We start from the raw sequence: 72,089 nt of genomic DNA on the forward strand, positions 1-72,089 counted from the left end.
CCAAAAAGATTGAAACATATTTAAATTGTAAAAGATCCACTGTAGAGTTACATTCTTTAGTTTTTGTCTGTGATTAAAAAAAAAAAAAAAATTGAGACTAGAACACATTCATTAGTAGCATGGAAGTAACCATCAAATTTTCAAGTTTATATACATTTTCATGAAATCATATTCTTACCTCTTATGCATTATTTTGCAAGTAGTTAAAAAATTAACTCCAAGAGATGGACAATAACACACTCAATCTACTGAGAGTTAAAATCTTGTTTAAAATATGACATGAAATACATATTAAAATAGCTGTGGTTAATTTTTCTATATTGTGAAAAAATAATAAACCACTAAATATTTTGATTACTCTGGAAGTTTGCTTTTTTTTTTTTTTCTGTGAGGCAGTTCTTGTTTTCATTTCTTTCTCTCTGTTTTCTCTCATGGAACATTATTTGATAATAAGAAATTAAAGAAAATGTATATATCTTTATCATCAAATCTAATTTCTGTGCAATTATAGAGTTCTTCTAAAACCACCTCATCTCGAGGCAAGTTACCATGTGAAATCTGACAAAAGCACTGCCAGAAGCGCTCTGGTTGCAACTATAAAAATGTTACTGAAGATAACTCACAATTTTGTGCAAGGAAAGTATTAATCAGTAAATCCTGGCAGTCATTTTCCCTGAAATGCCATGGTAATTCTATGTTAATACTTCCTGTCTGCAGCAATCAAAGAATGAACAACAGGTAATCCCAATGTCTAAATCTGAACAAAATGATTTTTCTTCTTCCAATAATCCACCATCTGATATGTAACTTCTTTCTTTTTCTGGCTGTTTTGTGGGTAGATCTGCTGCAAGAAGGAAATTTCATTCACCCAGGTCAATACCATTGATTTCAAGCTTGCTTTGGAGGCATATTGTCAGTTACTGTGAATTGGTTTATGCACTCGTTACACCTCTGTTTTCTCTTAAGAATTGTTCTTATGGCAGACATTATTTAAAGTTGTGGAGCTGCATAAAATTAAAAGTATTCACTGTCATCATTTTCACTTGTTATGAAACTGTCAACAATGTTAGCATTGGTAATTTCAGGATGCTAAAGCTTAATGACGGTTCTTACCTCTGTGACCAACATATATTTTTAATCCAAAAAGATATCATATTTGTTAAAGAAAAATATTTTGAAATTAGCACTGCAAACTGGTAAATGGAAAATTAAACTTAACTGTATGGTTAAATAAGGTATTCTAATTATTGCTGTTTTCTATGAGGACTGCTCCAAAAGTAATACCTCCTATTTTATTATGTTGATCCACGGCATTAGAGGCCAGTTTTGGTGGTACAGCAGTAGAGTTTAAACCTTTCCACCAGTATTCCATTACATTTTGCTGCCACATCACAGATGGTAGCAGAGGGACACTGAGAAAATGGCATCTGACATGGAAGTGCATTTATAAAGCAAAGCTGTGTAATTAAATTCATCCCTTAGGAAAAAATTGCATCCACTGACATTAATCCACTCTTGATGAATGTTTATGGAGACCAAACAGTAGATGTTGACACAGTGGGGTAGTGAGTGGTACATTTCAGCAGCGGCAACAGCAAAGTGAAAGACAAGCCACGTTCTGGACAGCCATGCAGATTTTTATGAGCACAGCATGCAGGCTCTTGTTCATCTCTGGCAAAATGCATAACTAATGATGGTGATTATGTTGAAAAACAGTATTTTGTAGTGAATAATTTGTTCTATCAAATAGTTAGTGTGCTCTTTGTATCTGTTGTAGTTTCTGTGGAAATAAGTAGGAGGAATTACTTTTGGAGAAACCTACATAGAATCTATGACTTGGCTCTGAAGCTAAGAAATGAACTCGCTTACTTTAAAACTTCCTACATCTTCAAATCTCCTAAAATGTACATAGGTCCAACAAAGAACCACAATATCAATGAACAAGTCTTGCTTGTTGCTTTTCTATTTGTTTTGTTTCTCCATTGTCATCTTCTTAATTTTCTTTCTAATTCAAGTTTAATAACCCTCCAGCTTAGCTAACAAGACAATATTCTGTAATACACTGCTGAGAACTGTTGAGGAATGAAGCAGATAAAAACAATGTTTTACACAGCTTGATGCTTCTACAAATTCTTTGTCTTTGCTCGGTTGATGAGAGTGTGTGTGTACTTCTCTAACAACAAATTTGTAGGTTAAATATCATCACTAGGAAGAAGAACTACAACCTTTCTGCTCCCGTTTCCTTTTTATCTTCTTTTTCTTCAGGAAAACTGGACTGCAGTTAGTAATATCAGCAGTGGCTCCAGGCTATCTTATCTTCCTTTTCTTTAAAAAATATACTAAAATGCAAAAAAAAAAATCATATTTAAAATAGTATACAAAAATGTATATTATTACAAAAATAAGCAATTGAAGGAAAAAAGGTATACAGTTCATAGTATCATAGAATATACTGAATTGGAAAGAACACACGAGGATCTTTTAGTCCAAATCCTGGCTCCACACAGCACGATCCAAAATTCAAACCCTATGTCTGAGAGCGTTGTCCAAATGTTTCTTAAACCCTGACTTCATTACTGCTGGCCTAAACTATCAATAAAGGATAACAATCAAAAGGGTGGATCAGACCAGGAAGTTTCCTAGAAATATCCCTGACCCATGTCCTAGGGAGGCAGCACAGTTCCCTATGGGTAGGGTCAGGCCAACATATACGGCCCTGGTCACCTACTGGCTGCCTCCCGGACAACATATCTCGCCATGGTCTCCACTCGGCAGAAAGGTCTGGTGAGAAAGATGGTGGAGACTCAGACAGAGTCTCTGCCTAAGGGTGTGGCAGTTCAAGTCTCTGGCTGCAGCTAGTGCCTGAGTCTGTTGCTGCTGGAGAAGGAAGGCAGGGATTCCACCTGTGTGAGGTGTGGGCAGGTGGATGAGCTGCTCAGTATGGTGGCAGAGCTCAAGGAGGAGGCTGACAAGTTAAGGAGTATCAGAGAATGTGAGTGGGAGATTGACTGGTGGTGTAACTCTCTGTGAGAAAGACACTGGGCTGATACTCACCACACAGTGGTGGACCCCCTGCCCTGCCATTGCTGAGTAGAGCGAGGCAACCTGAGAGAAGAGGAGGAGTTGAAATGGGTCCCAGCTTGGCGATGTGGGCAACTCTCATCCTGTCCAACCTTGGTTCCCCAGGTGCCTCTGTGAAATAGGTTTGAGGCCCTGAAACTCAAGGGAGAGGTGAGTGAGGGTGTAGTGGGAGGTCCCCCCGTGAGGTTGTCTCAGGTGAAGCAGCCTCAAGACTGCCTCCACCCGGAAGGACAGAAGGGTGGTTGTCATAGGTGACTCCCTTTTGAGAGGAACAGAGTGCCCTTAGTACTGAAGATGTGTGAAGGATTACTGTACTTTCATTTTCATTATCTGTTTAAAAAGCCTGATCCTAGTCAGTTTTTCTGATAATACCATTATAGCAATGGTCTACCACAATCAGGTTGATTCACAACCTCGATCAAATAGATTCTCATGGTTTTATATTTTAAATTTCCACTAGCTTTGCTTTTTAAAAATTTTTCCTTTTTATGTTTAGATTTGAATGGGGAAGTACTGCTCTCAGAATTATGGTTACACATGAACAAATTCTCCACAGTCTAGCTCGAGATAGTAATGCTCTGTGAGAGGTCATGATTCATAACTTGCCTTTCATGCTGATCTCACAGCTCAATGGGAGCCCAAAACATTTGCCATTCAGTGGAAGATCTTCCTTGTGCAAATGATGGTGCTTTAAATTCCCCATTCCTACTGAACTCAACACTCAGTATGAGCTTCTGCCACACAGAGACTCTTACATGTAAGAAAAGCTGCCATAAATCCTTTCTCTTTACTGCTTCTCATACTTGTCTCACATAAAGCAGATTATTGTCTGCATGAAAGCAGCTGTTCCTAGCTACCAGATCACTCTGTAGAGAGACACTCTCTGAGCTCTGTAGTAGCTGAACTCCTGTTGAGTTTAGATCTGGATTCTTTCTACAGAATGAGGATGCAAAGATACATAGTGCTTGTTTAGTTTACACTACAGATAATCATGTCGGGGAGGAATATGAAGCAATATCTTTTCTGGAAATAAATACCATACAAGAACATGTTTCTTATTTTGAGTTAACTTTTTCTCCCACCTCAATTATTTCAAATTCTTACAGGTGTTAGAAATAGCCAAATAATTTATCAGGATGGTATCTCTGATAAAAGCAGATTTTATTCACAGTTGCAATGGCGGGCATCCTGCAAACAGGAGCGTGCCTGCAGACAGTGTTACACCTTTTATGCCCTATTACCCAACACTTATCTTTTCCTCCCCTGATTCCTCATTGGCTGAGTACTTCAGGTTCACAAATCTTCCCAATGCTCAACTAAGCATACAGATACTGGCTAAACATAATTTGTTGCTAGCTAAGCATGTATATTACTAATTATTTAACTTTTAACATTTAATCACTCAACTCAACACCTGGCCATTATTTCTCCATCCTTGGATAGAGATAAGTTTGGAAGGAGGACAGATGCTTGCCTGTTGCATCCCAACCTACCCACAGAGTGAGACAATCTGACCTTATGTGGAGGCCCTGGCTTCTTTGATGTTTGAAAAGTCTGTTTTTTCTTTTGCTGAGGGTCTCTTATCCAAACAAAATAGCCTTACAATATGCTTTCTAGTCCGTAACACTATACCGATACTATTCACAACTATTACAGTTTTACAAGTGAGAATTAATCACATAATTCAACAACTATATTTCTAAAATATGTTACTGAAATATATGGTATTTCTACTTTTTCAAGCTAGCTATTTCTAAGGGCAAGTTACAAAATACATTGTGCTCTACTTCTTTAGATCAATTCTCGCGTTTTGGTATCTAATGCAGAAACAACATTCCATTCCTACACAGGATAATACCAAGCAAGAGAATAAAAGTATCAGGGTATTCCATTGCATAAGAATATTACAAATGTTAACCATCATAATCAATCTGCAGCTTAATTCAGTCATTTCTTTCTGGAGAGTCAAATAGAAAAGTCTCGGGGAAATCTTATAAGATTTGGTATTTTCTCATGAAGTGGAACTTTCAGAGATTACCCATTAGAAAATGCAGTATTTCCTTCTGAAAGACATGAGGCTTCACTAATTGGTGGGTAGAAATAGGAGGAGATAAAGACGCTGTTTTTAAAAGTTTTCTTAAGTTTGTTTGTCTGTGATTTCCCCTGCTCTATTAGAGGGCATCTAAAGGAGAGCAAGGGGTTTGAGGAGTGGCTGAGGTCCCTTGGTTTGCTCAGCGAAGAGGAGCTGAGGGGAAGCCTCATGGTGGCTGCAGCTCCTCATGGGGAGTGGAGGGGCAGCGCTGAGCTCTGCTCTCTGATGACAGCGACAGGGCCCGAGGGTACGGCATGGAGCTGTGTCACAGGGAGGGGCGGGTGGGGGTTAGGGAAAGGTTCTGCACCAGAGGGTGGTTGGGCATGGAACAGGCTGTCCAGAGCAGTGGTCATGGCACCAACCCAGCCAAGTTCAAGAAATGTTTTGAACAGTGCTCTTAGAAATACAGTTTGAATTTTAGATGGTCCTGCATGGAACCTGGAGTTGGATTCAGTGAGCCCTGTGGGTCTCTTCCAATCATATTCAGAGAGTCTATGATTTTTCTGTTTTATTACTAGTAAACAATGATTATTTTGGACCAAGTTCCATAATGGTCTGTTAAATTAATCTGTTTTTACTTTACTTTCATTTTAGGTGTCTTTAGCTGTATTTTTGTTCTATGGTAGTACAGTTTGTATTTATTATACTAGACTAGTATTTGCCCAGGTATAGGGAATGTCATCCCTTCAGATTCCTATTGTAGACAACTATGGTGCACTCTGCCTGATGAATGGATACTTCACTTTATCAATCAGTCTTTGCAGATCAATTTGCTTAAGTCTGCAGTGAGCTGCATTTACAAGGGAGAGTGTCAATCTTTAATAGGATTATGTGTCAGAATAAGATAAAGTACAGTAACAAACAGCTTTGTAGGAACAGCTCAGGATAAGAAGTAGCTGAACTGCCTATTGTGTCATAATTTTTTGTGTACCTGTCTCTTTCTGTAAGTGTGTTCTACTTAATATTTTAATGAAATTAATTATGGTTGTCTACACTTTGTATTACAATATATGAAGTTGTTAGCTGAACAAATTTTTTGCACAGCATGAGAGTTCACTGATTCTAAGGACTTTATACTTAGAATTATTTTGTGAATTTTTCAAATACATTAAATAATTAAACTAAGGCAATGAGATCATACAACAGTGAATGATTAGAAATGCCTATTAAAACAAAGTGTAGTTATTATATTTATGACAGAGCAACAAATTATTTCTACTTATCAAATCTATTCTCATTTCTGTTTTGCACTGTGGGTGAACTTTGCTACCACATCATCTGTGGAGAGGATATTTTATTTTCAAAAACATAAAAGTCTGCCTGTGGAAAAATCATTACACAATCATCAATGTATTTAGTACATTCAACCTTTTATTTTTATCTTAGTTAACTATAAAATAATTTTGGAGGAAAGCACTTTATTCTCTTCCTGTTTAGCTATTCTACTGCTAGACATTGCTGGATCTAGTGATTAATGTGTCTTTTTGTGAATATTTATCTAAATTTCTGGATTGCTAGTGTCACATATTTTGTCAATGCTTCTGAAAAGCCTCATATATCTTTTTTATTAGAATCTGTATCCGCCTGTACTTGATGTTACACTTCCCAGTTGTTCATTTGTGAAGTTTAAGAAGATACGTTTTAAGAAAAAACGGAAGAAAGCAATACAAATAAATAAGTAAATGAAAGTTGTTTTTTAAATTCTTGCTAGATTTAAAGGTAAAATTCTGCTGATGAAAGGTAAAGTTCTGCAACTAAGCTATTAAAAGGATTCCTCATATAGCCGGTGAATGAAATAAGGATCTCTGTAACAGTTTCTCTTATTATGAAGTAAAATCTATTAAATTTCAGATAAATTTTAAACAAGTGCTTACTTCAGTTCACTGTGTGAGAATCGAATGTTGTTTCTGCATTAGAACAAGATAAGAATTTTCTTAAATTTCATGGCCTCTGCTGCCATTTGGGTCCTTTATTAGAACTAATAGTTCTTTTCAGGGGTCTTTCTACTTTATTGGGGTTCTCTGGTAGTTTTCATTACTTATTCTCTAGATAAACCTTCCCCAGCAACGCATACTCAGTATAAGTAAAGTAATATATACATATATCCTGTATGGATATATATATCCATAGAGATTAGGTAGATGGAGTAAGCATTACATAGATGGAGTAAGCACAAAAACTGCAGCTCCTGTCTGTCCAGCCATCTGAAAAACTTATAGGCCTTCAGTTAAAGGCAAGCTTAATGTAATAAATACCTTTACTAATCAGAAACCCCTTGATGTTGGAAAACTACTAATTTTTGGTGCTGGATAGACTGGACCTGAGTAATAGAGAATTAAAGGAGGAGAAGTTAAATAATTAACAACATTCACGTATAAACTAGCAACAACTTAAGTATAGCCAGCATGAAAATATATGTTATACTTTGTCACACACATTGCAAGAATATCCTGAACAAATTAAAAGGACAAGTCATGACACGCCTTAGGGAGGGCCTGAAGAAGCTATTGAGGAAGGCCTGGCACCTTCCCTCCCCCCTGGTACTCTTCGTTTAACAAAGACTTTGAAGAAAATCACCATATCAATGCGACAAGAAGAGTACTGAGACGTCTTGGAAACAACAGGATGGCTCCTGACTGACACCAGATAACAAGTAATTAACAAACGTAAACTTTCGATAAGATTGTGAACCTGGAGTACCCAGCCAATGGAGAAACAGGGGAGGAGGGTAGGCAGGGGGGAAACCAGGTACAAAAGCTGTCATACTGTGTCCATAGGTCCGCTCCTGCTTGCAGGACGCCCTCCATTGCAATTGCGAATAAAATCTGCTTTTATCAGAGATACCGTCCTGATAAATTATTTGGATATTTCCAACAACTGTGTATACAACCTAATAACTAGCTCACATATAAACATTTGCATTATCAACACCTAAAATCAAAATTAAACAGCACATAATTTTCAATTTATTATATAAAATAAAGTGACCAAAACAATAAGCAGTCTACTCATGAATGCAAAGGGCTTCTATTTTTCACTTTTCTTTGTTTTGACACAGTGTTTCTTATGTTAAGGTCTTAGACCTCTGACTTCCTTTCTTACTAATCCCGCAGCCTAATTTTGCTCTACACATTTCTGCCCTCTAGGATGCATTTCTTTGATCTGACAGTTCCAAAGACAGTACCAGAAGGCAATACCTTTTTTTTCTTTTTTTTTTTTTTTTTTGTAGTGGTGATTTCACACCAGTAGGTAGCTCAGCATCCCCACACTGCATTCTCATTTCCCCTTCTCAACATATCAGGGAGAGAAAACATGATTTAAAAAAAAAAAAAAAATAAAAAAAAAAAAAAAAAAGGTTGTAGACTGAGATAAGGGCAAGGAGGTCACTGGACAGTTACAGTCACAGGCACATCAGTCTATGCATGAGGGAGATTAAAGAAATTTACTGCCAACTAATATCAGACTATAGCAGCAAGAACTAAAAGCAAACTAAAAACATTCCCCCCCCTGCCCCGCACTCCTCTACCTCCTCACCCTCAAGCGGTTCAGGAGAATAAGGAATAGGAGGAGCTGCAGTCGGTATGCAACAGAGGTGGGGTCGAGATCTCAAGACGACTGAAGACGTCTCTCCAAACACAGTTCACCCAAATGTTCCTTTGATGTACCCGTTAGGTGGAAATACCTCCCGTGTATCCAGAGCTGTAATAAAAGGTAATGTCCGCTTCTTAATACTGCACTGGTGTTAAAGAGTTTTATTTGGGCTCGGGTTTGTCCGGAAACATTATTATGGGGCAGCTCCTGGCTCTTCTTGCAAAGGCCACTCCTGTAGTGCTGCTACAACAAAAACCTTGCTACATAAACTCAATACACTTGTGCAGCTAGTCTGGTTCCCTGACAAACTGACAAGTTGAAAGAAACCAGAAGATGATGAGACCTTCCTCTACGATTATGTTTGCTACGCTGTCCCCTTGTCAACCTTTGTCATAGGATTATCAGTTAAGTTACAAGAAGCAAACTCTAATTATTTGGAGATTGAGAGCAATCAGTTCTTTCTTTTTTTCACCCTTTCTCACAGCAAGCTTTTGCATAGTATCTTTCTCTGAAGACGAATTTAGAAATAAGACACAAAACTCAAGATTTGTTTCTAGTTAAGAATATCACAATTGAAAGTCAGTTTGTGTATCAGTGACATATTTTGTAATATACATAATTAACACACCAGCTCGGCAGAAAATAACCCTCTAGTGGGATCATCATAGTGGTATCCCATTCCAGAGATAAATCTGCAGCTGGACTTCCAAAAGTAAGGATCGAATTCACATGCATTAAGCAAAAATATTAGCCTTGAGATAAAGGAGAAATGTATCAACTCTGAGATAGTAGTATATTATAATATCAATGGAACTTGCAATTTCAGGAACACATCATCTCTATCTATAAATAATTACAGCCTACCTAGCTCTATAAGGACACTTGATATGGCCATCAGGGATTAGCAGAAGTTTGCATTGCATCTCAGTGATTTTTGCAAGGCAGCATGAAGATAAAGATAATTACATTATTTCTCAGAATGAACCTGGAATATTCGTGACTAAATTAAGTGTCAAGTGCATAGTGGATGCTTTTTTTTTTTTTTTTGGTCAAGAAATTATGTCACAGTAGAGTTTTACTTTAGCTGTTTTAGCTAGTGAACTGATTAGTGGGTAATTTCAAAGGAACTAAGTTCAGGATGACTTTCTCTGCTTTGAAAGTAAAATAAACTACTTCAATCTTAGTGAACTCTTAAGTGTGCGTGCTTAGGAAGTGAGTCTAGAAAAAATAGCAGCATACTAGCATCCTGGCTTATTAATCCTTTTTCATTTATCCATGAATGATTAAGATTCAATGAATTAAGTCAGCTGGATGAATCGTCAGTTTCTTTATTAAATTTTGATGAAGATCATGATGAGTGTACTGAACCATTTCTCTTTGGTTTCTCTGGAAACACAAGCCATAAAAATTACTTCTTTAAGTTGTGAGGTATTTGGCTGTGCTGCTGTTAAGTCAGTCACAACTATCAAGGCGTTTTCCATTAATGCAAAGGAGTGAAAATTCATCAATCAAATATACAACTGAGCTAATTACCCTGTGCAGCCTTAATAGTTAACAGAGAGTGTATATTTCCAGAACATAATTAATCTTGCTTTAATGTAGACATCTGAGATAGCTCAGATAATTTTTGCCTTAAGTGTGTAAATTTTTCCTTTTTTAATCTGAAACAAATTGGAAGACTGACTTGTCTACAACTTAGGTGTCTAAGGATAAGTATGTGATTTCCAATGTTACTATTAATCTTACAGTTTTGAATTGTTTTCTTTCTGTCCCTCCAGAGGAATGAAATAAAAATGTGTTTTTTTTTTTAAATACTTCAGTTTTTATGAAGATGTCTCAATAAAATAGCAAAAAAAAACAAACAAACAAACAAACAAATGAAAAAAAACCAACAACCAACCAACCAAACAACAACAACAACAAAAAATAGATTTTTCCACTTTGGAATATATTATGAAATTATGATCTATAGAATAAAATACAATTTCACTTTTTATTATTATTTCATTTCTGTTGTTAGAGCTTTTAAAATATAGCAAAGATCTTCCTTATAGTTATACTTCAGCTGATGGTCAGTTTAAATAAAATAAAATAGAATAAAATCAATAAGCAACAGAAACAATTGTCTCTAAAAAATGTGTGGTTTTCCAGTAACAACTTTCAAATTTACAATTAACATAAGAAGAAGAAACTTTCTTTCTTTCCAATTTGGCTTTCAGTAATAGGTCATATTAGTTTACAATACATTTTTATCAATAATGTTAACATCAAAGCATATACCAAAACTGAAAGCTTAAAACTCCTCTTGAGCAAATAGTTTTATAACAATTCTGCAAGTACAACACAGATGCTGACCACACTTTACAATCAAGGAACATTTACATGATGTCAAATATATGTATTTATTTTTACCAAGCTAGCAAGAAGTGGAATAACATAACTCTAATTTTCACTTGCGACAAATGTTTCTTTCTTCTGTATTTCATTATGGAAATCTTCCTTTCAATTACAGCAGTCCTGTTTGTATTCTTCTATTATTATTATTATTTTTAATAATACACATGCAATCAGTTTAACAACTTTTACACTTGAACATATATTATTAAGCAAGAATAATTCCTATATCTCTTAATATGAACAGGAAAAACCAGGTATCACAGTAGCTTTACACACTATATATTTCTAAAAATATGTTGGGTAACAGTATAAATAAAGATATCCTTGTTTTTAGACCCAGCTTTTGAATGAAACTCTATATGAAATTATGTGAAACAGATAATATTGTATTGTGATTATAGTGGTGAATGTACCTTCAGAACGTGATTTCCTCCTGAATTCAGCATTAAGGCTAGATTTTGTGGCTCTCAAGTAAAGTCTCCAGTAACTGGAAAAAGGGAAGCATCACTCTCATTTACAAGAAAGGGAGGAAGGAGGATCAGGAAACTATGGGCCAGTGACCCTTACCTCTGTGCCTGGGAAGACCATGGAACAGATCCTCCTGGAACATATGTTAAGGTACATGAGGGACGAGCAGGTGGTCTGAGACAGCCAGCATGGCTTCACCAAGGGAAGGTCGTGCCTGAACAATCTGGTGACCTTCTATAGTGGAGTGATGGCATCACTGGACAAAGGGAAGGCAAGTGATGTCATCTACCTGGACTTGTGCAAGGCCATTGATAAGGTCTCCCACAGCCATGGTGTCTGTAAACTGGACAGAGATGGATTTGAAGGGTGGACTATTTGGTGGATGAGGAATTGTTTGGAAGGTCACAGTCAGAGGGTTGTGGTCAATGGCTCTATGTCCATGTGGAGGCAGGTGACAAGCAGTGTCCCCCGGGGGTCCATCTGAGTTTGCTAATCTTTAACATCTTTATCAGTAACACAGATGATGGGGTTGAGTACACACTCAGAAAGTTTGCTGATGACATCAAACTGAGAAGTGCAGTTGAGACAGCAGGACAGAATGCCATCCAGAGGGACCTTGATAAACTTGAAAGGTGGGCCCTTGTGAACGTAATGAGGTTCAACAAAGCAAAGTGCCAAGGTCTGCATTTGGCTGAAGTAATCCCAGATATGTATATGAACTGGGAGAAGAACTCCTTGAGAGTAGCCCTGCTGAGAGGGACTTAGGGTTGATCAAAACCTAACATGAGCCAACAGTGTGTGCTTGCAACCCAGAAGGCCAATCCTGGGTTCCATCAGAAGAGAGGTGGCCAGAAGGGAGAAGAAGGTGATTGCCTCCCTCTAGTCTGCCCCCATGAGGCCCTATCTGCAATACTGATTAATCACATTAATGAATTAAAAACAAATTGAAAACTAGCATTCCTACTGCACATTTATGGAATATCTAAGTATTTTACTGCATTTAAATCTATTTTTTCTGTTCACTACCTCAGAAAAATATTTTTTACTAAAGAAATATTCTTATAAATTAATACCTGATTTTATAAGTCTTAAGTCTATTTACTGCATGAGTGAAAGTAACATAGTAAAGTTACATTCCTGTTAACTGGACTGAAGGTATATGAATTTCCATTTTCAGTTAGAGACGAAATCGAAATGTCTGCCTACAAGAATTCCCACATTTAACTTCAGTAAAACACATTTTAAAAGTTTTCACGGACTCACAGAATGTCAGGGATATGAAGGGACCTGGAAGGATCATCTAGTCTAATCCCCTTGCCAGAGCAGGAACACCTATATTAGGTCACACAGGAACACGTCCAGGTGGGTTTTGAATGTCTCCAGAGAAAGAGACCCCACAACCTCTCTGGGCAGCCTGTTCCAGTGTTCTGTTACCCTTACTGTGAAGAAGTTTTTTTCTCATATTTATGTGGAACCTCCTCTGTTCCAGCTTGCACCCATTTCCCCTCATTCTATCATTGGATGTCACTGAGAAGAGCCTGGCTCCATCCTCCTGACACTCACCCTTTACATTTTTATAAACATTACTGAGGTCACCCCTCAGTCTCCTCTTCTCCGAGCTAAAGAGGCCCAGCTCCCTCAGCCTTTCCTCGTAAGGGAGATGCTCCACTCCCTTAATCATCTTTGTGGCTCTACGCTGGACTCTCTCAAGCAGGTCCCTGTCCTTCTTGAACTGAGGGGCCCAGAACTGGACACAATATTCCAGATGTGGTCTCACCAGGGCAGAGTAGAGCAGGAGGAGAACTTCTCTCGATGTACTAACCATAGCCCTTCTAATACATCCCAGGATGCCACTGGCCTTCTTGGCCACAAGGGCACAGTGCTGGCTCGTGGTCATCCTGCTGTCCACCTGGACCCCCAGGTCCCTTTCTCCTATGCTGCTCTCCAACAGGTCAGTCCCCAGCCTATACTGGTACCTGGATTTGATCTTGCCCAGATGCTAGGCTCTACACTTTCCCTTGTTACATTTTATTAAATTTCTCCCCGCCCAATTCTCCAGCCTGTTTAGGTCTCCTGGATGGCAACACAGCCTTCTGGAGTGTCAGCCTCTCCTCCCAGTTTTGTGCCATCAGCAAACTTGCGGACAGTGCACTCTATTCCCTCATCCAAGTCGTTGATATTGAATAGTACTGATCCCAGTACCAACCCTTGAGGGACTCCACTAGATACAGGCCTCCAACTAGATTCTATCCCTTTGACTACAACTCTCTGGCTTCTTCAGCCAGTTCACAGTCCACCTCACTACCTGGTCGTCCAGACCACATGTCCTCAGTTTAGCTGCAAGGATGTTGTGGGAGACAGTGTCAAATGCTTTACTAAAATCAAGATAGACCACAGCCACTGCTTTACCATCATCTATCCACCTGGATATGTCATCATAAAAGGCTATCAGGTTGGTCAAGCATGAATTTCCCTTGGTGAAGCCATGTTGACTGCCCCTAATGACCCTCTTATCCTTGATAAGCCTGGAGACAGCACCAAGAATAAGTTGTTCCATCACCTTTCCAGGGATGGAGGTGAGGCTGACTGGTCTGTAGGTACCTGGGTCCTCCTCCTTGCCCTTTTTGAAGACTGGAGTGACATTTGCTTTCCTCTAGTCCTCAGGAATGACTTATTTTAAACAATATTTTATTATTAAACAATTTATATTTTATTGTTTTATTTTTTATTATTTTATTTTTAAACAATAACAGATCTTAGTTTTTCATTTTAATATATTGATTTTCAATGCTCTTGTTCTATATCAAGCTGTACCTGATTAATTCTATAGTTTCCTTCAGAAGTTTGATTTAGAGTCTTTGAATGGAGTTTATATCAAATAAATTTAGAAATTTAGATATTTTCCTCAGATCTCAGAGTATGGTCTCTCTTTAGAACCTTTGGTGAGAAAAAAATACTTCAGAATGTATCCCATAATATAATGCGTCAGTACTCAAGATTACATGATTTCTGTCTTAGACATGCATATTTCTTTCCATTGGTTGTAGAAGGAACATGCAGAGATCAAGAAATTGCATCATGCAGTCATATCTCTTCATACTTCTACATACCTTTTCACTGAGAATTTAGAGAGCTCCCTTCTTGATTCTTTTTGATCCCTTCTCTTCAATCAATAACAATTTAAAGCAATGAAAGATGAAAAGGCTAGACTGAAATCCCAAGTAAAACATTTTTCTTCTGTGTCTATTGATTTTCAGTATTTGAATCCAGAAATTGTACTCCACAGCATAAGCAAGTATTCCAACAGTTTAATTTACAAGTTTTGGATTAAAACAAAATCATAGAATCATAGAATCATAAAGGTTGGAAAAGATCTCAAAGGTCATTAAATCCAACTGTCAACCCATCACCATCATGCCCACTAAACCATGTTCCTCAGTGCCACATCTACACCTTTCTTGAAACTTCCAGGGACAATGCAGGTGCACTTCCTTAGATAGCCTTAGATAGCCTGTTCCAATGCTTGACCATTTTTTCACAGAAGAAATTTTTCCAGATATCCAACCTGAACCTCCTTTGGTGCAACTTGAAGCCATTACCTCTCATCCTATTGATAGTTACATGGGAGAAGAGACTGACCTCCACCTCGCCACAACCTTCTTTCAGGTATTGGTAGACAGGAGTTAGGTCTCCTGAGCCTCCTCCAGACTGAATAATCCCTGTTCCGTCAGCCCCTCACAGAATCACAGAATTGTAGGGGCTGGAAGGGACCTCTAGAGATCATAGAGTCCAACTCCCCTGCCAAAGCGGGTGTTGAGAAGCAGGTTGCTCGGCAGCATGTAGCTACTGATTTACTAATGATTTATGATGTAATGATGTAATCCCTAGATACGTGGAATGTGGTGTTTCCAGTGTGTTCTAGTATATTTCAGCATATCCATAGTATTCTGTATCTATAGTGTTGTAGTTAGCAACATATCCCATATATGGGGATTACTCGGGCAACGATATTGTTAGCGTGCACGTTGCATAGAGCTTGTATCCCTGGACCCTGTATCCCTGGAAGCATATATGCTATATAAGATGGTGTGTTGCTACAATAAATTGAAGCTGTGTGCACTCACATTGAGTGGTCGTGCTTCCCCACGCAAGGAGGGCAACCCTTTGGGAAAACTTGGGGTGTTTCCCAAAAAGCGGGCTCCCTAGACCAGGTTGCACAGGTAGGTATCCAGGCGAGTCTTGAACGTCTCCAGAGAAGGAAACTCCACAACCTCTCTGAGCAGCCTGTTCCAGTGCTCTGTCACCCTCACTGTGAAGAAGTTCTTATGCACATTTGTGCAGAACTTCCTATGCTTCAGTTTGTGGCCATTTCCTCTTGTCCTATCACCATGCACTGCTGAAAAGAGTCTGGCCTCATCCCTTTGCCTCCTGCACCTTGGATATTTATAGACGTTGATCAGATCCCCTCTGAGTCTTCTTTTGTCAAGGCTGAACAGACCCAGGTCGCTCAGCCTTTCCTCACAGGGGAGATGCTCCAGGCTCTTTATCATCTTTGTAGCCCTCTGCTGGACTCTGTCCAGGAGATCCGGATCTTTTTTGTACTGGGGAGGACAGAACTGTACACAGTACTCCAGGTGAGGCCTGACCACGGCAGAGTAGAGGGGGAGGATCACCACCCTTGACCTGCTGGCCATGTTCCTTTTAATGCACCCCAGGATCCCATTGACCTTCTTGGCCACCAGGGCACACTACTGGCTCATGGCCAACCTGATGTCCACTAGGACCCCCAGGTCCCTCTCTGCAGAGCTCCTCTTCAGCAGGTCATACCCCAACCTGTACTGGTGCATGTGGTTATTCCTCCCTAGGTGCAGGACTCTACACTTGCTCTCGTTAAACCTCATCTGGTTCCTCTCCGCACAACTCTCCAGCCTGTCCAGGTCTCACTGAATGGCAGCACAGCCTTCAAGTGTGTCAGCGATTCCTCCCAGATTCGTGTCATCAGCAAACTTACTGAGGGTGGACACTGTGCCCTCATCAAGGTCACTGATAAGATGTTGAACAAGACCGGACCCAGCACTGGCCCCTGAACTCCCACTAAATACAGGCCTCCAACCGGACTCTGCACTGCCAGTCACAACCCTCTGAGCTCTAAAGTCAGCCAGTTCTCAACCTATCTCACCATCCACTTACCTATTCCACACTTCCTCAGCTTTGTTATAAGGATGTTGTGGGAGACAGTATCAAATGCCTTGCTGAAATCAAGAAAGACAACATCCACTGCTCTTCCCCCATCCACCCACCTGGTGATGCTGTCATCGAAGGCTACCAGGTTGGTCAAGCACGACTTCCCCTTGGTGAACCCATGCTGACTACTCCTGGTAACTTTCTTTTCCAATTGCCTGGAGGTGGCATCCAGAACAAGCTGTTCCATCACCTTTCCAGGGATAGAGGGGAGGCTGACTGGCCTGTAGTTTCCTGGATCACTCCTCAGAAGACTTCTACTCCAGACCCTTCACCACCTTTGTTACCCTTCTCTGCACGTGCTCCAGGGCCTCAGTGTCTTTCTTGTCAGGGACCTGAAACTGAATACAGTACTTGAGGTGTGGCCTTACCAGTGTCAAGTACAAAGAGATGATCACCTCTCTGGTCCTGCTGACTACATTATTTCTGATACAAGCCAGCATGCTGTTGGCCTTCTTCCCCTGCCTTTCTCAGGTAGGAGGTAGAAGAAGGTGGATGTAAGCAAGGTGATTTTAGTTTTAGTTCTCACTGCTCTAGTCGTTATTAATTCACAGTAAATTACATCAATCTCCCTTATGCTGAGTTTGTAGCTGTTGAGACCTCCCTGTCCTTATCTCAATCTATGGGCTTTTTTCTTACTTTTCCTTCTGTCCTTTCTGGAGGAGGAGTGAGAGATAATTGTTGTGGTGCTGAGCTACCTTCTGATGTAAAACTACCACAAAAGTTTTTTAAGGCTGATGAAGAAATTTGCATTTTCTATTACAGTCTTCAGGGAATTTATACATTAAAGCAGCTTAGATAAAATTTATTTAAAAATTTCCCATGGTGACTAGGAATACTCAAGGAGACACTCAGGCTTTCTTTGCTAAGATTTACAATTTGTTTAAGAGAAGAAATGATTTTTCTTTCATGTCATATGAGGTAGTGTCTTGAATGTAAGTGCACTGAGGATTCATAGAATCCTAGATTCATAGAATCATAAAATCACCAAGGTTGCAAAAGACCTCCAAGATCACCCAGTTCAACCGTCAGATTCTTGGCTGAAGTACAGGAAAAAAGACAGAAAGACAGGGAAAGTAACCAGGTGCCAAGAAAGGAAAAATTTGCTCAATCTTTTCTTTGTTCATACCAATAATACAAAACAGGAATCAACAGGGTGCAGAGATTTCCACTGACATATGTTAAGATTTGCAAACTTTCAATCCACAACATTACAAATACAATAGTAAAGAACTGTAATTCTCCTGAGATGCAAGAACACACCTTTAATTTGCAGTTTCAGAAAGTCTTATCCCTCAGTCAGTTGTTACTCTTTGTCTGGCTGTGCTTTGTACACAGCTAGACTTCTTTCTCTTAAGGATTATGTACTGTTTTTAACTCATGGAACTTCAAAGATCAAATGAATTCAAAAGTATTGTAAATGTAATACTAAAGATCATACTTTCAATATATAAATACTGATGTAGCTGTATTCTTTGGAGTTACTTTACACCTCATTAGGGATTTATGCAGAGATTCCTTTCACTTATCCCCTACATCCTCTGCAGGTTTTATCTTTGAATTTCTCGTTGCCCTTCAGAGGCTACACAGTCACCTGTGACGTTTATAAATATTTTTAAATATTTAGATAGTACACAAACATAACATCCATGTTATATAGCAGAATTTTTTTTCCACTCAAGAAATAAATGTTTCCCTCGTGTTACTTCCACATTTCCCAACAAAACATGAGTAATATAGTTCAAGATTGACTGTCAATATAATTAATTCATTCTATGCAGGTGAGGATGCTAGTGCTATGTCCATGCGATCATTTGTAATTGGTCCTCTAAACATTAAATGTTCCAAATAACAACATCAAACAGTTATCATAAAGAAGACAAATAAACTAAAAAAAATAATCTCTAGGACTTGTCTTAAATTTATAAACACATAGCATCATGGGTTTTTTTTAGACAAGTATAATTTTCAGCAGCATAGCTGTAAGTAATTAAACAATCCTATTTCAAGAAGACAAAGATTTGTGCCAACATAAAGGACTTAAACTGGAAAATTCTAATATCAATTGTATATATATATATATATATATTTTTTTTTTTTGCAAAACCAAACCAAAACTAACAATTCGAGGTAATCTAATTTTTATATTTTGAAAATTTTCTGAATGAGTTCCCTTATCTTTCCATCTCAAGTTTCGAAACAGCAAGGTAATTTATGATGTATTCCAGGGAATTTTTCATCTCCAAAGAAGCTGCAAAGTATGTTGGTCTAGAATGAGCAATGCAGTCCCTCACTGCATGATATTCTTTTACGGAGTCTTTGAAGAAACTTTCATGAAGCAGAATTAAGCTTCCAGATAAACTGAGGAAAAGTGCTTTGAAAGTTTCACCAAAACTGACACAGTTTGTAAAATATTTTGCTTTCTGTACATTTGAGTTTTTTGGTTGTCTTTTCTTTTTTTTCCCCAAGTGCCTTCAAGCTCGTAATGAAACTTTTAAACAATCCTGAGAGGATTAGATGGTGCAGTAAGTTCTTAAGACTGTCTGAGCCCACTGGTAAGATTATACTTGACTCTGATCTACCTGATTTACTAGCTCAGCTCACATTCCACATTATGCACGTAGGAAACATCCAATTATGCTGTCTCCTTCATACCAGTGTTTTATAAATAGCCAGGGGACACAAGTAGAGACTGGCTGCAACTGGGATTCATTATCAGAGGAAAAGCTAGCAAAAAGTTACTTGTTAAAAGTAAAACTACTTGTTAAATGTCTGGGCTTGATACTTTTGAAAAAAAAATTATGCAGCACAGATGAAGAGACAAAAATAGCACAGTAAACTTGGTTTAAGTAATAGAATGAAAACTTAGGTAAGTATGAAAGATAACTCATTTTGTTCAGATAACTCTATGGCAGAATATCTTTTTGATCAATAGTTTATAAAATGTCATCTGGACATTGGTTTATTTGTTCTTAACACTGCACCAAATAACAAAACCAAAAGTGCTATTTCTGAAATCTTTCATATGATCTTTTTTCCAGCTACAGATAGGCACCATTTTTTTCCATGTAATTGTATACTAGAAGATAAATCTTTTTTTTTAAATGATAGTTGCTGTTGTTTCATTTTTTATTTCCCTCTAAATATCTCCAAATTAAAAATACTTGTACATTAGCATTTTTAATAATCAGCATATCTAAGTCTACTCTATTGTGATTAATTTTTATTTTCCTTATGATCTCATACTTTCACTCAAGTCCCAATCTCAAATCCTGAAATCAAAGAGATCTAGGGAAAGACAGAGATAGAGAAAAGCAAAATTTGTATTAATATTTCTTATAAAATGTTATATACATATATAAATTTATGTCTTGGCATGTGCTTTTACTTTGAAGAAGCACAATTTATCATCTTGATAGAAAATTTTACAATAATTCCTGCAGTTACTTCATATACATCATTTATCTTAAATGTTTTTTAGTTAATATTTTTGCATTTCAAAAATATAGATTCTTCAAAGTAGATTTTGCAAAACCTGTCTTTCCATACACTGCATGTTTAAGTCAGACAATATTTAAAATTAATATTCTTATTTTCTTTTTATTTATTTTTTTCCCCTTTTCTCTCCTGGGGTACATAATGCCACTATTTTTTTCTATCATTTCCCTCATGAAGGTAGAGTTTAACTTCTGTCTAGAGATTAAGAGTAGTTAAATGAGATAATAATATAGCAGACTGATTTTACAGGCCTTTGGATTTATTTGATTTTTTCATTACTTATGGAATTTGTATTTCACCCAACTGGGTTGTGATGCTGTTGAAAAGATATCAAGGTCTGCAGATCTTCTGAGATATGACAAAATTTCTTGTTTGGCTCTGAGTATAATGCTGCATTGAATAACCATCAGTGCAACACAGTGCTTGTAGTTCTCTAACATAACCTGTCCTGTACTTTGGGTTCTTTAGTTTCTTCATGGTGTGGTTAATCTGGAGCACTGCATATTATATCAAATATTGTGTGCCCTTACTTTTCCCTTCTACTTTTCTTCCCTTAGATACTGACCTATTTCAATTTTTTACATCCTCCAAGGAGTACAATTAAATATTTTCATATATATTATCACGAAAAGTTATCTATAATGTAATTTTTTTATATTTAATTCAAATTGTCTATGAGATTTTAGTGCTTTTCTTCTCCATCCCTGATTTGGAAGAGTTTGTGATTAAGGACAGTACTTACATGAGTGATATGCTGTTCACTTGCTTTCTTTGTGCCCTGTGTTTACTTTTTGCAGTACAGAATAATGACACAAATTTCATCTTTAAATTTCTTGTTTTCTTTCAGTGGTGACACAGTCACACTTAAGCACTATAAAAAGACGTCAAACAGACAAAATTACTTCCTTTACAGTACTACATAATAATTTAATTACCTTCATCCTGTCCTACCTTAATAACTGTTACTACTCAGTAATACTAAATGTCAAGGCCATTTCCATCTTTTTTCAATGTAATAAGTGAAAAGGTGTTCTATTATGCTATCTCCTGTTTGAGCTTTTAATCATGCTATTTTTACAAATTTGTACCAGTAAAAATAGAGTTACAATCACAGACAATTCTATTTATTATAGATATGATTGTCTTGGTTTCAGCTAGGACAGAGGTAGATTTTTCCTTCATAGCGTCTGGTATGATTATATGTTTTGGCTTTAGGAGAAAAAAACAAGGTTGTTACCACACCAAACTTTTAATTGTTGCTGCGCAGCACTGTATAGAGCCAAGGACATTTCAGTTTTTCAGCTTCATGTACTGTCCTGACAGTGAGGGGAATTGAAGGGGCACAGGGAGCTGGGAGGGGACAGACCCAGGACAGCTGACCTAAACTGGCAAAAGGGATATTCCACACCATATGAAAGTGTGCAAGAAGAACTTGAAAGTGGTGAGTAGTTAGCTGGGTGGGGAGTTGCTGCTTGGGAATTTGCTGGGCACTGGTCAGTAAGTGGTGAGCAATTGCTTGTGCATCACTTGTTTTATACACATATATGTATATTATTATTATTAATATCTTTTTTCTTCTTCCTTTTCTGTCTTAGTAAATGGATTTTGTCTCAACACATGAGTTCTACTTTGTTGTTTCTTTTAACAATACTCTACTCCACCCCACTTGGGAGGAGGGATGGAAGGTGAGTGAATGACTGCGGTATTTAGCAGCCTGCTGTGTTAAACCACAACAACCATGTTTTATATATTGTTATTTCCTAATCTGTGGATAACAACTCCATCCATTTCTGCTGAAGTTGTATGTCATGAAGAACTGAATTATTTAAAATTTGGCTTCCCTCAATTTTTTATCTTAGGCTGAAAGGAAGTGCAGAAAGAATAAACAATGCTATTTTCAATTTAATTAAAGGACAGCTCTGTTGCCAGTGGCACAATAGCTGGCAGTTTTGTTGCACCCTTTCACTGAGATCTCATCTGAGAGGCAAAGCACTCAGGTGGATTTCTGAAAAGACAAGAAAAGTATAATTTTAATTCAGGCAGTTGAAAAATATGTACCAGACAATCTTACATTAAAATTTGCTTTACAGGACTTCTCATTATTACAGAAGAGATCTGTTGATGGGAAATGATCCTGTTCAACTTACTATGACCTGCTTTACCAGGTAAAATGAAGCATTTCCTATTTTTTTGTAAGACACAGATCTACTGTGGGGAGGAGTCCCCAAGGGGAAAACCTTTCTTTTTATAAGGATTTTTTTTTCTACACTTAAAAAGAGACTTCTATTCCATGAAGTAGGGAATGAGATCTGATGGCACAATGAACTTTAGTACTTAGTCTTCATTAACCTACTGAATTTTAAGTAAAGTATGGTGGAGCAACTGAGTGGAATTTTTTTTAACAGTTTCACAACTTCTAAGTGAAGAAAATTAAGGAAATAATAATAACATTATCAGAAATAACAACAACAACAACAAAGACAAAAGAAAAAAGAAACATGACCATGGGGGACTTGTTTGTTTTCATAATATATGTTGAGGAAACAAGAGACCTCAAAAGAGAGAAGCATAAGCAAGATATATGACAAAGTTCATTAAAGTATCTGATAAGGAAAGATACAAAACTAAACAGAACATAGCTGTTTTCAGAACAAAAATCCACATCTTTTTATGACAGATAAAATAGATTCTTGGAGAAAATCTCCAAATTTTAAAGGAAATAAATCTCAAATATTCAAGTGTAGTGAAACAAATCAGATGTATCTTATTTATTCTTTAAGTAGTACAGTAAACAGACTAAATTTATATAAAAAAAATTATAAAATTACTTGGAAAAGCATTTTTAATTTTAAATGAATAAAAACGGTAAATCTATGAAGGAAAATTTCCTAGAGAACATCTTCTTTACTTCTGACTGATGGAGCACAAGGGAAGAAGACACTAGGGATTGCAGTCTATCTTTTGTCTGCTATCCGTTGGTCCAGTTCTACTTGTGGTCTTATGAGCTCCTGAATGTCTGTCCTCATGTCAATAGCGAAAGAGTGTAGTAAGACTGTACTTACACTTACGATGTGTCTTTCCCCTGGTGAAGACATAAAACTGCTGTGCATGGAAATGATAAGTTTAATGTCAGAAGAGAATTCACCTGAGACAGGAAATTCTCTGCCAGTGATTTTCAGTCAGGTTATGGTTCGTTTATAGCAGCTGAGTGGCACAGTGGGATCATAACTATATTTAAGAGTCAGGCACAATATTTCCCTGAGGTGTTTCCATTACTGAAGTAGCTGAACTACTATACATTTTATATATTTTGTGATATATTACACTTCTAAATAACAGAACAAAAATACATATGGAATGGCATTTTGTCTATTTATGGGCATTATTTGAATTTATTGTACATACATAATTATTTAAAAAAAAACACTTGATTCTTTTTGATTTCATCTTCATATAGACTATGCTTTCTAAAAATAGCCCCTCGATTTCACAGTATCTGACTATATATTTTCTTACTTTTTCTTTGTTTTTTCTTTTTCTTTTTTCTTTGGAGCTATAGCTTTAATCTATAGAAAAGAGGTGTGGAAGGATTAAACTCCCATTCCCACTCAGCTCCTTCCAGTGGAATGGTACATATTTCAGCTAGTTATTACCAAGAATATAACTCTGTTTTTTGATATTTTGAATATAAATTAACAGTGCTAGTTTAGTATTTCAAGACACTAGCATGTGTGGTAGGAACTATCTGAAGCTAACTTTCTTATTATTAATAATGCTGACTCTAACTTTGAAAAACAAGCAGATTTTTTTTTCCCTCCTGATGCTGTTTCCTATAATCCTGCATTATATGTCTCTCAGAAAAACTCTCAGATTTACAAATTTCCAGGCTTGATCAAAAGACTTATTACACGCAATTGAAATATATATATGTATATTCATTAGTTATGAAGATATGATAATGATCAGTACTCTGTGAAACTATATGGATAGATTTTTTATGAGATACTCATGCAATAAATACAAATACGTCAAAAAATTGTTTTACAGCAATGTAAAGCATCTTATGAAATACTCCGGCTATTAAATAAAATGAGATAATCACAGTATTACTTTTTTTTTTTTCCCCTATTTAGAGCTTTGTGTTAGCATAAAAAACAGCTGTCTTCCCTAAAGTAGAGATTTGGTTTTAGTTGGGATTTATGGCAGCATAAGGAGAAAAGCTGTCAGAAGTGTTTTTAATCCACTAAAAGAAGCTTTATAAAATGATAGAATCACGCATTGCAGAAGCTTTCTACCAAGCCTCACTTTCTTCGAAACTTTTTAAACTGTAGAGTTATCCTTCTGTTATTTACTAAAAAGTTGAACTTGTATTTGTTTACTTTGCAGAACAGTTTTGCTTGTTACTATTTAAAGCTGCTAGCAGATTTCAAATCAAGGTAATCAATATCTTATGAATAACATACCCTTCTAAAAAAAAATAATAACAAGAATGGAAACAGGAATGTTTTACAAACATAGTTCTAATCTCCTGTAATTTGTCAAACTATTCCTGAGAAGTTCCTAAGTAACTTCAGCTGTCTCTAAGGTCAATGGGATTCGTGAGTACCCGCGACCTTTTCAGGGAGCATAGAGAACCTGGTGCTCTTAAAAATCTTGCTAGTCTGGACTCCAAAGAAGTCAGCTCAAAGCAATTGTCTACATTGTATGCTGTGCTACAGTGGAGCAAAACATGACCTACCTGTAAAAGACTAATCAGAGCACTGGAAGCTGTTTTGCTAAAAAGAACTGGGATCTTAATTCCCTGAGGTACTCCGGCTTGTCACTAGCTGGATCTACAGTGCTTCTACTGAAACCAAGGTAAACTGGCACTGCTGCTACTGGCAAACAACTACACTGGTAGGATAGTTCTCACGAGCCAGATAAGTTATTACAGTGGATTTCACAGAGTGGAAGGAGGTAACACCTTGCTGCTTGGGGCTAGCTGAACAAGTCCACTGAGAACTACTCTTGTTCACCCTCTTTCACAGGTGTTCCCTGAGAGGCTATTGTTGGAGACGTTAACTTTTAGTGGAATGACAGCCATTAGGAGGCCAAGAAGAGGTTCTCTTGTTGTAAGGTAAATATATAGCTAAGGACATACTGGGAGAGAGAAGTAAAATTAGAAAAGCCTAGAGGCCAACTGCTATCAGTACAATAACGCATATGGTCTGCTGCTTACTGTCTTACAGTTTTCAGAAGCATAAGACAGTAAGCAGTGTAGAGCATACTGCATTATTTTGTCAACAGAAGCTTCTTTCAACCTACTGCTTTACAGAAACAATATATTTTTTGAGAACTGCCTGAACTTCATTCAAGGGTCAACCCTATTGAGGGAAGACCCTAGATCAAACTATATTATTTAAATAGTAAATCCTACCACATAAAAGTACTAAAACTGTGACATATAGCTTTGACTTTCATTGCTGGAACTCATTGTCTCACTTAGCTACAGATGCTAAGGTTAAAGTATGCTAAACAAAGTGATATAGGCAATTAACAAAACAAGATTTTAAAAGAAAATCCATTGACTGAGATTACAATAAAGAATGAATTTACTATGAAGAATTCTCCTTTTGCTTTTTCTGTTTTCTGTCTTTAAAACTGCCTTAAGAGACAAACAAATAAACACCTCTTCTTAATAATGCTTATGACAACTTTTTTCACAAAATAATAGTGAGAATTTTCCAGATAAATGTGTTACCAAAAAAAAAATAAATCATTTTTGCTGTTATTGACAAGAGAAATAAATGAGAAAGCTTTCAGTTCATGAAAACAAGCAATTTAAATCAGAATGATCTGATTCACTGTTGTGGTTTGACCCATCAGGCAGCAAAATACTACACAGCCTTTTGTTCACTTCCCCCCTCCTCCCAAGGGACTGAGGGAGAGAAACAGAAAAAAAAAAAAATAGAACTCATGTGTTGAGATAAAAAAAAAACTTTACTAAAACAGAAAATGGAAGAGAGAAATTATATTAATTATAATTTTATATATATATATATATATATATATATATATATATATATACAAAACAAGTGATACACAACATAATTGCTCACCACCCATCAGCCGAAGCCCAGACAGTCCTTGAGAAGTGCCTGCCCTCCCAGCCTTCCCTCTTTTTTATAGTTTTCCACATGATGTCATATGGTCTGGTCTGGTCTGGTATGGTATAGTACTGTATGGCCAATTTTGGTCAGCTATCCTGGTTCTGTCCCCTCCCAGCTCCTTGTGCCCACCACTCTTCCCTCTTTCTATCACGACAGTACAAGAAGCTGAAAAACTGTAATGTCCTTGGCTTTGTACAGCATGGCTCAATATCCAAAATTTCCTTTTTTTGTTCTTGACATTGTTGTATTTTTTCTCCTAAAGCTGAAGCTAGCATCATACTAGACACTATGAAGGAAAAATCAACTTTATCTCAGCTGAAACCAGGATATTCCTTTTTGGAAGGATTAAAACCCAATAAAAATCTTTTTCCCATGCCTCTGCTTTACTGATGTGATCTGGGCAAATTATAAATGAAATGATACTGCATCTGAGATATCTACCTAGGAAGATGTCTATTCTGGCATCTGTATGAGTTACATTGTCACTGGAAGAAATCAGTTCTCCATTTTTGTTTGTCATTAAGCCCAAAGAGAACAAAAGCTCAGGTTAGAATTATAATTTACATCACAATGAAATATTCATGTACCTTACAAGAAAAAAGAGCTAAAGAAATGCTTTCCTCTCTGAATTTTCTGCAACCAGATAGTTTTATTTAATAAATGTTATTTTTTTTTGCGTGTGATTACTACACTAAATATTGGATTGGCATCACTTTGTGCAGTATTTTTAATTGCTATTAAAAATGTTGGTTTATTATATTGATCTATTAAATTCTGTTATATATCTACAAAGTTCCAAGATTTTAACAATAGATATTGTAATACTGTAACTTTCAGAAAACCCAAAGGAGATAAGAAACTGAAGTTATTCTAATTTTCTTTTGAATAATTTCACCAATTGAGATTGTATAGCAGTTCGGAAATGTTACATCTCTTCAGGGAGTATTTCTGTTTTCCACATAGATATTTTGATGAGCTTTCATTGGTTTGTATTCAAACACAATCAACCTTTGTCTTTTTGATTTTGCTCTCACATTGGAAAATGATACTTAACTAATCAGTGACATCAGTGTTTTACAGTCATGTCACATTCATGTTAATTTGGGAATGTTACTAATTATTCTTTCTACATCTTTATTTTACACCTATGGAAGCAATAAAACTTGTGACTCATGTCTTCTAATCACTGCTTAGCTACACACTGTAGTGCCCTCTCTCTTAAACTAACATGATTAGGTACTGACACAGCAGAAATGTGAGACAAAGGTAAATAAACTCAGTTAGGTTACTGCAGAGTAAAAAGTCTTTGTGCTGACTCCTTGTATTTATAAACCTGTATCCCTCTATTGGTTAATAAGGTAGACTTTCGAAAAGATGCGAGTGTTTTCTCAAATAATAGCCATAGGCTTAGGCAACATTCAATTGACAGGACTAAGTTGCTGATGATTTTCATGGAAAAACAGACTAAAAAATTGTATCAATTAATAAACTCATTATTGAACTTGTTTTTCTAGCCATCTAGAATTGAATCATCCAGATTCTGATGGTTAAAAATACTTTTATCAAACATGATCCCCCTTCTTCCACTGTGTTTGCACAGAGTTGACTGTTTAGGATTCCACTTATTTTACTATGTTCCATAGAAAAATGAATTCAAGTAAATATTGGGAAGAAAAGGGTTAGTAATACTAAAGATAACCTTTGGCTTAAAAGCCAGGCTAGAATCTTAAAAAAGATTTATAACAATTAGATTAGAAATTAGAATCTAAAATATCATTTTATAAGAAATATAGAGAGTAAAAATAAGTGTTCTTGCTTTTAAGACTGAGCTTTGAACTATCTGTATAACAGTAAGGCTGGTGTTCTGCAGACCTCTATATGAAAGTTCTTGATCAAAGGGGCTTATGAGTTGACAGAGAATATAACTGAACTTACTCCCCCTGGTTTGTTTACCTACTTATATTAAGGTCATGGATATATCTAAAATATTCTATTCTGATGATCTAATACCAACATAAACTCTTCTGTGCTTTTATGAACTATAAACCATTGAAGAACTACCAGGATTTAGTTTATACAAAGATTAAATGAGATTCAAGTGAAAAAAGGACAAGTGCTCAGACAATATTGACAGAATTTGTGAAAGCCAAAGGATAGTCTTAAGATTTGATTTTTAGAAATAGCAAGTGTAAATTGTTGTCATGACTGCAAATATTCTGTGTTTCAGAATATTTTGCAAATATGTATATCGTGCAAATATGTTGCAAATGTTTGAATTTTGCAAAATGCATAATGAGAAAAAATGATAATAGCTTAACTTAGCTTTTAGGAATTAACAGTTGGAGTTGTCAGATAGCATAACTATATATATAAAAAAAATTAAAAATGAAATAACAAAATGTAAAACTAACATGAACACCCACTCCTAACAATAAAATCAAAAATCAACAGAATTTTTCTATCACTACTATGTGTTCCCCTGAGCTTCACCACATAGGGAAAAAAATCACATAAAAAGAGATTATCTGAAATCAAGAGATACTGCATTTCATTATTTTAATAACCCTGTCAAAAAGTCTCCCAGTAACATTAGCTGCTCAGTGAATTACAGTGGAAAATGTTTGCTGATTTGAAACCAGTTCTTTTTCATTTTTGTTTCAGGCTTGACATTTTTTTCCTCATGTTTTAACATTACTTTAATTTTCAAGCTATTTTTTAATTATTTCTAAAATTGATTAATTCAGGTTTCACTTAATCAAAAGCATTCCTTGAAGTTTAAAGCACAGCTTGAATTCTTGGTGCTTTGTTCTCTAGCAGCTTCTATAAGCCTGAACTTTCATACCTGAAAGAAGAGAGAGTTTGTCATAAGGATACTCTGTTTTTTTTCCTGTCGTTAAGTTGTGCTTGGTTAATTTAGACAACTCTTAGACACTGGAGTATAATGAACCAAAATGACAACCAAAAAAACACAGTGCTGTAAACTCGTAAGGTTTTCGTAAATAGCATAAGCAACAATTCAGTCTTTTACTTCTATCTAGTGAATGGGCTGTGAATGCCTAGAATGACAAGTGTTTCACATTTTCTCCCCATTAGATTTCTACCATGATATATGAGATGAAAATATAATTCACATCTTATTACGCCTGTGGGAAAAGAAAGTAATTACATGCATTTTCATCAAACCTATCAAGTAAGTAGAAACGAAAGACATTTATTTCTAGCACAAGAAAGTTCTGCTCTAAAACTAAGCAATAATCATAACTGTTTGTATTTCTGTGTCTTTTCTTTAAAGGCAACAGGGAAAAAGTTTCACTTTAAAGCCAGGAAGAAGACAGTATTCTAGTGACTTAGCCTACAACTTGCTGACAATTTTAGTTTACATCAGGTATTTGCCTTTAATTATCATTTTGGGAATAAGATGCATGATAGTTATCGTCTGTTCAGTGACACAACTTCCCAAAGATTTGGGGAGAAATAACACTTTTCTGCTCAGGTTCTTTCCCAGCCTTTCTGTGTGGGGATGCACACTACAGCAATAAATGCCTACCCTGCCTTCACTCTGAGACAACTGGAAGATGTCTAGCTGTTTTCTTATGTCACAGTGTTTAAACTCTGCCACAGGAAGGGCTTATGAGCTTCAGCTGGGTACGAAGTGGTTACTCTTATGTGGTTGCTGGAGACAGTGGAGCACAGGACTTGTTTGTGTCTGCCTTCAAAAAATAACCCCTCAAATGTCACAGGACATATTTTCAGTGCCTAAATGCCTAAATTTTTTTTTTAACAGACAACCTATAAGTATATTGGAGGCAAGTGGAGGGTGTCCACGTGTCACAAAATTCCAAAGTTTAAATCCAAGCTATCAACTTTATTAAATGTAAACTGTTAATTTAAAAAAAACCCAGCAAACAACAACAACAACAACAACAACAACAACAAAAAACAACAAAAAAAACCTGTCATTTCCTAGACTTACAGATCTTCACGGAACTATAATATTGTTGTAAATTCATTTCAGCAGCAACCTAAAATTGTTACCTAACATAGGCAAAATGGCAAAATATTGTCTCCAGTCTGTCTCTTTTTTGCAAGAAAATAATTTGTCTTTTAATCAGAAGTATACATTCACTGGGAATGAGAAAACCAGGAAAAGGAAAATTTTATGTTACAGGTAGGCAATTTCATTTGACATCAAGTCTGTGCTGTGTACAACCACTGATTATGATCACTGATACATAGATTAAACTATTCATGACTTTTTCTCAGTGCTTATTGATTTGGCTTGCTGTCTGGTTTTTCTGTCTCTATCACATGTTCTTCTAACATTATTGTTAGTTATTATAATCAGGCAATTTCATTGGTAACATCCCAAATTTAATATAATTTAACTCAGTATGAGTAAAACTATCCCTTTGTAGTCTTTTTCAGAAACTGTTATAATACCCTCACTCTAATTTTTCAGTTTTTTTTTTTTAATGTTTTGGATTGTAATGGTAACAGTAATAATGGTAATAGAAATCAGAAACGCCTATGTTTAGACTTCTAAAAGTAGACACTTGAGAGTGTATTTAATCTATTTCATTTTAAATGCTTATTTAAGAATAAGATTGATCTTTCTCTGGAAATGCTTATTTATCTGCAAAGAAAAAGATGATTAATCAAATACTACACTTTTAAGGCTAAAGTGAAATCAAATTATGAATTTTTTGAAGACCAGTTCTCCAAACTGAACCTTGCTATGAGATACAACTATTGAACTAGAGGTGTATCAGCCTTTCACAAATAGATTTCATGTGCATCACCTTCTACATAGATGTAATATTTTCCACTAAGACTGTCTCAGAAAAGGGAATGTTATCAGCTCAGATCAGTTCTTTGGTCTGCACAGTAATTCTGTAGATATATGACATGGTGAATTTTGATGCCAATGTTCATGTTTATTATTTGTAATCTTTGTTTTAATTAATTATTTTAAATCCTTAAAAGTTGTGGGTTTTTTTTTTTTTTTTTTTTGCTTTGTATTAGGTGTAATTTGCTGTGATAACACTGCAATAAACACTTTAGAAGTTTCTGAAGGTGGATACATTTTGGTGATAATCATAAGTATTGTTTGCATAATTTAATTTCATTCACAAGTCTTAGGATTCATAATTTGTATTTTCTCTATGATCAGTTTTATTTTATTTTTAAAATTTCCCCCTCTGCTCAGTGTGATACAGCGTTCAAAATGTATGTCTCAACTTTGTTCCCATAACATTTTGTCAAATATTCTGGAGTATGCATGTCAGAAACCAATAATAACCATTCTCAGTGTTCAGCTGAACATGAGCCAGTGGTGTGTCCAGGTGGCCAAGAAGGCCAATGGCATCCTGGCTTGTATCAGGAACAGCGTTGCCAGCAGGAGCAGGGAAGTATTTGTCCCTCTGTACTCAGCCCTGGTGAGGCCACACCTCGAGTACTGTGTCCAGTTTTGGGCCCCTCACTGCAAGAAAGACACTGCGGCCCTGGAGCGCGTTCAGAGGAGGGCGACGAAGCTGGTGAGGGGTCTGGATCACAGGCCTCATGAGGAGCGGCTGAGGGAGCTGGGATTGTTCAGTCTGGAGAAGAGGAGGCTCAGGGGAGACCTCATCGCTCTCTACAACTACCTGAATGGAGGCTGTGGTGATGTGGGGGGTCAGCCTCTTCTCCCAGGCCTTAGAGGGAATGGCCTCAAGTTGCGCCTGGGCAAATTCAGGTTGGATGTTAGGAAAACATTCTCCGAGAGAGTGGTCAGGTGCTGGAACAGGCTGCCCAGGCGGATGGTGAAGTCACCGTCCCTGGAGGTGTTCAAGAACTTTTAGGTGTTTTACTGAGAGACATGGTTTAGTGAGAACTATTAGTGAGAGGTGGACAGTTGGTCTAGATGATCTTGGAGGTCTTTTCCAACGTTGGTAACTGTATGATTCTATGATTCTATAATATTAGAAGCATGAATCTAATCTAAAGCACCTTGGCATATGACGGTGTGCTCATGACAGTGTGACATGAGAAAGCGTGTATTAATTATCTTAAGGTTCTACTTAGCTTTAAAGATGAAGCTAACAGGCTGGATAAAACACTCCCACCCCTTGTCTTCACTGTTCCAAATTGAAAAGAAGTTAACAGAGTCTAGATTTATGCCAGCCAGTGTCTTCATGTCATGCTGTTAATTCACTACATAATTAGTTTATTCTATTTAGAATACAGTCTTCTGGAGCACTGAAACACTTAAATGGGTTAGCAAGTCGCTTACATTTACTCAGGTTAATTAGATCTTAAATGACACCAAACCAACCAGATCTAGTCAGGTTTCAGCTACTGACATTTTAGTATAACTGATCCAGGAAAAAAAAAAAAGTCTATAGAATCATAGAATTGCTGAGTTTGGAAAAGACCTTCAAGATGACCAAGTCCAACAGCAGCCTAACCCTACCCTAACTCTAACAACCCACCACTAAATCATGTCCCTGAGCACCACGTCCAAATGGTTTTTAAACACATTCAGGGATGGTGACTCAACCATCTCCCTGGGGAGCCTGTTCCAGTGCTACCTCAATGTCATTAACTGTAGTAGAAAAAAAAAGGCTAAATTATCACACACAAATAATACAGCAAGTCAAATAAAAAGATGATACTTACTACAAATCTACAAATTACTGAAAGAGTTCTCTGTTGGTCTCATAACAGCTCTCAGAGCTTTTCTGTTTCCGTTATATCAAAATACCATATTTTGTTCAGTCTTGACATGGATGAAGGAATCTTTTAGTGGACTGGAAATATCACCTCATGAAAGCATTAAAATTCTGTGTAGGAACTTCCTCATCATCCATAGAATCTAAAGAAAATAATAATTCCTTCTCTCTCTCTCATTTACTGCCGTATCAAATACATAATGATACTTACCAACTTTTGTTTTCTTTTGAGTCATGAAAGCTGCTGTGGACAGAAAAATGGAATTCAGAATCAGATGGACTGCCTCATTTAAAATAATTTTATTAATGAAGTTTAAAATATTAAAGTATATAATTAAAAACTTTCCGAGGTCATGAATATGTTTAGAAAAAGATTTGCTTCAATTCATGAAATAGCTTACAATCTATCAAGAAAAGTTATTTTTTTCTTTAACATAATGTAAGCAATTAGCCAAATCTGCCAGTGCTACAGTAAATGTAACTTAACGCCTCTCCGTATAAGATTCCATTGAGACAAAACATAGGTTACTGCTAGAATGTTGCTGTAATTCAGTTTTCAGCATACACAATGAATAGCCATACCCATTTGAATAATGAGATGAAAATAATATTTGCATATATTTCTGAATTCGACACCATTATTTTGTCAGTATTTAGGTTCATCTTGTTTCAAATATTTTTTTTTAAAAGCACAATAAATATAATTCACATATTTCCAAAGGAACAGTACCTTTTATTACTTCAAAATCAAAAACATAGAACATAAAGTAACCAAACTCATGTGAATCCACATAAAGAAGGATATGCCAACAAAATAGGAAGTGGGGAAATCTTCTCCCTTTTTTTTCTGTGAAGTAGCATCAATGAGTACTTCTCTCGAGGGCCTGTACGCTAACACATGCAGCAAAGGGAACAAGCAGAAGGAATCCCCAAGTCTGCCATGACGCTGAACCTTGAGGTGTGGGTGAGAGGAGCAGATTCCGTCCCACTGTAACAGTGGAACAAGTCTGAGACCTCCTCACGAAACTGAATGTATGGAAGTCCATAGGGCCAGATGATATGCATCCCAGGGTCCTGAGAGAGATGGCTGATGTGGTCGCCGAGCCGCTCTCCATCATATTTGAAAAATCATGGCTGTCCTGTGAAGTCCCTGGTGACTAGAAAAAAAGAAACATTACTCCCACTTTAAGAAAGGGAGAAAGGATGATCCAGGGAACTACAGGATAGTGAGCCTCACCTCTGTGCCTGGGAAGATCATGGAGCACATCCTCCTAGATGACATGTTAAGGCACATACAAGACAAAGAGGGGATCTGAGACAGCCAGCATGGCTTCACCAAGGGCAAATCTTGCCTGACCAATATACACAGATCTTTTTCATTTCATAGAACCACAGAATGGTTGAGGTTGGAAGAGACCTCTGGAGATCATCTAGTCCAACCTCCATGCTCAAGTAGGGTCCCATAGGACACACTACCCAGGATTGTGTATAGACTGCTTTTGAATGCTAAGGAGATAGACTACTCAACCTTTCTGGGCAACCTGTTCCAGTGCTCAGCCAGCCTCACAGTAAAGTTTTTTTTTCCTTGTGCTCACTGAAACTTCTTGTGTTTCTGTTTGTGAACATCTTCCCTTGTCATAATCCCACACACCACTTGGGAAGATTCTGGCCCCATCATCTTGACGCTCTGCCTTCAGATACTTATTCACATTGATTAAAATCTCCCCTGAGCTTTCTCTTCTTCAGGCTGAAGAGGCCCAGCTTCCTCAGCCTTTCTTCAAAAGAGAGATGCTCCAGTCCCTAAACCATTTTAGTAGTCTTTTGCTGGACTCACTCACACCAGGACCTCTACATCTTTCTTGTACTGTGGATCCCAGAACTGGACACAGTACTCCAGGTGAGCCCTCCCTTGATCTGGCAGTGTTCTTCCTAATGCAGCCCAGGATACCACTGGCACACTGCTGGCTCATGCTCAGCTTGATGTCTGCCAGGATCCCCAGGTATTTCTCTGCAGAGCTACTTTCCAGAAGATCAGCCCCCAGTCTGTACTGGTGCATGGGGTTTTTCCTTCTCAGTTGCAGGACGCTGTACTTGCCTTTGTTGAATTTCAGAATGTTGCTCTCTGCTCAACAGTTCAGACTGTTCAGATCCTTCTAAAGGCAGCACAGCACTCTGGGGTATCAGCTACTCCTCCCAGTTTTATATCATTAGCAAACTTGAGGAGAAACTCTCTCTCTTCATCCAAATAATTGATGAATACCTTGAACAGTACTGGACTCAGTATTGAACTCTGGGGGACACAGCTATCTACAGGCCTCCAATTAGTTTCTTTGCCACTGATCACAACCCTCTGAAATCTGCCATTCAGACAGTTTTCAAACCACATTATGGTACACTCAACCAGCCCACACTTCATGAGATTGCTGGTAAATCAAATACAATGTATTTGATTTAAGTACCCAAAATTTAGGATACTCTTTAGGAAAATGCAAAAATAAATAGTTACCTTGAAAATAAACATGTAAGTTCCCTAATATGATCAAATTGGTGTGATTCATTAGAGAAAGTATCTAACTAGATGCAAGATCTATACTGCCAGAAACAGGAAGATTTCTACATCCCTGGGTGCACAGTTTGATCTACTGCTGAGAAACTCAGAAAAAAAAGTCAGTTCCTTATTCACTGAAAAGACTTGATCAGATGGAAGCTCACATGATCTATTGAATGGGTATGAAGCAGCACTGACTTTGTTAGAAAAAGGTTAAGGGCAGTTTTGACTAATTAAGCACTGTTGCTTAATAAACAAACAAACACATGAGTAAACAAAACCTACTGCAACAAAAAAGAAACCAAACCCAAGTAGCTCATTAAACACCATATTTTCTACACCTCTGGGTAGACTAAGGATGATATTATAGATATGAGAAGATATTGATTTTTGCTGTGTACCATAAGCAGTACATTAGGCTGTTATAAATCTATACTTTGATGTGGGTTGCCGGAAAAAAAAATATTTTTTCCTGATAACTCTGAATTCATTTCTGTTTTCATTCTCCCGCTTTACCTTCTTTAGTGTGTCTGTGGACAGGTACATGCTATTAAACATGTATGTTATTCATCTTTCATAGGAAAATAAGTTATTGAATATAAGCACTCAAACTGGTCTCACTTTCTTGCTCAGTTGTGTTTCTACTTACAGGACAATGGAATTGAATTAGGAAAGATGTTCTCTCATAATGGTTTGCATGCACATTGTGCTGGGCGGTCCTAGGCACAAAGAAGTCTAACCTGTGGGAGGTAAGAGTGTGAATCTCTTATAATTGATGATTCTCCAGAACTAAAATCATCATTTTCCTCCAAAAATGTTTTGTATTTGCTGGGATATGTCAGCACTCCCACAAGACACTGGAGTATTCTTCCTGATTCACCGTCAGACTTAAAAGATATAATCTGAGCTTTGTTACAAGTGCTATGTAAAGCACTTTATCACATTTCTTCATCATTATTCTATATTTTGATACTCTATACTGATTCACAGTGCAGACAACACAAGCTGTAATTTTACTTTAGTACTTTTGTTGAGCCTGACCATATATCCAGGAACACTCATATGAAAATGGCTTTTGCCTGTCTTTGCTCAGTTGTGAGCTAGGATTGTCCTGGTTTTGACTGGGATACAGTTAATCTTCTTCACAGTATCTGGCACAGTGTCACGTTTTGGACTTCAGAGGAAAGTAATGTTGATAACGAAACAATGTTTTAGTTGATGCTGAGCATCAATTTTCTGCTTATTTTGCTACCCTACTAGTGAGAGGGTTGTAGGTGCACAAGAAGCTGGGAGGGGACAGGATTAGTACAGCTGACCCAAACTGACTAAATAAATATTCCATGTCATGTGATACTGTGTTCAACAATAAAACTGGCAGAGCTGGCTCAGCAGGGCCACCATTACTCAGGGGCTGGCTGAGCATAAGTCAGCTGAATTGTGCATCACTTGTTTTGTGCTTTTTTTAAAATTTGTTTCTTTCCCTCCCTTGTCTTTCCTATTAAACTGTCTTTATCTCAATCCATGAGTTCTGTTTTTTCCTGATTTTCTGCCCCATGTCACTGTGAGGATGAATGGCGGCATGATGATTAGCTGCCTGCTGGGTTGAACTACAGCAAATACATGAATGTCAGCAGTTACAATTTTTTCCTCATGGAGGATTTCAATTACACATCTTTGCTTTATATGCACTTCCATGCCAGATACCATTTTAGAAGACTGACCCTCTTCTGCCATCTGTCACAGGGCACCAAAATGCTGTTTCTACCAATGTACTAGTGGCTGGAATGTTCAACCTCTACTCCCATACTAACAACATCCGCCTCTGAAGACGTGAGCCAACGTAATAATATAGGAGCATTACTTTCGTGGAAGCCCTCATGTGTATGAATATATATATATAAATATATATATATAGTATATGATATTATATATAGTTATAATATCATATGGTTATGATATTATATATCATATAATGCATGATTTGTGATCTGAGTCTTTAATGAGATCAACAGAATGACTCCCAACATCTGCAGCATCCAGCTACATTTGACACTCTTGCCAGAAAACAGCATTCATTTCAATATCATTGTCCTATGACTATGAAAACACTTGGAATGTGCAGACAATATGTACAACTACATATCTGTTTTATCATTTCTCCTTCTACAGAGATCCCATGTATCTGGTGTTGACCAAAATATTGTAGCACAAGGATTCTGATTAAGTGGACTAATTACTTTCATAGCAGACATCGAGAAGCAAACTTTCAAATCATTACTGTTGAGATGGATGTGCATAATTAAAAGACAAAAGAATGCCTTTAGAGTCAGCATATTAAATATCATACAGCAAGTGCATAGATCAGGGATGCAGTTTTATTCAGAAAGTTACAAACAAGACAGGCCTATAAGGGAGATAATATTAACAGTGATGTATTTAAAGTCTCAGCAACTACACTTTGAAAAAAAACTGCTGGAATATTAAAGTCTGCTCTTCTATCACCAGATCATGAAAAAGTTAATATTTTATTCTATAAAGATGAATCGGCAAAGACTATTTATTTGATTGAGAGCAACTGTCTATGCTGCAAATTTATTGTAAAGATGAAGCTAGTGGAAAAACAATAAGAAGTGTCTTCCCTAATAAATCATAGATAGAAACATATTCTGGTAAGCAGACATTTAGCTAGATTGATAGACAGTCAGAAATTAGATGCATCTTGATTAGGTATGTATATGATAACTGACTAATTGATAATTGCCCTAATCTCACCATAATAAAAGAAATAATTGGTACTGAAGTCATTCCTATGGTATTTGATCACATTATCCAGTTTTCAAAATCAACATTATATCCCAAGATTCTGGTCCCCATATCTTTTCAAGTTAAAGGTCCTATCCGAGATACACTTAGGTTTTCTACCAGTAGAAGCAAAGACATAGTGTGAGGAGAAAGGGAAGATAATGATGAGGGACAGAAGTTCTTTTGAGAGATTCACAGAGGAACTGGAATTTGGAGGTATTAACACACATGTAGATTTGAAAGCCTCAGAGATATCACAGAATCCTAATTCACACATAAAGTTGTTGATTTTTAATTAATAGGACTTATAGTTGTGTCTTGAGCATACTGTGTATGTAATGTCATGGTAAATCTGTGAGATATAGGTAGTGTACAGAACATTAGGAGCCTCTACGTTACTTTCATTAAGTAGGTATCATTTTTCTCAATTTATCCATATTTATTGTTGTTGTAGTTGTTGTTCATGGTTGAGAAAATAACTCCATGCCCCAAAAAAAGAGGAAGTAAGAGACTGGTGTTATGCAGATGAGCACTGGTACAAAAATTGGAGATGCTTTAACAGTTCAATGAAAGATGAATGACTGTATATCAAGTTTTAATGAATACCTGATTCAGGAGTTATATGAAAACAGCATGTGTAGAATTTAGAACAAAGAATTGTCTCCATTAGTAATAAAATATCAGCTGCTCAGGAATGAGACATGACATCTCATACTCATCAGAACACAATACTGTCAACATGGACATGAAATCTTCTGTTTTTCAATTCCATTACTATAAAACTTTACATTCCAGTTGAGTAATAAAACCATACTTGTTTGAAAAATCTGACCTATACCTCATCGTAAATCTGCTGCTTGTGTAGGTCTCAGTGTAACAGAATATGTAATAAAAGTTTTAAGTACTTTTGGAATTGTTGTGATATCCACAGTGAGAAAAACATTGATAACAGATGAAAGCCTATTCTCTGAGCAACAGAGATGGATCTATTTCCGCTGCTCTAAGAGAGAACAAGGCTTTCATTAACTTGAGACAGAACTTTACCTCTGAAATATTCAGTACAATTCAACTATTTAGCTAACTCATCTTTACAACAATAGAGCAAAAACTGGGGAAAGAACCATCTGTTTATGGAAGTCTGAATATCTGGAAACATTTTTTAATATGTGCCAATATTTTCACTTTAATATTGTTTTTGATTTATAATGAAAATTATGTTACTCACATGTAAACTGCAATTATGTAATTACTAAGCAGTGAGGAAGAAGACTTGCTTGGACAGGTACACTCTTTGCTGAGTAAGGAGCTGGCTGGAGGGCCGGGCCCAGAGAGTGGTGGTGAATGGAGTTTTAACTGGTGACCAGCTGGTGACCGGTCACAAGTGGTGTTCCCCAGGGGTCGGTGCTGGGGCCTGTCCAATGTCTTTATTGATGACCTGGATGAGGGCATTGAGAGCACCCTCAGTAAGTTTGCAGACGACACCAAGCTGGCAGGAAGTGTCGATCTGCCTGGGGGTAGAGAGGCCCTACAGAGAGATCTGGACAGGCTGGATCGTTGGGCTGAAGCCAATGGGATGAGGTTCAACAAGACCAAGTGCCGGGTCCTGCACTTTGGCCACAACAGGCCATGCTACAGGCTTGGGGCAGAGTGGCTGGAAGGTTGTGTGGAGGAAACGGACCTGGGGGTGTTGGCTGATGCCAGTAGCCAATGTCTGCTGCTTTGGAGCCAGCACAACCGGAGCCATGGCAACAAATCCCGCGGTACAAGGGGGGTTCGGCAGTTTTCCTTTCCTTGGGGAAACCCAGGAGAGGAGAGCAACCCGGCAGCAGCCGCCAGCTCTCGTGGGAGAGCCTGACGTGGTGTGGGTGTCACCAAGGCAATGGCGACCGCAGCCACGCCTTTATGCAAAGCCTCGGGGAGGCTCCAGGCACAGAGAGGAGGAGTTGGTGTGCGCGTGTCACGTGGGCTGTTCCAATGCGGGGGAAACAATAAGTTGCCTGGTCACGTGGCTACACCACGAGGAGGCATCAGCCCGGTAAGTGTGGGGCAGTGGGCTGGGCTGCGTCTGTCCTACACAAGCAGGAGTGTGTGTTCTGGAGCTACTGTGGGCTGTTTAAATACGGAGCAACCGTTTTCCACCCATTCACGTGACTGCATAGTGAAGAGGCTGTTATCTCACTGTTCAGCAAGTGCTAAGTGCAGGGGCACCTGTTAACAGGCTAGTAATGCAGCAAGGGCAGAGCCAGTGCTGCTGGCAACAGAGCAGATCAGTCACCCCCCATTAAGGCTGCCCTAGGTAGTGCTAGTGAGTCTGCTGGTTTGCCCTGGCTGCACCCCGGTGGAAGGCTGTTGCCAGGAAAAATGTGCAGACCCAGGGTTCCCATGCACAAATAAAAGGAAGGCTGCTGCCAAGAAAAATGTGGAGACTCAGATGCAGGTCCCACAGCAACACACTAGTGTGCAGGTCTCTGACTCCAGTGAGTGCCAGAGCCTGGCCCTTGCAGTGCAGGGTGATGGAGGCAGCACTTGTGTTAGATGCAATCAGTTGAATGATTTACTGAGCCTACTGGTTGGCCTGAAGGAGGAGGTGGAGAGGCTGAGAAGCATTAGGGAGTGTGAGAGGGAGATTGATTGGTGGTGCCAATCCCTACCAGCCCTGAGACCTAGGCAGCCAGCTGAGGCTCTGCGTGAAGTACATCACTCCCTACCACCTTGCAAACAGTTAATGGGGGGGACCAGCAGGCAGACAATGTGCCTGCTACAGTGAACCCCCTGTCCTCTCCTCCCCCTAACAGCAATGGTGATGAACTGGGAGACAGGGGGGCAGAGGCAAAAGGTCCCTGTTCGGTGATGCAGGCGCACCCACCCGGCAATTTCTGTACCTCCCCAGCTGCCCCTGCAGAACAGGTACAGTGCTCTGCGGGGACAGCTGGACAATGGTGGGGATGATGGTTCTTTCCACATGGAGGTGTCACCAAAGTCTAGCTGGACTACCCTTAGCATTAAAACCTCCTCAGCAAAGAAAAAAAGATTGGTCATTGTCATTGGTGACTCACTGCTGAAGGGAGCAGAAGACCCAATGTGTAGACCAGATCCACTACACAGGGAGTCTGCTACAGGCCACCCAACCAGGATGAGGAGGTGGATAAGATACTTTATAGACAGCTGGGTGAGGTCTCTACCCGTTGTTCTTGTGGGAGACTTAAAACTTCCCAGACATCTGCTGGAATTATAATATAGCAGAAAGGGAACAGTCCCGGAGGTTCCTGGAGTGTGTGGGAGATAACTTCCTGACACAGTTGGTGAAGGAGCCAACAAGGGGAAGCAAAATCCTGGACCTGCTGTTTATTAACAGAGAAGGCCTTGTGGGGGATGTGAAGGTTGGAGTCTGTCTGGGGCAAAGTGATCACAAAATGATAGATTTCTCAATCCTTGTTGAACCACGGAGGGGAGTCAGCAGAACTGCCTCCTTGGACTTCCGGAGGGCAGACTTTGGTCTCTCTTGGACCACAATTGAGAGAGTCCTTTGGGAGGTAGTTCTGGGGGGCATGGGAGCCCAGGAAGGCTGGGAATACTTCAAGGAAATTATTTTCAAGGTGCAGGAGCTGACCGTCCCCAAGTCATGGAAGATAAGGCAACGGGGTAGGAGACCAGTTTGGCTGAACAGAGACCTCTACCTGGAACTCAGGAACAAGTGGGAAGTTTATGGTCTTTGGAAGAGGGGGCAAGCAACTTATGAGGATTATGAATACGCAGTGAAGCTGTGCAGGGAGAAAATTAGAAAGGCCAAAGCCCAGCTAGAACTGAACTTGGCCACTAAGGTAAAAGACAACAATAAATATTCCTATTAAGTACATCAACAGTAAGAGGAGGGCTAGGGAGGATCTCCGTCCCTTGTTGGATGGAGAGGGCAACGTGGTGACCAAGGATCAGGGTAAGGCTTAGGTACTTAATGCCTTCTTCGCCTCAGTCTTTAGTAGTTAGTCTAGCTGCTCCCTGGGCATACAGACTCTTGCACTGGCAGATAAGGATGGGGAACAGAATGGGCACACAGACCCTTGCACTGGTAGATAGGAATAGGGAACAGAATAGGCCCTGAATAATCCATGGTGAGATGGTTTTGGACCTGCTCCGAACACTGCTCTGGACACTCACAAGTCCACAGGGCCAGATGCATTGCACCCTAGAGTGCTGAGGGAGTTGGTAGATGTGGTTGCCAAGCCACTCTCCATCATCCTTCAACAGTCCTAGCTAATCAGGGATGTTCTGGTGGACTGGAGACTGGCAAATGTGACGCCCATCTTCAAAAAGGGCCGGAAAGATGATCCTGGTAGCTATAGACCTATCAGTCTCACTTCGGTGCCAGGGAAGGTTATGGAACGGATAATCTCCGTTGCCATCATGGATCAATTAAAGGTCAATCAGGGGATCAGGCCCAGTCAGCATGGATTCATGAATGGTAGATCCCGCTTGACAAAACTGATTTCATTCTATGACAAGGTGACCCGCTTAGTGGATGAAGGCAAGGCTGTTGATGTAGTCTACCTGGACTTCAGTAAGGCCTTTGACACTGTCCCCCACAACATTCTCAAGGAGAAGCTGGCTGCCCGTGGTTTGGATGAGCATACGCTCTGCTGGGTGAAACACTGGCTGGATGGCCGGACCCAGAGAGTTGTGGTCAATGGAGTTAAATCCAGTTGGTGGCCAGTCATGAGTGGTATCCCCTGGGGCTCAGTACTGGGATTGCTCCTATTCAACATCTTTATCAATGATCTTGATGAGGGGATTGAGTGCACCCTCAGTAAGTTGGCAGATGACACCAAGTTGGGAGGGAGTGTTGATCTGCCAGAGGGTAGAAAGGCACTACAGAAGGACCTGGATAGACTGGATCGATGGGCCAAGGTAAACTGTATGAGTTGCAGTGGGGCCAAGTGTTGGGTCCTGCCTTTTGATCACAACAACCCCAGGGAACCCTACAGGCTTGGGAAAGAGTGGCTGGAAAGCTGCCTGACTGAAAGGGACCTTGATGTGCTGATGGCTCATATTCAGCCAACTGTCCAGCAGTGTGCCCAGGTGGCCAAGAAGGCCAATGGCATCCTGGCTTGAATCAGGAATGGTGTGGTGAGTAGGACTAGGGAAGTAATCCTGCCCTTGTACTCAGCGCTGGTGAGGCTCCACCTCGAGTACTTTGTTCTGTTTTGGGTACCTCAATACAGAAAGGACACTGTGGTGCTGGAGCAGGTCCAAAGAAGGGCAACAAGGCTTGTGAAGGGCTTGGAGAATATGCCCTATGAGGAGCAACGGAAGGAACTGGGGCTGTTTAGCCTGGGGAAGAGAAGGCTGAGGGGAGACCTTATTGCTCTCTTGAAAAATCTGAAAGGTGATTGCAGTGAGAGTGCAATTGGTCTCTTCTCACTGGTGATAGGTGACAGGACCAGGGGAAATGGCCTCAAGTTGTGCCAGGGGAGATTCAGAATGGACATTAGGAAAAAATTCTCTGAAAGAGAAGTCAGAAGCTGGAATGGGCTACCCAGTGGAATGGTGGAGTCACCATTCCTGGAGGTGTTCAAGAAATGTTTAGATGTTGTATTGAGGGACATGGTCTAGTGGGAAATATTGGTGATAGGTGGATGGTTGGACTCAATTATCTTGGAGCTCTTTTCCAACCTTGGTGATTCTAAGCTATTAAATATGTAACAATACAAAAATAACAGCTTAAGGGCAGGTCTAATATGTCAGTGAAGTGCAGTTTAATTTTGAAACAACTGAAGTGAAATAACTATTTATCAAAGAGATAAAGGTTAGAATTGTACTTTAAGAGTGTTGTAGAGTTCGACATCTAATGTACAGGAACACAATTTTATACCTCTTTCTGATTCATCTTTCTCTGCTGTGTCAAGGAGGGAAAAGAAACACCAGACAGTTTGACACTGCTGAGCTTAATTTACAAAGAAGACCAAGAAAAGAATAAGCTAGCACACAAAAACTTGCATACATACACATGTGTATACACACACTGTTACAGTTAACAGAGATTCCTGAATCACCAAATCAGGGAGTCAGTACAGCCCAGACTGTGTCAAAAGGATATTTGCTCTCAGTAGTTCCTGTGTAAGACTTTAGACAGGGTTCGGCAACAACAACTTTGGTATTGACACCTATTTATCCACAGACAGTAGTAGGGTTTGTCACATTCAGTTCTTGTTTGCAAAGCTAGGTCAGCTGCAGCTCATTGCGCTGTTAATCAACAGAAGATCAAGGTAAGTTTGTGATGCTTATCTGACATATCACAGCGTTGATTAGTAATGCAAAGGAAATGTCTCAGTATACCAAATCCTCTGTGCTACCTCCATGCCTCCAGATGCTGTATTTCAATCCTCCAATAAGAAATAGCCATGCAGAGATCAGAGACATTTTGTTCAGAGTGTTGTCTGTGTTCACGCTGCATGTGAAATCTGTGAGAAATGTACACAAACTAGTACAGAATTATCCCTGTCCAAAGTTTTACATTCTATTTCCAATCCCAGTTAGTGAGAGTATTTGCAAACTGTCCAGTGGAAATATACTGTGGTTTATAACAAATCTTGGACCGAGTTTGAGAAAGTGTTAATTGGCACCTAGGGTTTTTATGTGAGGAACTATTTTAACAAGTATATAAATGATCAGTTCCAGTGATGGTCTCAGTGTCAACATTCTCTACCACTTTAAATTGGTTAGCACAGAGGTAGACTCTGCATATGTACATATATGAAGAATAAGAAAGGTATGTAAGCGATAGAGATCAGACAGAATGAGGTGTGGCAATCAACATAAATGGTCCCTGGACATTTTCACTGAAGACACTCCATACTGTAGATCCTTTCAAACTGTTCCTTAAAGACTTGATGGAGAATCAAGAATAGAGAGCTGAGTAGCTGTTCAAGTCTGGATGCTCCATAGAATGTTCATGTTATCATTAATTTATGGATGTAGATAGGAATTTAAATCAGTTTTAAGCTATGCAATCTCAGAGTGTACAAAAGTAATACTAAACAGTTGCCTAACATTTTTGAAGGGACTTTATTGTTGTTGCTGAGTGTGAAGCAGAGCTGAGCTTATCTATTTCCAGCAGACTGAGACAGGCTTGTGAAGAGAAGATAGAAAATGCCTTGCTCTTGGAAAGACCATAACTCCATGCATTGATCCCAGTGCCACTGCTGTAGATTGCAGCTTTCCTTTCCACCAGATACTGAAGAAATTACTCAGATACCATACAATGCCTGGATTATTTTTTATGTCTGAGAATACTCTAAATGTCAAATTACAGCTATAGTCTACAGAGATTAGAAGCAAACTGAGAATGCTCATCTATACTGAGGCATGTGTACTGTTCAGCAGTTAAAAGTCTACATTATACAAGTTACATGCTACAATGATGCTGTGAATACAGACACACCACTCTTGAATGAAAGGCTGAAGAGAATATGTGTGCTAAAGGCCACAATTAAACAATTTTTTTTAAGGGAAAAGAAGCCCATAGCAACAACAGAGCTTGTATTAGAAATTCGAAGGCATTTACTCTCTAAGTTTCTTTAGAAATTTGCTATGATGTATGAGATGCTATTTATGTTTTCTGTATTACGTTTAATTTAATAGGAAACAGTGTAATAGACTTTACTGGAAAGTTATTCTGAAGATCCATAAAAAATAAAACAGAAATCTGGTTTATCCTTCAACAAGGAGTTAAACTTAAGTACAGGGTGAAAAAAAAACAAACAAAAAACCAACAACACAGTATAGTTTTGTATAATATTGTCTCAGCATCTTTTTTCCTCGTCAGTCTCTTGCACCTGTTTCTCCTGTGTATTCATAAATCTGCTGCTCCAGCAAGGTATTGTTTATCCTTTAAAAATCTGTTGAGATCACTGGTTTAGCGAGTTGCTGAAATTATAAAGAAGTATTATAAAAGTATTTTGATTCATTTGGTACTATATATCAGGTTGCTTTTAATGTAGGTACAAAGAGTAGGATAAAAATGCACATGTATTTTTTTTTCCTAGTAATACTCATTTGGGAACTAGCTGTGGTTGAAGATTTTTTTGAGAAATGTTCAGTCTCCAAGGAATCAATAGGGTCATGGAGAAACTCTTGAGACATAAAGCTTCCTAGGGAATTTAAGGGAGAGGAGAGTGATTCTATAATCTGAGCAGTGCAGTGGCTAAAAGACAACAGAGTGCTTGATCAGCCTTTCATGCTGGGACAAGCTGCAGAAGCAGGTGTTTCAGGGTCTCAGAACTGCAAAAAGCCAGACTTCTTAAAACCTCTCTTGCTTAATTTGCTTTTTCTATCATTAGATTAATTACTTCAAATAAACCAAGAAAAACACAGCGTATGCTATGCTGTAAACCATGCTACAGCTTCTTTAAAAGTTAATATATAGAGATTAAAAAAACTGAACAGAATTTTCATGATTATAGTTTATTTATATATTTCCATTGTCAGTAAAATTAGGAAGCAGAAGCTATTTTTTGCTACATTGCAAATCAGAGTGAAAGCACTTATTTCTGACTCTCGCCCCATGAGACACAGTACAAAGTACAGATCAATGCCGAGCAAGGTTCAAAGTGCATATATCCCAGTTCTCCCATGAGCTTTTACAAGACTCTTTACCTTCGTCTGTCCTTTTTACTCTAAAGAACTTGGTATATGCTATTCACTTATTTGTGTTTTGTTACCAGAATTTCTGGGTTTGCCCTGTTCTTGATATTTTTTTTCTTAACTATAAGGCATCTAAAGACTGCCATTGAAATGTAGGTAGGGATTCTGGTTGAGATTGATCTGTCTGCAATCAAGTAGCTACATTTAAGTCACATAGATTTGCGAGATAGGCCACGTTGTAGTCAGTTCATAGACACACAACACAGAAAAAAGTCTATGGACTGATTATGGTAATAAATACTAGGTGTATGCTTCTGCTACACTGCACTATGATGTCCAAGATATCTGTATGGTGGTGGCAGGTATGACATAAGATGAAGGAGGGATTTGCATTCTTTTGGGGAGGCAAATGAATGCAAAGCAGCATCTGAGAACATCTCAAACAGCAATAGATGCTAGTGTTTACAAAGCTGAGTTAAGACCCCACTGAATATAATGGCAAATGAGAAAAAAAAATTCTCACACAGGTATCAATATGTGAGAATCCTACCTTCCAGTTTCTGGATCTAAAGCATGTTTGGTTATGTGATAAAACCTCATCTGCGTAACTGCAAAAAAATCAGAGAAACAATTGCAGAAGGAAAGCTCAAATAGTAGCATTCCTGGCTGCTCTCATGCCCACCATAAGGAGAACAATCAGCCTTTATAAGCTCTACAGAGTCACAGGAACACAGAGGCATAATGGCAGATGAACCCAAATTAGAAACAAGTGAAATGGACATTACCAAAGGAGAAACCAGGGAAATGAATGGATTTAGGTGATTTGGAGAGAAACAATATGGAGTAAGAAAGAGGTAAGGGGATAAAAAGGACTGGTTGTGGGTAAATAATTTTCTGATTGATATGTTTGTCTGGCCATGCTCGGTGCCTAATCAGTGCAGTCTGTTGTGTCTTCTTACTCAGTTCCTAACTCTTTTCCTGGATGAGACGCTCCCAGTTTAGTGTACATGTTCTTGTATGTGTGAGTGCAAGCCAATGAAATGTGGGTTGGAGGGTCTGCATGTCTGTGCTGCCAGCAGCTGAAATGAGTATGGGTCTGTGTGCTAGCCATTGGGCTGGAACTGTGGGTTGGAGGGCCCATATGCCTTGGTGCCAGCAACTGGAGAGACCAAAGTGAGTAAAGCTCACTCCTGACCTAACGGAGTGGCACGGCAGCAATCACGAGAGCAGCTGATGTGGTGTGGACGTTGCAAGGGCAACAGAACCGCATCCATGCCCCCTGCCTTAGAAGAAGCTTTCGGGAGGGCAGTGACACGGGTGTGGTGAGGAGAATGCAGTGTGTGTGCAGCACCCACAGCGTACTGCAGCAGCAGGTGTGGGAGCTTGTGCAGCAGGGCACAGAAGTACTGTCCCTCCTTGCTCGAGAGACCAGCTTACCTACTGGCAGTCTCTGACACGACAGATTTACCATGGTCTCCACCAGGCAACAAGCTCACCCCACAAAGATTGTGGCTACCCAGACGGAGGCCCTGCCCAAGAATGTGGCTGTTCAGGTCTCCGGCTGGAGGGAGTGCCTGAGAGAAAGGTGCCAAGGAGACACCCACCAGAAAGTGATGGACTCTGTGCCCTGTCACTGTCGGGCAGAGAGGGGGGACCTGAGAGAGGGGGAGAGCTGGAAGACAGTCCCAGCTCGGCATCGTGGGCGAACCCCTTCCCTGCCAAGCTCACTTCCCCAGGTGCCCCTAAGTAACAGATTTGAGACACTGGAAATTGAGGGGAGGTGAGCGAGGAGGCATGGGAAGGTTTGCCTGAGACACTGCCAAGGGCGAGGCGGTCGACTCTGCGTCTCCAGACTGCCTCTGCTAAGAAAGACAGAAGGGTTATTCTTGTAGGTGATTCCCTCCTCATGGGAATGGAGGGCCCCGTATGCAGACTGGACCTGACTCACAGGGAGGTGTGCTGCCTCCCTGGGGCCTAGGTCAAGGACATAACTAGAAAACTCCCAGATCTGGTTCATTACTCTGATTACTACCCATTACTGATAGTTCAGGCAGCGGCAACAAAGTGGCTCAGAGCAGCCTGAGAACTATCAAAAAAGACTTCAGGGCTTTAGGGTGGCTGGTTCACAGTGCGCACAACTGATATTTTCTTCTATCCCTTCTGGGGTGGCAAGGGACATGGAGTGGGCTAGGAAAACCCAGGTAATAAGTGGCTCAGAGGCAGGTGCAGTCACATGAACTTTGAGTTTTCCGACCATGGGGCAATTTACTCGGCTCCTGGTCTAATGGCTGCAGATGGGTGTCACTTGTCTCAAAGTGGGAAACAAATCCCAGCCCAAGAGCTAGCAGGGATAGCTCTGAGAGAGCTTTAAACTAGGTAGGAAGGGGGAAAGGGATGCAGTGAGGCTCGCTTGGGTAGAGCAAGTAGTCTGGGATTTTATTCTAGATCCAATGTAGGAAGAGATTCGAGTGTGGCAGGACAGAGAAGGGCCTGGGGTTGCTGTCACACCAGGAGATTGTGGGGGGAAAAAACCTCTGAGCTGTTCTGTAGGATCTTCAGGGAACTCCTCAGAGGAGGTAATGTTGCCAACCTCCCATCCAAAACTTTCTCATGTCCCCCTAGGAAGTAGTGGGGGAAAGCTTCAGATTTCTTTTGGTGGTCTGAGAGAGGGCCCCTCTAGATAGGTTGTGTGCCAGAAAGCCCAGCTGAAGTGCCTTTACACTAATGCGTGCAGCATGGGAAATAAGCAGGAGGAGATGGAAACCATGATGTGCTTGGAAAATTATGATCTGGTTGCTATCACAGAAATGTGGTGGGATGAATCCCACAATTGGAATACTCTGAGGGCTACAGGCTCTTCAAAGGGGATAGACCAGGTAGAAGGGGTGGGGGAGTTGCCCTCTGTGTTGGGAAGTGAATAGATTGTGAAGAGCTGTGTCTGAGTAACAGCCATGACCAAGTTGAGAGCTTGTGGGTTAAAACCAGGGATCAGTCCAGTAAAGGGCATCTGGTGGTTGGAGTCTAGTACAGGCCACCTGATCAGGAGGAGCCTGTTGACGAGGTCTTCTTGCTTCAGCTGCGGGAAGTGTTGTGCTCACAGGCTCTTGTCCTGATGGGGGATTTCAGCGACCCAGATTTCTGCTGGGATAGCGGCACTGTGGGTGGCAGACAATCCAGGAGATTCCTGGAGGCTGCTGAGGATAACTTCCTGCTCCAGGTAGTAGATGGACTGACCTGAGCTGAAGCCTTACTGGTGAGCACCAGGTCCAGTGCGGAAGAGAGCATTAGAGAGGTTAAGACTGGAGGCAGCCTGGGCTGCAGTCACCATGCCCTGGTGGAATTTGTGATCTTGAGGAATGCAGGCCTGGCAAAAAGCAGAGTCAGAACCCTGAACTTCAGGAGAGCAAAATTCCATCTGCTCAAGGAACAGCTGGGTGGGATCCCCTGGGAAACTGTCCTTAAGGGCATGGGTAGAGAACAGAGCAGGCAGCCCTCTAAGGACACCCTTCTGAGAGTGCAACAGCTCTCCATCCCCCAGCAGAAGAAACTGAGCAGGGGAGGCGGGTGACCAGCATGGCTGAGCAAGGACCTGCAGCTCCAACTGAGGGAAAAGAGAAATGTACAGGAAGTGGGGTTGTGTAGCCTGGGAAGAATATAGGGATGTTATCCACATATGTAGAGGTAAGATCAGGAAAGCAAAGGCACAGATGGAGCTGAAAGATAGCAAGAAGGGGTTCTACAGGTACATAGGCAGGAGGACACAGGCCAAGGAGAGTGTTCCCCCTCTGATAAATGAGGATGGAGAACTGGCTTCCTCAGACATGGAAAAAGCTGATAGATATTAGGAGGAATTTTTTCACTCAGAGGGTGGTGATGCACTGGAACAGGTTGCCCAGGGAGGTTGTGGATGCCCCATCCCTGGAGGCATTCAAGGCCAGGCCGGATGTGGCTCTGGGTAGCCTGGTCTAGCGGTTGGCAACCCTGCCTATGGCAGGGGGGTTGAAACTCGATGATCTTTGAGGTCCTTTTCAACCCAGGCCATTCTATGATGAGCTGAGTGCCAGCCACTGGTATGGGATCAGAGGCCTGTGTGTCTGTGGTGCCAACATCAGAACAATGTGTGGGGGTGTGTGGGAATGTTAGTGAGTGCATGTATGAGGAAACATCATTGCAAATTAGCCTGAAAGAGTGTCTAGAAGCTCAGGACTATGGATGTTTGGATATCGTGGATCAGGGGAGTCCCAGAGATTCAGAGTCCTTTCTGGCTGTATGAGCGTGTTTATGTGAGCGGGCGAGAGTCTCTACTAGCAAGTTCAGTGGAGCTGTGGCCTCATAGGGCTTATATGTCCAATTGCCAACACCTGGAATGACACGGATCCAAGGACAGCTACTGAGCAGAGTTAGTATCTGAGCTTAGCTGCTCCAGGGATCCACACAGTGCATATGTGTATATATATACATGTGTGACATTTAAACACTAATAAGCTGTTAAGTACCACCACACCACCCTCTCACTCTCCATCCTCTTACCATAGTGGGAGAAAATATGATGAAAAAAGTTTGTGATGTGAGATAAGAACAGGGAGATCACTCGCTATTTACCATCATTAGCAAACCAGGGACCTTCATGTTATTTATTACGTATTGAGAACAGACTACAGCAGTGAGAACTAAAAACAGCTTCCCTCATATCCACCCTTTACTGGTATAGGGAAATGGGAAATGAGGATTGTGGTCAGTCCATAACACTTTGTCTCTACTGCTCCTTCTTCCCCTGTTTCAGTGTGGAATACCTCCCACAGGATGCAGCCCATCATCAACGGATCCACAGGCTGAAGTCCTTCAAGAACTATTCTAATATGGGTACCATGGGACTCATCCTTCTGGAATGGACTGCTCCAGCATGGGTTCCCCATGGGCAGTTTCACCACAGGCTCCTCTCCATGGGCTACAGCTCGAGCCTGAGGATGCTTCTGTGGGGTCTTTCCATAGGCTGTACCCCCTTCAGGCCTCATCCACTGCTGCACCATGGGCTTCTACATGGCTGCTGGGGAGATCTGCTCCATGTAGTGATCATGGACTACAAGGGGACAGCCTGCTTCTCCATGGACCTCTCCTGGGATCCAGGGAGCTTCTGCTCTGTGCCTGGAGCACCTCCTGCCCTCCTTCTGCACTGACCTGGATGTATGCAGGATTGTTTCTCTCACACTTTCTCAGTCCTCTCTCCCAGCTGCTGTTGCACAGCAGTTTTTCCCTTTCTTAAATCTGCTCTCCCAGAGGCACACCCAAGCATTGCCCATGGCTCAGCTCTGTCCAGTGGTTGGTCCCTTTTGTGGATGTCTAGAGCTGCCTCTGATTTGACATGGGGCAGCTTTTGGGTTCTCACAGAGGCCACCCCTACAACCTTGTTCTGCTACCAAAACCTTGCCACATAATCCCATACAATATATTTAAGTATAAATATGTATTCTTAGTGGGGGACCTTCATCTAGCTCAGCCAGAGAGGGAAGCAGGACAGGTGTATTGTTGCTGTCTGTGTTCATGTATATATGTGTATGTATATGGCATACATGTGTTGTCTACGCGCTTATGCCTACTGTGACTGTATCTTCAGTCTTGCTACTTTTTTTGTACATCAAGATCTGGAGATGCAGTAGCTTCTCTTAGACTGTCAAATCCAGTGGGAGAATATGTCTTCCCCTAATATTCAGCATTTAACAAAGCTGATTCCTATCCTTACCATATTTCACAGGGTTTCTGGTGTCTAATTTATAGTTATGTTACCACAACCACTGTCAGCATTATGAAAACATTAATTTTTTAGAGTAGATCCTCTGCAAAATATTCATAAGCTGGTCTTTTAAAATCATTGTAATTGCTGTTCCTCAACACAAAACTGAATTGAAACTTCTTCCCATATTATTTGTGTTTGATTCACATTGTTTATACTGATTTTTTTTTTCACCACTAGATTTGCAGTCTCTCAATAGTTTTCTTTGGACAGGTGTGAGAAGCAAATAGAACTGGTCAATCTTTACTTTCTTCTTCATATTAAAATGTGCCTGTGAATCTTCTTCCATGGAAACTAAATAAGGCAGAAAACTGTACAAAAATATCACCTGCAGCTGAATTAAAAAAAAAAAAAAAAGAGCTTACAGTAGTGCAACAACTTTCTAAAGGAAGTAACAGGCACTCAGTTTCAGCAATCTGAGTCAGACAGTTCAATGACCTGAGAGCATATTAACAGCTGCTAGATAGGCATCAGAACCTCTGTATAGAACAGATGGAGCTTTCTTTTCATGAGGTGCTCTAAGTAGACTGCATCCAACAAGCAGCCTCGCTATGAAAGATGTAACAAATAGAGCACCACATCTTGAATGTGTGTATGTGTTCTCACGGGCAACTTGTTCCTGTGTGTGGGCAGGTTTTGGGGAACTGGATGGGTATAGAGCAAGAACACCCCCTTATCTCCCAGGAAAGTTTTATGATAGCAGAGGAATGCACATTCACAGGAAAGGGGGATGTGCTCTTAATCAACATGCCATGTAGAGAGTATGTATATGAATGTAACTAAATGTGAGAGGTGGCTTAGAATGTTTTGGGACCAGTTATAAGAAGGTATTTAGGAGTGTGTGGTAGTTTGCAGAAAAGTTGTATGCTATACTGTACTGTTGATACTAATTCTGAATGCATAGTGCACTGATTAGCAGTTGAGTGTCATTAATAAATCAATAAACTGCTTCAATGCCTGATTTGACTTAAACCATGTGCAACAGTTTGTCCCTGTGACACATTCTGGTAAGCTTGCCATGGATCAGCAAGACTCTTGGCCTAGTCAGAACAATCTGTCACAATTTGGCAGCTGATATTAAGAGGAGTTCACACTGGCAAATTTTTCATGAAAGAACTCCAGATGATACCAAAGCAATGTCAGTAAACTGCAAACACTAAATCATTGCAATTTCAACACAGCAAACTCTTGTATCTGTCTGGAAAGCAGCCTTCCATAAAGCAACCCTACTAGAAACACGGTGCTCTAGTTCATGTCTAAAATGTTGATTTCTGTCTCTCGCTGTCTTTTAAATCAGTAGAAAGTTACAAGTCCTCTCATTGTGCAGTTCAGAAAAATAAACAGAGGACCACTCTTAGTGACAAAGAGATACTCCACCACACACACGCTTCTTTTCTCTTTTTAAACATTTCCTGCTTGTCTTCCTATTCCTCCCTTTCCTCCAACAATATCACTACCAGGTTTTGTATCTGTATGTGTCATTTTGATCTGATACATGTATTTTGCTTCCTGTCCTTGACAGATAACCTGCTGTTAACTTCCAAGCAAGCAAAAAGGCTTCCTGCAGCACAGGCTTATACAATTTTAGGCATGTATTGGCAAAACTTGACAAAAAATATCCAAACCTAATTTATATTCCCTCTGTACTCAGCACTGCTGAGGCCACACCTCGAGTACTGTGTTCAATTTTGGGCCCCTCACTGCAAGAAAGACATCGAGGCCCTGGAGCGTGTCCAGAGGAGGGCAACGAAGCTGGTGAGGGGTCTGGAGCACAGGCCTTATGAGGAGTGGCTGAGGGAGCTGGGATTGTTCAGTCTGGAGAAGAGGAGGCTCAGGGGAGACCTTATTGCTCTCTAGAACTACCTGAAGGGAGGTTGTAGTGAGCTGGCAGTCGGCCTCTTCTCTCTTGTAACTAGTGACAGGACAAGGGGAAATGCCAGGGGAGATTCAGGCTGGATGTTAGGAAATGCTACTTTTCTGAAAGAGTGGTCAGGCGCTGGAATGGGCTGCCCAGGGAGGTGGTTGAGTCACTGACCCTGGAGGTGTTCAAGAGTTGTTTAGACACTGTGTTGAGAGACGTGGTTTAGTGGGGTTATTGGTGACAGGTGGATGGTTGGACTGGATGATCTTGTAGGCCTGACTGTAGTGACTAGTTCAGCCACTAGGTAAAATTCACTTATCTGTAGCAAAATAATCTATGTTCAGTGAAGACTCCTAAGGGAGTTGCATAGTCACCCTCAAATTCTGAAAAGAAATTGCTAGTCTTATTGTAAGTATTTAATTTATATGTAGGCCTACAGACACAGGTAAATTTTTACCTCTGAGACAAGACAATTCAAAATGCAATGTTATATAAAACTACAAAAAAACAATTAGAAATCTCCAACACCAGTTATCCTTCAAGTTAATTGAGATACCTCTAGGCAGAAGAGAAAGTTCAGATGAGTTCAGGGAAACGCATTCAGTATTCAGATCTCTTCCTCCTTTTGGATAAATAAGGTTTATAACAAGCTAAATAATAACAGATGTTTTGATAAATACTATATTGATCCAAAGTGCAAAACTAACTGAAAAGTCTACAACTTGATATAATTATTAAGAAATTTCTCTTTTATTCATTTCAGCTGTTACTTCCCTGTTCTAGGAATCCCTTTGCCTCAAATAATAACTTGCCACTTAACAATATAAATAAGATTGACTAAAACTCATTGAATTAAGAAAAATGCATAATACTTTATTCAAAATGTGACTTCCCTGCATCACCAAGCTGTATGCATGGTTATGCTCATGAAAGGCAATATAATAACGTGACTGCTTGATCAGTGTATCAGTGAGAACTTTGGGTGCTATGATTGTAAACCAAATTGGCAACAGTTACAGAGGCAATGACTTTTCATTATTTTTCAGTTGCAGTATTCATCATCTCAGTAGCATGGTTAGTATAAATTCTTGCAGAAACCTTTATCTCCCTATTCCCCAAAATACTGTGGGCTAGTTTGATTACCTAACTTTAACTCAGATACAAATAACTGTTTGCTCTCTGCAAAGTCCAAGAGCCACAAGGCATGCACTATTTAATTCTTGAGTGACAGTGCTAAGCAGAGTACTACACTATGTGCAAAACAAGAAGCAAAAGGCTAATTGCTATACTGACAGAAACAATTATTTTATTTAGTGTTTTAAAGTCAAAGGTCAATAAGTTTTCAATGCATGCAAGCACTTTCCTTTTGGGTAATTTCTATTGAATTCTGTTTGAAAACAAGACAATGAAACAAATAAACATTTATTTTTTAAGATTAAAGTGCAGTAGAATTTTACATTATGGAAGAAAATTCACAGAAAAAAACTGTTAAGTTAGAAGAAAAGAGTGCTATCTCTCCACATCACTGACAACAATACTTGAACACTATGTATCCTTTTAGAAATGTTTATCTGTAATACTATGGGTGTCATTTATCATAATGTGATGTGTCCTCCAAATAACAATGAATCTCTGCAGAAAAAAAAAAAGCACACATTATGTATTGATGCCACATTAGGAGACCCTGTCTCCAAGCTGTCAGGAAAACTAATAAAGCAGCTAATACAGTACACTTTCAGAAATTTTGTCCCTGAGTACAAATGTTAAGGACACTTCAGCTTAATAACTAAAAGAACTATCTTGTCACTAAAATAGAAAATTGAAGAAAATAGTCATCTACTCAGTGTAGATTAGAGTAGAAAAAATGTTGGAGTAAACTACAATGGACTTCCTTTTATGCAAAGTTAAATCAGTAAATATACTAGTTAACAATTTGATAATTTTAATAGACATTTAAACTGATTCAATGGCTTAAAATACATTACAGAAAGAGTTTTCTACTGTCTGTCAATTCCTATTATGTCCTTCAACTTCCATTAGCAGACTTGAGAACATCAGGTCTGAAATGTGTGATTATTTCCTCCAATTTACAAATAATCTATTTATATTTGACAACGTATGTTCCCTTCTGAAATGGAAACATTTCTCTATTTACGTCTTGGTTTCTTATTAAAACAGTTCATGCAAGCTCCTGACTTGCAGCTGACAGATGGAAAATTCTTATAAGTAATTGAAGATTCTCTTCTTTTGTAATGTTACATGCAATTGGTGACTGGTACTTCAATTTATGCATTTTTTTTCCTGTTTTCCAGATGTTAAGCTGGATTTTGAATCAGCTCTCACTGGCCTGTATGTTGAATAAAAAGTTATAATTACTGTGATTATTGAAAATCCTTCTGGTGTATCAGATTCAAAAACATAAAACACGGAAGTGCTATCAATTTCCTTGTTTCTCATTTTTTTGTTTTCTCTTTCCAAAAGGAAATGGTTTGAGATAACAAAAACTAGACTTTTCAAAATAGCTTCAGATGATGGTATTGTAGATAACAACATCTGCGTGCATGAAAGAGATATGTTGGCAAGTCAGATATTCTTGTCTTAGAAAAATGATAGAATCTGCTGAAAATGTTCTGGTAATATTCATAATATTCTGAGGAACTGGAAATTTCCATCAACTATATAAACTCTTGTAGATGTATAGAGATCACACAACCCAATCAAACCGTTGAACAAACAACCCAAAATTAAAGAAATCTGTAATGGACTAAAATCAAATGATCGCCCATGTGTTATTTCCAAAATAATTTTCTTCTTGAATCCTGATTAGTTAATTATTGTATTACTTTTAAATTATCATTTATTCTCTAAAAACAGGGGTTTATCACTTACCTATATTACTAAGGCCAGGCTATTTTTATTTCATTTCTTTGGTTAGGAAGAGATGCTTGACACACAAATGCTTTATCTCAGAGTAGCAAATGGCTCTGGGCTCAGTCCTTTGAATCTTGCTTTCCTCTTGAAGGACTATTAATTGATAATTTTCCAGAGCTATGGCATGAAATGGGTAAACAGGGAATATTTTCTTTTGAGACTAAACAGTGGCAAATGTTTTTCTTTGAAAAGACATTTGATGTAGAAATTTCCTGGTATACTTATCAGCCTAGTCTATGTGTCTGCTTCACTTTATCAGTTTAGAAATATGCAGCAAATTTGGAACTTTGTAGTGGTACAATATTTCACAGTACTGTGACTACTTTTAATGTATCTTGATATTATTCATTATTATTCATGTCCAACAGGATGCACAAACTTCCTGACAAGGAAAAAAAAAAAGCCTTCAACTCTCCACAGGAAAAGTAACAAGGATACTTATATTTGCACTATACATTTGTGCAAGTTTGGTAATAAATAAGCTAAGATGTTACTGTACTGTAAGAGGAAAAATGATAACCAAAACTTAAATTCTAATGAGAGCTGGAAGAGGGGTTCAGGATGCAAGAGAAAACTTGGTCTGGGGTGCATTGATAAAAGTCTATGGTTAGTTTAGGATTCAGTCCCATGGGAGAGCCCTGTAGTATGCAGGCCAAGTGTTGGGTCCTGCCTTTTGGTCACAACAACCCCAGGGAACCCTACAGGCTTGGGGAAGAGTGGCTGGAAAGCTGCCTGATGGAAAGGGACCTTGGTGTGCTGATGAACTGCTGGCTGAATATGAGCCAGCAGTGTGCCCAGCTGGCCAAGAAGGCCAATGGCATCCTGGCTTGTGTCAGGAATGGTGTGGTGAGCAGGACTAGGGAAGTCATCCTGCCCCTGTACTTGGCACTGGTGAGGCCCCACCTCGGGTACTGTGTTCAGTTTTGGGCACCTCAGTACAGAAAGGACATTGAGATGCTGGAGCAGGTCCAAAGAAGCAACATGGCTGGTGAAGGGCTTGGAGAATATACCCTACAAGGAGAGACTAAAGGAACTGGGGCTGGGGAAGAGAAGGCTGAGGGGAGACCTTATTGCTTTCTTCGAATACCTGAAAGGTGATTGCAGTGAGAGCAGGGTTGGTCTCTTCTCAGTGGTGACAGGTGACAGGACAAGGGAAATGGCCTCAAGTTGCACCAGGGGAGGTTTAGTTTGGATATCAGGAAAAACTTCTTTACAGAAAGAGTTGTTAGGCACTGGAATAGGCTCCCCAGGGAGGTTATTGAGCCACCATATCTGAACGTGTTTAAAATCTGTTTGGATGTGGTGCTCAGGGACATGATTTAGTGGTGGGTTATTAGAGTTAGGGTAGTATGGTTAGGTTGTGGTTGGACTTGATGATCTTGAAGGTCTTTTCTAACCTGAGCAGTTCTATGATTCTATGATCCTATGCTCATAATGGTAAGTTCATGGAAGCCATGGGGCCATTTTTAATGTAGAAATAATTTTTAAGTCATAAATGTTGTGTAGGAACAATGTCTGAATAGTCACTTGAACTGCTGTTCAAACAGCTGTATTGACAGAGCAGATATATTAGGCTGATGGCATAACTTTTATGTGGCATCATTTCAGTTGTCATAACTGATCTAAAACATTTGGAACTGGATATGAAATGTAAAGTTCTTAAGTGGATGAGGACATACCATTTCTGGCAGATGTTTGCTATTTATCATAGTATTCAGTGAATGTCACAGTGAATTAGCAGCAACTATAATTTACGTTATTTGCAAAAGCAATATTTCTCCAATGTAGCCTGTATTTTCCAGTTGCAGTGGATAATGTTGCTTTTAGTTTTTTCTTCAATAGTAGGGGTAAATCCCTACCTTCAAAATAGTGTGTTAGTCTTTAAACAGATTAAAAAAATCCAAGTATGCAAACAAGTAAACAAAACCCTAACAGTAATATATTTGCACCGTGTTGCTTATTTCCTTCTTGACCACATTTTCAGTGGATTTCAAGCTGGACCACCGCCACAAGTTCTGTAGCAAAGTGTAATTTCACCATTATATCAGTAGGGAGACAGATTTACATTGGTAAGAATGTAGCTCTCTTTTGCTCGTGTTTCTGACACTGTAAGCTTAGAATAGTTAATAAGTTATTGGATGCTCCTATATCCTATGGAAATACTAAAACTCACTTTATCACAGGCTGCTATATTCAACATTTTTTCAGTCTACAGAGTTCTACAACTCGGTGAACCTAGTGTGCCTCAATGTCCAGCTTCACTACATATTAAGATATTAGAAAGATTATTTGAAACAAAAATGCTTTGACACAATACATTTCAAAAAAACTAAATACAATTGTGATTTTTGGTTCCAAACACGAACAATGACAGTTGTTGTCACCCACATTCATCCTTACCTTCTTTTGTCTACCAGTGTGGCAGAAAAAGAACAGCTATGGAGAATATAGGAGGGAAAAGTTGGAAAAGGAGAGAGATGAGACACAAATTCATTGAATCAGAGCAGAGCAGCATGGCCTAGCTGCAGATATCCCTGTTCACTGCAGAGGAGTTGAATTAGATGACCTTTAAGGACCCCTTCCAATTCAAACGATACTATGAACATATGATTCTATGCTCAGAACCCTGTCCAACCTGAACTTGAGTGTCTCCAGAGATGGGGAAACCACTACATCTCTGGGCAATCTGTTCCAGTGCTTCACTACCTTTACTGTAAAAAACATCTTTTGTTACATCCTGCCTAAATCTACCCTCTTATAGTTTGAAACCATTTCCCATTCTCCTGTCACAACAGATCCTGATGAAGTGTCTGTCCCCTTCTTTCCTGTAGCTCCCCTTTAGATATTGAAATGCTGCTTTTAAGTCTTCCCAGAGCCTTCTCTTCTCCAGGCTGAACTGCCGCTGCTCTCTCAGCCTGTCCTCATAGGGGAGTTGTTCCATCCCTTGGATCATTTTTATGGCCCTCCTCTGAATGTGTTTCAACAGGTCTATCTCCCTCCTGGACTGAGGACTCCACATCGGGATGCAGTGCTCCAGGTGCAGTAGAGGGGCAGGATCACCTCCCTCACCCTGCTAGCCCCACCTCTTTGGATGCAGCCCAGGATAGGGTTGGGTTTCTGAGCTGTGAGGGCACATTGCTGGCTCATGTCCAGCTTCTCATCCACCACTACCCTCAGGTCCTTTTCAGCAGGGCTGTGCTCAAACTTTTTGTCCCCAGGCTTGTATTGATAGTGGGGGCTGCAGCGACCCAGCTGCAAGACCTTGCACTTGGATTTGTTGAACCTCATGAGGTTCCCTTGGGCCCACTGCTCGAGCCTGACTAGGATTCTCTGGATGGCATCCTGTCAACCACAGTATACAACTTGGTGTCACCCTCAAACTTGCTGAGGGTGTACTTGATCCCTCTGTCAATGTAAGTGACGAAGACTTTAAATAGCATTGATCCCAGTACTGGAACCTGAGGGACACCACTTGTCACTGATATCCATTTAGACATTGAGCCGTTGACCACTACTTTCTGGGTACAATCTCACAACTATGTCCTCATCCATTGAACAGTCCACCTATCTAATCCATATCTTTCCAGCTTGGAGAGAATACTGACAAAACCAGGACAGATATTTTAGGAGACTGTGTCAAAGGCATTACTGAAGTCTAGATTATATCAGCGGCTCTTCCCTTGTCCACTGACACAGTGACGCCATCATAAAAGGCCACTACATTGGTCAGGTGCACAACTTGCCCTTGGTGAAGCCACGCTGGTTGTACCATATCACCTTCCCTCCCTCTCTTCCATGTGCCTTAGTGTAGCTTCCAGAAAGACTGGAAATTTCAGGAAAAATAAGTTATTGACTTTTCTTAAAAGCTGAGCAAATTGTGTTTAAAAACAAACAGACAAATCTTTTAATCATTAAAAAAATATTGTTGAAATAAAACTCAGAAATCTTTTTCTCTGATCTTCATTATTTCTGCACAAGGTTCTCTGTGTTTTTGAAAACAGAGCAGAAAGTAAGCCAGAAAAAAATGTAACTGATGTAATATGCCTTTGCCTTTTTTCTTTCAATATCTGTAAATAATTACAGAAAGAGGAAGAGGGGATGGAGAGTATTCATTTTTTATTTTTCACCTGTGAATGTATTTGCTACTCTATCGCCTCAAAATAACGTACATAGGCAAATTAAGTAGAAAAGACAATGGAAAGAGATATCCGATACAGTGCTTATATGGAAACAGAACACTGATGACAGTATACTTCATTATTTCTTACTGTCTGTACCTCTGTGTAAGAAGTCCCTTCTGTCCCTTCTTGTGCAGCACTTCCTGCAGTTACAGACTGTCATTAACACCAGGGTATGGAATGAAAAGCTGTAAGAAGCCTTGGTGAAAGGGAAAATTTTAGTTGTTGAGGGAGACAAACACACCACAGAGTGAAACAGAAGATTGTAGTGCTTGGAGGTAACAACCTGGTTAAAACAGCCTGCTGTCATCACCAGCTGAATCAAGCTTCCACTTCCTTCTGATTTTCAGCTGCAGCAGCAGCCATACAGAACTAGAAGAGTTTGTGAGGACTGTGTGGGTGGACTTGACTTAGAATAGGATACATAGGGCTAAGAATTTTAATGTAAGGTATGTGACTAAGTCCCTGAACAGATTAGAAAAATCTCAGCCCAATTTGTTTGCAAATAAATAAATAAATAAATATCACATTAATTTGTATTTTTTTAAATGTAATGTAATGCATCTTACTCTATGTTATTGTATTGCTTTGTTTTATTGTATTGTACCGTGCTGTATTGTATTGTATTGTATTTTTAAATGCAGACAATGTATACATTTATCTCAGTTATCTTGAAGTAACTAGAAATGACAGACATTATCCTGATAGCCTATGTATACTACTGGACCATTTGCCTAACTGATAAACTTATGTTCTTGTATTCAAACGGGAAAGATGACAGGAAAACAATAAGGAGAAAAAGTAACAGTAACCATTTTGTAGAAAGATTATGAAGAATTCCTGTATTTACTACAACAATTTAAGAACTTCATTTATGTGTCATAATTTCCACTTCAGGAAACTTCAGGAAAAAATTAGCCTCTTCTTCCCTTCTCCCTTCCCCGAGAAGAAGCGACTTTAATAGGAAAAGAAGAATATATGTTACAAATGTATGTATCAAAAAATGTTATTGCAAATATCCTTGAAGATACTGGTTACTTATTACTTGTTGCCCCATTACATCCTCCTTAACTATAAAAGTGTTCACCAGCAGTTGCAGGCCCACAATTTTCAGAGTTAAAAATGAATGTGGGAAGGAGGTAGAGAGAAAGGTAATATTTGGGAGTATGTAATGTCAAAAGGAAAGACAAACCATAATTCTGCCCTATCATGAATCTCAACAGTGCTACACTATCATGAATAATACATATCCCATCTGATTCCAGGCAAGATGCAGAGTTTTTTGCCTGTCAGGAAAAAATACCATGGTTCTGAGCCAAGCTATATTCAGCGAAGACAGAAACTCTTTATCAGCGTGGCAAAATTCTGGGTTTAGCGTAATCAAAGTAAAGATATGTTTTATAATTAAGGAAAGTAGTTGTTTATTATTATGCAGTTAATGCAGGAAAGGTACAAAGGAACTTGACAACAGTGATTTGTCAAATGCGTCTTACGATAGATAAATGATTATTTTGATAACTTCCTTAACTGGAGCATTTCAGTGTCAGTGTGTTACTTTTTGAAATTGAATGGGGCATTTTGTTTGCTCAATTTGAAATTATTTTCTATGTGAAATATAGTTTGTACTATCCAGAAGGTCAATATTAAACAGAATCAGTCGTCTTTTGCCTAAATGCATTTTTCTGATGATTAATAATTATTTTATGTACATATGGGAAATTCTAAGAAACTTCTCTTTTATTACAGCATCCAAAGGAAAAAGGATTAGAAACCACAGGCTTTTATGAAAATAGAAAGGCTGATTTTTGCTTGTTTAAAATTTATTAAAAAATAGAATCATAATAACAGAGGTCAAGTATTTATTGATCTTTTGTACCGTTTACACTTTCCAAGGTTCAGGGAAAATCATTGAGATTAGCTAGTTGCCTGTTTGGTCAGAGAGTAAATAATGTTAATTTCCAAGAACTACCCAGCAAAAAAAAACCCCAAATATTAAAATGAAAACATCCTCAGGGAATGACAGTGCTGGCACAAAATCTGTCCTGGGGTAATCAACTGCATAAATGTAGCTAAACATGTGCCATCTGTGAAAGAGTTTGCCCAGCAAAATCAGCAGCATTTCTTATACAACATATCCAATTGCTTTGGAATGAGGTTCTGTGCAGGTAAATGCATAATATCTGAAACTCTTGCCAACATGTTGTACTGAAATGACTGAAACAGATTGCATTTTGTGTAGTGAGGATTACTGCAGAAACTGTTAAAAAGAGAAAGTTCTAGGACCTTATTCCATTGTCCAAGTGACTTGTTTACTCATGAGCAGATGGTATTGCAATGGTATTGCAACCACAGGGTACCTCATCTGATACCTTTGTTGCCCTAATAAGTAACAGAAAGAAACAGCAACAGGTTTCTATCTTGTTAACACAGCAGGATGTACAGACTGGTGATGAAAGCTGCCAAGTGCCAAAGGTAACAAACTAGATGGATGCACTGGGAGCACAGCAAACTCATCTGCCTGATTATTTTCAGAGCTCTGATCTTCCTTGCATTGCCACTTGACACGTAAAGCCTATGCTTTTATTCTAACAGGTTTACTGATTTACAATATTTCTTTGTGTACTTCTCTTCCCTGAAAGCAGCCTTGATTTTTAACCTGAGACTTTGTTTCTCTACTGTAGTATCTGTTTGCTCATTGATTTTTGGTTTGTTTGCTTGCTTCTTTTGCTTTCTCAGGGATAAATAGTATATGTGGCTCAGATGTGGGCCACAAGTTATGGGAATCAGCGTACCCATGTCTTGAATTCTTTGAAATACTACAACAAAAAGAGTGGTAATATTTGTGGCACAAATACATATAGGTGCAAGGATACTACTCTGTCATTCCCCTTGATGGCCTTCATGGACAGATCTGTGCCTCTGCATTGCTGCTGTACTGCTTTGGGATCTGCCTTCCTTTAGTCTCAGTAGCTGGGAAGGTGGAACAGGTTACTTACAGATGAAAGTAACCTTGATGTCATGTGCTATTCCTATAACACTCCATTTCCTCTCTTACAGGAGGTGGAAGTGACCTTGGCTTGCTGGAGCCAGTTGGAACTGGTTGGAGGCATTCAGAGACAGTTGGAGCCCTGTCTTCCCCTCTCCCATGCACTGGTGACAGTCACCTCCTGGAGTGAGCTGCTGCTTGCTAGTGGCATTGGCCATCATGACAGGCCCTGGAAAGAAGGAACAATGGCCCTTTCTTTGAGGGGGTGGGGAGTCACCTGTTGCCTCCTCCACAAGGCCCCAAGAAGGCAGACAGTGGTGGAGAAGCTTGAGGAGAGAGACACCCCCAGAGACCCAAGCACGACCTTGAGCTGAGGGGGACAACACCCACCTCAGGCAGCCTGTTTCTCCCACTGGGGGCTGCAGGGCACGTACTGTAGCTGTGAACAGTGAGATGGGATGGATGGGAGCAATACTGGAGAGGAGGGACGGGTTTCTTGTTAGTGCCTTCTAGACTCTGAAATGAATGATGCTTTCTGTATTGGTTAGTTAATTCAGGCTCTTACGCTGATAAAACATTAACTGGGCTAAAAATAGATTCATAACTCACCTATATGCAGTGTTCCTTGTGTCCAGAACAAGGTTTAGAGTGTAGCAGTTGCTTCTGGAACTCTATTGAGTGCTACATTGCTTAGAACCAGCTTACAGCTGGTCCAAAGAAATAGAAATGCTGGAACACCTGTGATGTGAATGCCCTCAACATTACCAGTTTTTCTTAACATAGTAACTTGTGTTTGTTTGTATTACCCGTTCCTGTAAAGATTTGTGAGGCAGCAATATCTGAAGCACAGCAGCCTCCCAAAACTAGTAAAGTATATTTGCCTTGATACCTTATCTTGTCCCCTTAATATACAATAGTAAAGTGTTTAACAGGAACAAAATGCAAATGAATTTATCCAGCTAGTGTCTACAAATAACTGAGTTTACATACTTACTGCTTACATCATGCTTACCTTTGTCCAAAAGCAACTAACAATCTGTATGACTATTTTGATGTGTTCTCTAGCATCCATGTGTAGAAAGGATCTAACAAGTGTAAAGCAATATGTAATTTGTGTCAACACAGATGTCTAGAAGTGTCAACATAATCATTCGTGTGATTATTTATTGCAATTGCTTTGTGACTGCTCAAATATAATTGAGCCAGACATATTTCAGTATTCTGCAGCTTTCTGCTCAGCAAATAAACAGGTACAGCACAGCCTGTGGCAGTGTTTGCTTTCTTCTGTCAACTTGTCAGTATCTCTGCTTTGAAGGTACATCACTGAAGTCTTGTTTTCTCTGACAATTCTGTAAAAGGCAGTTTCATTATTATTTTCCTTTTAAAAAAAAAAATTAAAACAGCAGTAATCAAAATGTAAGGAAAACAAATTCTGTCAACTGTGAAAATAAGAATACTCTCAAATGCACAGTCTTCCCTAGAGAAATTTCAAGTGCTGAAACTGTGCTGAAATTACGGTATGCATCAAGGGGGAATATTTAGTTGTTTTAACAATAAAACTGTATTTCAGAAGTAGAGATGTGTAAGCATGTCCAGTTTTGCATGTTATGTAACTCAGGAACAGCGGTGTTGTCACCAGTAGTGATAGTACAGTGGATGAAAAGTTCTAAAAATATTAATATTCATCAGGTCCATAAAACTTTGACTATAATCAAAATTGTGATGTGTAACACTTCAATGTGTGCATCTGATAAGGTAGATTGCTGACATCTCCCTGGCCCTAGATGGCACTGTTTGAATTAAGTTGCCCTAAGAAGCCTCCCCCACACTCCTTGAGAAACTTAAAAAAAAAAAAAAAGTATTCTAAAAGAAATTAATAGCAGAGCTGATATTTTCTATCTAATTAGTATTACTGAAGAAATCAGAAGCAGCACTGACATTTCAGTTCCAATATTTGTGACTGCTTTTTAAAAAAGTAAAATTTGAGTCTAGACTTAACTTTCATTCATTTATTTGTTTTTTTACTGAAGAACATTCAACATTCACAAATTCCAGCCATCTCTGCTTTTATTCCCGCTTGTGTTTGTATAGTCACACTTTTGGAGCTTACTGACATCAGTGCTTGATTTTCCATAACAGCACACAGGGTCTTTATTTTTGCAGTATTACTCAAATGATAGTCTTTTCTACAAGACTTGTTAGCGTTTACTGATATTTCTCTCTATATAGTTCTATATAGAGAATAGATAATAGAATAGAGTTTAATATGTTTAACATTAATACGTTTAGTATTTTTTTAAATGAAGACAATTTATTAAAGAATATAGATTTTACACAATCAAAGAGATTCCACAGAAAAAGTGTATTTTGGCAATTATTTCCATTAGAGAAACTTACACAGTGTTGTGACATACAGTCTTTCTCCAGTATCCATGATAACTGCACATAGCTGGCAGATAAGATACAGTTTTTACTGGAGATCTCTGTCCTTCTGGAGAGGGAAGTGGAACCAAAAGAAATGCCTTAGGGATACCCAGATAGACTGCGATGCTATATTTAGATAACTGAATCAGATCCCTGTGTGGCTGGTAAGTGACATTGCTGTCTAGGACTCACTGATCATATTAATTGGATTTCCAGGGCATAATTCATTTCATAAACATCAGTCAGTAACAATTTGTCCACAATAAAAGCATATTCAAGTACCAAGCATCCAAAAATTTTCACAAAGTTGGAAGATACAGCGTGGATTTTATGGGATATCTGAGGAAGAGAGAAGACAAGAATAATAAAGACCAGCCTCTGTTCTTTGCCAGCTGCCAAACTGACAAATGCCTCTTTTGGAGATAGTGTTAGAAGTCAGATAAAACATGTGAAGTTGGAGGAAGGGAATAAATCACATAAATAAAAATGAAACTCTGCATCTGACAAAAAAATGTCTGCAACGCAACACTTCCCAGTCATAACTGATTCTGTTAGTGAAGTAGGAGGTCATACCTAGAGACTTCTAGCCTTTCAGTGGTCAAGAAAAAAAGAAAAAGAAGTTTCCTTCACGAGAGGAAAAACACTAGCATCCGCAATATGAATTTTCTCCTCAGGAAAGCATGATTTTTAATGCAAAAGAAAGACAGGGAGCAGCTGTAGGATTGTTTAACATTCCAAACTTGACTTGCCCACTTCTGAGTGTCTGTTCTAAGTGAATATTTAGTAGTGCAGCTGGAATTGTTACTTATTGGAGAAATCTACTTTGCATTGAGCATCTTACTTTCCTAGAAAAGTATCTCACAGCTTCCTACTCAATTTATCCATTATCAGATCTCAAATTTCCTCAGAGTTCTTTTCTTTCTTTTTTTTTTTATTTGATTTTCTTTACTGCTCTGCCCTTCATTTCACTCTCTCATTTTCTTGCCTTCTTCTTCCCATGTTCTCTTCCCCTTTCCTTGCTCTCCCATCCATTCACTTTTTGACTGTTCTGAATAATTACTTTTGAAATACTAAAACAAAAATTATGGAAAACATACTTAAGTAAATATCAACCATTAATCTATAGAAACTATAGAGGAAGGATAATGTTTTAGAGAGACAATTATAGAATCTTTTGAGTTGGAAGGGACTCTTAAAGGTCATCTAGTCCAACTCCGATGCAATGAACAGAGACATCTGCAGAGCCTGGTCCAACCTGATCTTGAATGTCTCCAGGTACATGGCTTCCATCATGTCTCTGGGCAACCTGTTCCAGTGCCTCACCACCCTTATTTGTTAAAAAACTTCTTCCTTATATCCAGTCTAAACTGTGGCCAGCAGAGCAGGGGCAGTGATTGTCCCTCTCTACTCTGCCCTCATGAAGCCCCATCTGGAGTACTGTGTCCAGGTCTGGAACCCCAACATAGGAAAGATGCACTACTAAATATTTGGAAAGGCTGTGCTCCATCCTTACATCCCCCAGCTGGTACTGATAGCAGGGATTTGCCATGACCCAGGTGCAACCCCTTGTACTTGGGTTTATTGAACCTTAAGAGGATCACTAGGGCTCACTGCTCGAGCCTGTCTAGGTCTCTTTGAATAGCATCCCATCCATCAGTCATGCCAGCCATACCACAGAGCTTGGTGTCATCAGCAAACTTCTGAGGATGCACTCAATTCCACTGTCAAAGCCATTGAGGAAGCTGTGAAGGAGCACAAGAGCACACATATTTATGTGCGTGCAAATAGAATCTCATAGTTAGAAAAATAATCCAAAATAGTTGCTGTAGACGCAGACTGCACCAAAAATTACTGATTTTAGGCATGTGAAAATAAAGCATTTTCCTTAGCAGAGAAGTAATAATGGTGATGGAAGCAGATAGGATATAAAAATCTAGTGGAAGCAGCAAGGTCTGAAATGTCAAATGAATAAATAACTTATCAAAAGGTTATTTTTAGAGGGGCATAAAGGAAAAATAAGAGCCAAACCTGCATCAAAATATTTTTGCAAACAGTCTTAATTAGCACTATATCACAGTTAACTTACCTCATTGTGTTTATATTCCTAATGGTTCCTGAATGCTAGCCTCTTATATATATTTCCAACAATAAGAACTTATTGTCATAAATATAATTGTATTTATAATGAGTCATGAAAATCAGCAATTAAGCACTTTAATTTCTATTTCAATTTAATCCAGTTTATACAGATGAGACTGGTGCTTCATCTCTAGTTTTAGAAATAAGACTTACTGCAAAAGCCATATAAAAATAACTCAGAGAGGCAGAGACCCTAATGTAGCAATGACCTTAGTAGTGGATATCAATGATACTATCTAATGAAAGGAAAAAAATGTTAAAAATTGTTGATCTCCTTATACTATTATTTTTATTTTCAAGAGAGTATACTTACAAAGCTATACTCTAACCATCCTTGCTTTGTTTTGGGAAGCTTGTGTACAAAAATAACAGAAGTGCTAGATGCTTCATGTTACTGAGCTCTTATTGTTGCTGAAGATGATTCAGATTCAACTGCTGAGACAATATGTTTAATAAATGTTTGGCAACTCAACCAAAATATATTACTTGTTTGATATTATACTTCTGTTAGTGTGTTCAACTTCAATATTATTGATATTTCAGATATTGATATTTCAATTGATATTCATATATCAGTTTCGTGTATCTATCACATACTGAATGGGTGTATATTAAAATTAAAATTGAAATTTTAATATTAAATGCAATTTACAAATTTAAAATACTGCATTCAAATATTAAACAGGCTTTTTTTTTTTTCAACAATATATGAGGATTAACAAAGTAACAAAAATGTCTTTATGCCATAATCTACACTTCAAACCTACTGAAAAAAAGCAGGATCTTCATAGGGAACTTCAGGTATCTCTTCCAGAATTTGTTGCGCTCATCTTCTGCATTGTATTTTGTTCTGTGTAGTACTACAACAACAGGCACAATAAGATTTTAATTTTAGAACTTTTCCCAGGAGCTATCTTTCAAATACTCTTAATAACTTTCACAAAATTCTCTACCTTAATGTAGAAAAGATACATGTAACTTCACAGATAGTAGTGTTTTGTGAAGCAGAATCATGGTATGTAGAAAACAAGATCAATTGCTATTTGCTATGAATTACTTTAAGAGGGCCTTGCCTTTCCAATCCCTGCTGGCTATTCTTTTCATTTGTGCAGGAAAAATTTCATCGTAAAAATAGGGTGGTACTTGGTGCAAATTGAGAATTTGATGCATGATTATAACCTACCAATTAATCAGATTGGAAATACAAAAATATCAACTTATGTAATCTTGCTTCATGGATTACTCTGCTGTTTACTTAGTTTGTTGATTGCTTAATTTGTGTGTGGGGCAGTGTGAGAGGTATTGGAAGGACCTTTTCCACGTGCACTTTATGAATCATCTTCATGGGAAAATTAATTTTAGTACTTTGGAGCTGGGATATAGGAATATCTGTCATGACTACTCTCTAAACTACATATCTATGTGCTGTGAGTATGGAATGTTAATCTGAAATCTGTATATTTTCTGAGTAAATTTATGTTTTAAAGTTTGATTGATATAATCGACCAAATGCTGCACTTTGTCAGAGCCAAAAGACTCCAGTAACAAAAGTGAATTTTGCTGCAGGGTGAGACTAGAATGCAAGCAATTGAAACTACTTATTTTCTCATATCACTGATTTGTTGCTGTGTGGGTTGGTTTGCTTGTTTTTGTTTGTTTGTTTGTTTTTCCATTTGATCAAGTTCATGGGTATCTGTAGTCACACTGAAAAAGCAATAGTGTAACAAAATAAATATTTTGTGTCTGTGTATATGTAGGAGGAATTTCTGTTGTACATTGGGAAGTTACTTCATATAGTAGTTTGAAATTAGAAAACATAACTATAACATACAGGAATCAAAGTTTCATAGCTAATGAACTCAATAAATCAAAGGTCTTTTTAATAATCTCTTTAAAAAATTTTCTAATACAACTGTCTACTTGTAGTCTATGAGTCTTCATGTCTGAAACCTCTTCAATGAGTATACTGTAACGTCTTTAAAATAAATTTTTATCTTCCTTTTTTTTTTTTTTTTTTTTTTGTAAAATACCTCAAATCCTGGATTTTTGGTTCATAGAAAGATAATAAATGTATGCAAGGTAGAAGTTTATCAGTACATAGAGGGATACAAAATTTCACATTGTTGCAAAGCCTTTTTCTTTCAGAATTATATGGAAGTTGCATTCCCCTTCTATTCAGTCTGAGTGATTAAGCAGCTTAAATAAGAACTTTAGGTTTGTGTAAAAGTGCTATTTCACATAAATACATTTAAGACAGCTTTATTCTGCACTAGAGATGTTTGTAGTTCTTATACATTTCTTATTTGAAGAACATCACCATGTCCTCTAATCTTAAGTCTAATTGATAATTTTGTAGTCTAAATTTGCATTTTAATTATTGACTGAATTCATAGTTTGACAACACTTAATAAAGACCCACATACATCCAGCTGATTTGTCAGATTTTAAAATATGGAGGATGATAGCCTCAAAATTCACAGCTATTTGTCTCCAGATGCTGATTCATCATACGCTAACGTAGGCATCTAAGTTAATGGAGACAAAGAACTGTTTATCTCTTTTGCCCAT

The 72,089-nt window shown here is 38.8% G+C and overlaps 1 long non-coding RNA gene across 3 annotated transcripts; it reads left to right on the forward strand.

Annotated features, from left to right (window-relative positions):
* LOC110408215 lies at window positions 21,529-54,036 on the forward strand. 3 transcript variants are annotated; one of them, XR_002444223.1, is made up of 8 exons: window positions 21,529-21,809; window positions 21,964-22,053; window positions 22,459-22,533; window positions 25,396-25,484; window positions 29,611-29,707; window positions 29,810-29,902; window positions 36,424-36,521; window positions 51,995-54,036. It is a non-coding gene; the product is annotated as an uncharacterized LOC110408215 (long non-coding RNA). The 3 variants fall into 3 exon arrangements; XR_002444222.1 differs by lacking the exon at window positions 51,995-54,036 and adding an exon at window positions 37,516-37,645; XR_002444224.1 differs by lacking the exons at window positions 36,424-36,521; window positions 51,995-54,036 and adding an exon at window positions 30,011-31,481.

Source organism: Numida meleagris, chromosome 1, assembly GCF_002078875.1.
Source record: "Numida meleagris isolate 19003 breed g44 Domestic line chromosome 1, NumMel1.0, whole genome shotgun sequence".
In the NCBI taxonomy this organism is placed as follows: domain Eukaryota; kingdom Metazoa; phylum Chordata; class Aves; order Galliformes; family Numididae; genus Numida; species Numida meleagris.